The sequence below is a fragment of the Hesperophylax consimilis genome, chromosome 14, assembly GCF_061612785.1.
Source record: "Hesperophylax consimilis isolate HC1 chromosome 14, BYU_Hcon_1.0, whole genome shotgun sequence".
NCBI classification, from domain to species: domain Eukaryota; kingdom Metazoa; phylum Arthropoda; class Insecta; order Trichoptera; family Limnephilidae; genus Hesperophylax; species Hesperophylax consimilis.
Genome location: NC_142849.1, coordinates 6,142,362 through 6,214,450, shown reverse-complemented (window position 1 = coordinate 6,214,450; position 72,089 = coordinate 6,142,362).

Below are 72,089 nucleotides of genomic sequence, written 5' to 3'. Positions count from 1 at the left end.
CCTCAGCTTGTATCGATTTGCGACCATAGACGATCGTCAGACAACTTTATGGTCTAAGCCCATAAAGTTTCCCCATAAACAATAAAAGGGGTAATAAAAATCCTTGCTTAACAAAACTCATGAAAATGCAAGTATTTCGTGACGTCACCGACATAAAATGACGTCACGAGAGCATAATGCACGGCAAAGTGGTCTTCCGTCACCAAAGCACAAAGGTGCGAAATGAGCATGTTCCCAGGAGAGCACGTGGCGATTAAGCACATGCCTAACTTAAAGACGCGGAATAGAATTTACAACACAAGGTTAAGCCGAAATGACACTAAAAGAACGGTATAACGATATCGTAAAATCGTGCTGTCATAAAACCACTGTTGAGCATCTTCTGGTTCAATCTTCATGGCACTTATACTATATTGGTTACTTACCCACTGTGACGACAGGCCAAATGCACTGTGAAGGAGTGGTGAGGGATGGATTTTAGTGATAAAATTTACTAATTGGTGGTAGTTACCTACGCAACATTTTACGACAGGGATTTGTTCGACTTTGTGCATTTCATGTACTATTTACATTATAATATTATCAATGATATTTTCTTCAAACAATGTCTAATGATTGACGAAAAATATTTCATTTCTGTTAAAATATTAATCAATTGTAAAAAATATTTAATTAATGGTAAAACATGTGTGATTGTGCGAGAAACGTGGAGATTCGCAAAGAGTGCAATACTGATTTAAGGCGATGCACTACGTCGTTTAATATTTTAAATGAGCCGCTATCAATAATAACCCTTACATAGATGGCGATAAGGTTTAAATTTCCGCTTAACACCATCCGGCTGTTTCGATTTATGCAAGAAAAAATATTTAATATTTAAATATTTAATTTTTTTTGATCATTTTATAAATAACTTAATTTTCCACATTATACAATAAAATCATAACCGAAAATGGGTTCATAAGTAAGAGATTTTTAATTTTTAACCACTTTTCATAAGCCTTATACATTATTTTTTTCTGGGCTTATAAAAAGATTTATCTAAAAAATACTCGATTATTTCGAAGGCCAAGATGTATTCTACTCGCAGTATTTAATTAAATTACCTAAAACATTTCTAGGCGACCAAATTTTCAAACCAAAAACACATGATTTTGCATTACTACGTATGGCATCGCCTTAAGCGTAATGAGTAAGTTTAACATAGGAACGCTTATGTAGTTTTGGCACGTAGAGTGAATGAACGAGTTAAGAAAGGAGCGTAATGAGAATATATTACGCGAATGTGAATGGCAGAAGAAGTGTGGGATAGCCCAGAAAGACATAAGACGATCAAATGAACCAGATAATTCAGTCGCGCCATATCAAGAGTCGGAATAACAGAAGATAATGCATGAGACGATGTATGAATGTGACTGAGGCAAGGAATGTGTGCCAAGACCGAGTTGTTTGAAGTTCCGTTCTTTTTTTACCCCTGAGGGAAAACGGCGTGATGGTTAGTTATTTAGATTTGTATTCAATTAAAATAAGATTTTTTGGAAGATAATTATCACGTTATTACCGACTTTGCTGAAATGGATTTATCTTGCTTATTATTTATTACAACCAGATCCGTGAAAAATCACGAAACTTAAAACCTTAAAAATGGAGGATGTATTTCAAAAATAAAAGTAAAAATTAAAAATATATACCTACCAACATTAAAAAATGCCAAGAATTACCAAAAATCCGATCAACTGCTTGGAAAGCAACTATTCTGACCATTACACCATCAACTATTGTAAGAACAGCGACAAAAAATGATTACCTGTGTGTAGGTAAGTATGTACTGAAAATAATATGAAATACGTAGTTTTGAATTTTAAAACGGAATGTAGGTACATCACATACGAAATTATAGCGTTCAATAATTAATATAATGTCATGTTCATTTAAGGTAGTATTTGTGAATTTTCGGTTTGCAAATGATTGTATAGGTAAGTGGCAACATCAGTATATCTATTCTAAGAATTAAATTTCTCGTTATTTAAGCTGCTTAGGTAATTTTGTTAACATTAAAAAACATTCGCATCATTAAAGTCAATATTCCGAAATTAAAGCGTTGTCATTTCCAACATACTGTTAATAGGCATGTTTTCTAAAGTAATTTTCTTTTGGTTAGCAGGTGTTCTCAGAAGGTCCTGAAGGCAAGTAGGCAGAAAGAGGCTTTGATATGGTAAATTTCCTTAATTGGCGAATAATTAAGGATGCCATTCATGTTAACCTATGGCAATGTAGATTGCGAGATAAGAAGAGAAAATCATTAATTTTTACGGTAACTTGTCACTTCCTTCAGTTCGTGAAACTTATCAAAATTTAAAACATCAATTTTATTGAAACCCAAGAAATAGATGGCAAAAAATATTCTCGTTATCTACTCATGTAACGACGAAGTAAAAGGTGGGAAGGTTCATGTTAGGTAAGTATGTTTATTTCTACTCAATATCTTTATTTTTTTATTGATACGTTAGAAGCATTTTTTTATAAAATATTATTTGGCAATGTGAGCCTCACCCACATTGAGGCCCTTTGGAATGTTCTTAATATTCACATGATGATGATTATCTTCCTGCCAAATTACTATATGTCCTCGGCCGACTAAACAGCAGTTTAGAGGAAGTGATGGTTTTTCCTAGGAATGGAAAGTTCCAATAGCTTATCCTTATATTCCTATCTTTCTCTTTTTGACGAGTTTTTTAACACTTGATCTTGCTGTCCATGATATATTCAGAAAGCCAATACCGCCAGCACATTCATTAGTAAAACTAGTTCATTGAACATGCTCTAAATAGCAGGCGTACAGAAAAATTGATACAATTTAGTACCGGATCTATCGTCACCTGAAAAACACGTTAGTTAATGATAAATTATTTTCACCTTGTTTTCTGGAATGAAAGGGTCATAATTGAAAGCAACAGCTATAACTCAAGCTTGATGGAAGACGTGGATAGTATATGATTGAACTAGCGACCCCTGTGTAAGAACCCCACACTTTAAACACTAGTCGTAAGTTTGTCAAATACATTTGATTGGGAAATAAATCTATTATCCACACATTTTAAATATGGTAATATACATTTCAGTTGATTAATAGGAGAGAATTTCAACTAAAATCACAAAAAATTGTTTTATCTTGTCTCTTTAAGTAGCATGTGTTTTTCTCCGCAAACGGTTAAGGATAGCAAACATCAATGTCACTTCAACTGCGGTCCTGATTGATAATAAATATGGTCAAATTATGGATTACTCCGGTGTTGTGGACAGTGTGAACTTCTGACGTGATAAACACCAACTTTTATGTGGAACATAAACTTTTAAAGGTGCCATGAAAGTTTTATTGGAGAAAAGCAACACGAGGTGTTAAGTGACGGATGGGGGGCTGGGAATAACTGCTCACTTATTGTATGCTGGTTTCTTATTCAAACACAGACGTTTGGCGTAGGTACTTGTTATTTCTCGAAAAAAAACATTTATTTCTATCATATTTCTCTTCTTCCGGGTGGAGGCCGGTGATTACCAAAATATATTTCTTTTACTTAAATTAAGGAGTTTTTTTACAGGAACATTTGTAAACAGTGAATAATTCATTTTCTACCTACTTATGGTGTGAAATATGTAATTAGTATATTTATGGTACGTATATTAGTATTTCTTACCTAGCTACATTCGAGGCATTATCCAGCTGTTCTCGAAAATCATTCTGTTTTTCATCCTCAATTCAATTGTTAATGTATATATTTTAATGCCTTTACATTCTTTTATATCACAAAGTTACTAATTTACAAACATATATTAGACACCATTTTCCGTTTTAGTAATAAGTTATAATTAATCTCTTACTTAAATGATTTGTTAAATCCTTGTATAATCCACAAGGGTACCAAATTCACAAATTATGATGAAATATGTAATAGGGTACCGACTCATGTATTTCTATGAATGTCACCTATTAATTATGCGTAGGTGTTTCTATTCTATATACTAAGAATCTATATAATAAAATTAAATTTATCGACTGACTAGGAAACATTAAAAACTTTTTAAAATTATATTATTAAAATTTATGAGTGCTCGAATTCAAAATATTTTTTATGGTTTACAACGTCTGTAAATATTTTCAATTCTGTAATTTGATTAATTCAAAGTGTTTATAATATAAATTTGCATCGAAATAAATTAATAAGTTAAAAACATATGTATCTATAACTTGATTGATGGCGCTGTATGCAACATAGGTACTAATTTTAAATATTTGTATTTAAACGAATAGTTCGTTATTAGTCAAGGTTCGTAGAAAATGTGTTTGTTAACAAGGTTGGCCCAAACAGGCACTGTTCATTTACTTTTTTTTTGGATCCCAAAAACCCTTTACCTTAGTTGAAATGAATGGTTTTGTTGACCTTTTGGCTTACCATTGTTTATTTATCTCACGAGAACGGGTCGATTGTACCATTCGAAAGACTTTCGTGTTTCCTTCCTCCTGCAACATGGATCTATTTAAAACCCATTTTGATCCCCAAAGATGTCATAGGCCAGGAGGAATTCATCTTTCCTGGGGCCTCCTGTGTGAAGTTGTTGTTTAAAAAATATCTACTTGTTTGAATTCCGTGCTAAAATTTGCGCTATGTCGGTATAATTATATTGTATTATAAATTAATTGTATTATTCTATTTAGCCGGGATGAAAAGAGTTTGGGCTATTTAGATATTTGGTGGGAAAGAGAAGGGTGGGGTAGTACCTACCTATTCGCATATGTTCTATGGTTCTGGCTATTCAAAATTCGGCTAAAGCTATTTCAAGCAACGCTTCGGTTCCGAATGGTGGTCTTTCACGACTTTCACCAAGGCGATACTGAAAGTATCTACCACCATGTGCAACTAGTTGCATAAATAAAATTATTCACTTGAATGAAACACTTAAGTAAATAAATGACATAAAAAATTCGACTTTCAATTTGAAAATTTGAATGTCTTCAAAGGCAACATGTACAAGGGACTAATAAAAAACCTTAATCTCCATAATAAATGCACAAGTTTAATTGAAAATATTCCTGTGATGTTTCCTTTTTAATCCAAACATTGTTTTTAATATTATAATTCGCATAATATCACTAACTCATAATAAATAAATCATTGCAAATGCATTCTGTGTAACGTGAAGCCACTTGTATTGCAGTTAATTCAAATCTCCCGGTGAAAAATGGGCTTCTATCTACGTTAAGATTTTCTAGCCAATCATCATTCTACCCCTTCGATGACCTTACCTTGTTAAATACGTTTTCTACTTTACGTTAAATACGTCGAAATAAGCTAATTATAAATATTATCTTTTACATTGGCTGGATATTATTAACATATTCTGAAAGATTCTGCTAGCAAAAAAAAACACCAGCGATTCCAACGATCATTACCTACTGTAGGAACAATTGCATTTACGTTAGTCATTCCTAAACACTAACCAACTTTGTATTATGTTATAATGCGGGTGTGACCTAAACGCTAGCCAATTATCAACGATTATCAATGCATGACATAATATCAGGAAGTGAATACTTACTGACAATCATCACTGAATTATTCATCAGCTTCCACACAATCATTTGTGACCTGCGCTAGCTTCCGTTTCAATACTTCTTGTCAATTATCTATCTACTACCAATTATTATTTAGTGAGGCTCTCTATTAAGAAATAATAACCATAACGCTTCCTTTTTTGATAAAGTCTGCATTGTTGTGCATTCGGTAAAGGAAAATTGATGTGTTTTACGACTGCATCAAGCTTACTAATAAGGGCACGTCCATATTTTGCCGTTCCAGTCCACATTGAATATGCAGCCGTAGCAATAACTATCTACGCTTATTAACAAAAACATGAAAGAAAAAGCTGTGTTTTAAAATATTTAATTCCAATGTAAACTGAAATCACCTTTCACTTAAATTACAACCAGTGCCCTAAATTTATAGATTATTTTGAAATTTTTTTACGCAAGACTTACGCAATTTACCCGATTTTTTCATATTTTATGATACATATTTTACAAAACTTCTCTATCTCTTTTCCAAATTTTAAAGTATTCCTCCATATTTCTTTACACTTTGCAATTAGCGTTTTATTAATTACTGTCCATTTGTTCAAGAATTTGTCCGAGATGTTTATTTTGTTAATATTTTAACATTTTTAACCAAAGGTATATTTTTGCAACATTTGATGCATAGGCCAAGTCTGCTAAAACCCGTGTAGTTATGTAAAGTATGTTAAAAAAATAGAAAACGCGAAAGATATTTACATAGCCTTTTAAAAATTATATAAAATATTTTACTACATTTTGCATTTTTAATTACAAGGTATCCACAATGTCAACAATGTGGAAAATATGATAAGTTCATTTTTTTTAATTTTTAGGAATCTTTGAACGTTGAAATTCACAAATTTGTTTACGCGTATCTACTACTCATGCTTAGGTAAAGGTTGTATAAAAATCACAGTAATATTTTTACATTTATCTAATATTTTGGGTGTAAAGAGGCAATTTTTATACATATAACCAGTGAGCGTACGCAATGTTTGTAGATACGTAATAATAATAATAAAATAATAATGATTTGTATTGCGCCGTTTTTGTGTAAAATCACCTCGGGGCGCTTAAAGGGCATGCTACCACATAAACATAAAAAAATATTTTAAGCATATACATTTTCATCTCATGTTACTTTACAAATTCTTACTGTAAAATTTTCCACGAGGAAAAAAGCAACTATTTTGTCAACCAAGTATCATTTTGCACCCAATCGCAGATTCAAAGCGATTGAGTGCGACCATTTACACAATGGTATGCGTATAGGTATTAACTCCGTCCACGGGTCAAGCGTATGTAATCAAAATTAATGTGAACTTTAAAAATAAGTACAACTTTTTATCTGCAAACCGTGTGAGGTTTTTGTGTTTGGTGTTGAGATACCTTAACAATCAATCATATTAGTGAACAAAAAATTGAAAAAAAAACTAAATCTCTTATACACGAAAACCTAATGTAAAAATTGCGTACGGTTACTCCACGTGACTCTAACGCCCAGCCAAATCAAACAAAAAATAACAGAAACTAGCAATGTTAACTGAAGTCAAAACATGGCTGCGAGAACTGCAGGTAATAAGAAGATCGTTTGTGGGTGGGTTACTTTGTTTTTTTAAACAAATCTTTAATTTTATTCCGTGAGATATGAAGGAATTTTGCACACCTGACCTTCAAAATAACGGGAAAGTCTCTTTTTAAAACCACCTCTCATCCTCTTTTCCCATAACTAAAGCAGAATTTTGATACTTTTTGATGAAATTTTGCACAACAGAAGTTAAGAATAAGAGGAAAATTACCATCTAGATATAATTTAAATCATTTTTGCGTAAATCCCGGGTAGTGCCAGGGACTTAAGCTACCACATCATATGAATCAAATATATACCTACCTAGATAAATATTTTTATTTATTTGTACAATTTTATTATATATTTAACACAAACGGAGAGCGTTTTTGCGCTTTTGCCCTTTGAAGCTTCCATCCGAGTTTGCTGGCAGCCGCGTGGTCGCACATTAATATGTATATGTGTAAGCATACATGTGTATAAGGCTCGACGTTGCTATGTAAGCGTCCCGAACTCATGCATGTAGATGTGGCTGTTTATAAGGAAGCAATATAAGTCATCGTGTCAAGTGTATAATCGTAAATGTCCGACTGAAAGGATTCGGGAATATATCGTGGGGTTGCTTGTTGAAAAGGCATTTACGATCTCCGTATTGATTTACGGCGCTTACTTCACCCGGAGGCAGCCAAATGCCATTGGAGGAAGTGCTAAGGTTTACAATCATTGATTTTTGTTTGGTAAACATTCGACTTTTATTGGAGTATGGCAACTTGTTTTGGATGATAGGTTCTTGTCTACGTTGAGTTTTAGGTGGGTAGGAATTTAGCACACGTAGGCTTATCATCTCAAAGGTTTTCTAGGATTTTATTCGCGTACCTACTATCTAGTTAATTTACCATAAATTTGTTTATCCGCAGTGGTATGTAGAGTCACGTGGGGTAACCGTAGTTACGCAATTTTTAATTTGGCATTTTTCTAAAAGATGCAGACGTTTTATTATTTTTAACCAAAAACAAAAAAAGAAACCTCATACTTTCAATAATAAATCAAAAAATTGTACAAAAAATACCAAATGCAAATCAATTGCGTACACTTGACCCATATGCGGGCCGAGCATAATATGATGTATAGGTACCGTAGAGTAAGTGCTTACACACTCCGCCTTCAATTTGCTCTTGGGTACAAAATGAACTATTTGAATGCTTTTTTATATAAAAACTTTGAATAAGTATTTCATAAAAAATATTTAAATTTACGCCCGGACAGCTCTTATATAATATAGTAGATAAGAAAAAAAAAATACAAAACGTTGCAAGAGATAAAAACATCACGAAATAAAAATAGAATAGATAATATATAAATAATACTGAACTTCTTTTTAACAATAGTTAATTTTGTGCGTTCCTACAATAGACAAACTATGTAACAAATGTTTCATTTTACGAAATTTTGAACAACATCAGTTAAATAACTGACCAGTTAAAGTATCCGCAAGGTATCAGAATAACATTCCTATCTTTCTCTTTTTGACGAGTTTTTTAACACTTGATCTTGCTGTCCATGATATATTCAGAAAGCCAATACCGCCAGCACATTCATTAGTAAAACTAGTTCATTGAACATGCTCTAAATAGCAGGCGTACAGAAAAATTGATACAATTTAGTACCGGATCTATCGTCACCTGAAAAACACGTTAGTTAATGATAAATTATTTTCACCTTGTTTTCTGGAATGAAAGGGTCATAATTGAAAGCAACAGCTATAACTCAAGCTTGATGGAAGACGTGGATAGTATATGATTGAACTAGCGACCCCTGTGTAAGAACCCCACACTTTAAACACTAGTCGTAAGTTTGTCAAATACATTTGATTGGGAAATAAATCTATTATCCACACATTTTAAATATGGTAATATACATTTCAGTTGATTAATAGGAGAGAATTTCAACTAAAATCACAAAAAATTGTTTTATCTTGTCTCTTTAAGTAGCATGTGTTTTTCTCCGCAAACGGTTAAGGATAGCAAACATCAATGTCACTTCAACTGCGGTCCTGATTGATAATAAATATGGTCAAATTATGGATTACTCCGGTGTTGTGGACAGTGTGAACTTCTGACGTGATAAACACCAACTTTTATGTGGAACATAAACTTTTAAAGGTGCCATGAAAGTTTTATTGGAGAAAAGCAACACGAGGTGTTAAGTGACGGATGGGGGGCTGGGAATAACTGCTCACTTATTGTATGCTGGTTTCTTATTCAAACACAGACGTTTGGCGTAGGTACTTGTTATTTCTCGAAAAAAAACATTTATTTCTATCATATTTCTCTTCTTCCGGGTGGAGGCCGGTGATTACCAAAATATATTTCTTTTACTTAAATTAAGGAGTTTTTTTACAGGAACATTTGTAAACAGTGAATAATTCATTTTCTACCTACTTATGGTGTGAAATATGTAATTAGTATATTTATGGTACGTATATTAGTATTTCTTACCTAGCTACATTCGAGGCATTATCCAGCTGTTCTCGAAAATCATTCTGTTTTTCATCCTCAATTCAATTGTTAATGTATATATTTTAATGCCTTTACATTCTTTTATATCACAAAGTTACTAATTTACAAACATATATTAGACACCATTTTCCGTTTTAGTAATAAGTTATAATTAATCTCTTACTTAAATGATTTGTTAAATCCTTGTATAATCCACAAGGGTACCAAATTCACAAATTATGATGAAATATGTAATAGGGTACCGACTCATGTATTTCTATGAATGTCACCTATTAATTATGCGTAGGTGTTTCTATTCTATATACTAAGAATCTATATAATAAAATTAAATTTATCGACTGACTAGGAAACATTAAAAACTTTTTAAAATTATATTATTAAAATTTATGAGTGCTCGAATTCAAAATATTTTTTATGGTTTACAACGTCTGTAAATATTTTCAATTCTGTAATTTGATTAATTCAAAGTGTTTATAATATAAATTTGCATCGAAATAAATTAATAAGTTAAAAACATATGTATCTATAACTTGATTGATGGCGCTGTATGCAACATAGGTACTAATTTTAAATATTTGTATTTAAACGAATAGTTCGTTATTAGTCAAGGTTCGTAGAAAATGTGTTTGTTAACAAGGTTGGCCCAAACAGGCACTGTTCATTTACTTTTTTTTTGGATCCCAAAAACCCTTTACCTTAGTTGAAATGAATGGTTTTGTTGACCTTTTGGCTTACCATTGTTTATTTATCTCACGAGAACGGGTCGATTGTACCATTCGAAAGACTTTCGTGTTTCCTTCCTCCTGCAACATGGATCTATTTAAAACCCATTTTGATCCCCAAAGATGTCATAGGCCAGGAGGAATTCATCTTTCCTGGGGCCTCCTGTGTGAAGTTGTTGTTTAAAAAATATCTACTTGTTTGAATTCCGTGCTAAAATTTGCGCTATGTCGGTATAATTATATTGTATTATAAATTAATTGTATTATTCTATTTAGCCGGGATGAAAAGAGTTTGGGCTATTTAGATATTTGGTGGGAAAGAGAAGGGTGGGGTAGTACCTACCTATTCGCATATGTTCTATGGTTCTGGCTATTCAAAATTCGGCTAAAGCTATTTCAAGCAACGCTTCGGTTCCGAATGGTGGTCTTTCACGACTTTCACCAAGGCGATACTGAAAGTATCTACCACCATGTGCAACTAGTTGCATAAATAAAATTATTCACTTGAATGAAACACTTAAGTAAATAAATGACATAAAAAATTCGACTTTCAATTTGAAAATTTGAATGTCTTCAAAGGCAACATGTACAAGGGACTAATAAAAAACCTTAATCTCCATAATAAATGCACAAGTTTAATTGAAAATATTCCTGTGATGTTTCCTTTTTAATCCAAACATTGTTTTTAATATTATAATTCGCATAATATCACTAACTCATAATAAATAAATCATTGCAAATGCATTCTGTGTAACGTGAAGCCACTTGTATTGCAGTTAATTCAAATCTCCCGGTGAAAAATGGGCTTCTATCTACGTTAAGATTTTCTAGCCAATCATCATTCTACCCCTTCGATGACCTTACCTTGTTAAATACGTTTTCTACTTTACGTTAAATACGTCGAAATAAGCTAATTATAAATATTATCTTTTACATTGGCTGGATATTATTAACATATTCTGAAAGATTCTGCTAGCAAAAAAAAACACCAGCGATTCCAACGATCATTACCTACTGTAGGAACAATTGCATTTACGTTAGTCATTCCTAAACACTAACCAACTTTGTATTATGTTATAATGCGGGTGTGACCTAAACGCTAGCCAATTATCAACGATTATCAATGCATGACATAATATCAGGAAGTGAATACTTACTGACAATCATCACTGAATTATTCATCAGCTTCCACACAATCATTTGTGACCTGCGCTAGCTTCCGTTTCAATACTTCTTGTCAATTATCTATCTACTACCAATTATTATTTAGTGAGGCTCTCTATTAAGAAATAATAACCATAACGCTTCCTTTTTTGATAAAGTCTGCATTGTTGTGCATTCGGTAAAGGAAAATTGATGTGTTTTACGACTGCATCAAGCTTACTAATAAGGGCACGTCCATATTTTGCCGTTCCAGTCCACATTGAATATGCAGCCGTAGCAATAACTATCTACGCTTATTAACAAAAACATGAAAGAAAAAGCTGTGTTTTAAAATATTTAATTCCAATGTAAACTGAAATCACCTTTCACTTAAATTACAACCAGTGCCCTAAATTTATAGATTATTTTGAAATTTTTTTACGCAAGACTTACGCAATTTACCCGATTTTTTCATATTTTATGATACATATTTTACAAAACTTCTCTATCTCTTTTCCAAATTTTAAAGTATTCCTCCATATTTCTTTACACTTTGCAATTAGCGTTTTATTAATTACTGTCCATTTGTTCAAGAATTTGTCCGAGATGTTTATTTTGTTAATATTTTAACATTTTTAACCAAAGGTATATTTTTGCAACATTTGATGCATAGGCCAAGTCTGCTAAAACCCGTGTAGTTATGTAAAGTATGTTAAAAAAATAGAAAACGCGAAAGATATTTACATAGCCTTTTAAAAATTATATAAAATATTTTACTACATTTTGCATTTTTAATTACAAGGTATCCACAATGTCAACAATGTGGAAAATATGATAAGTTCATTTTTTTTAATTTTTAGGAATCTTTGAACGTTGAAATTCACAAATTTGTTTACGCGTATCTACTACTCATGCTTAGGTAAAGGTTGTATAAAAATCACAGTAATATTTTTACATTTATCTAATATTTTGGGTGTAAAGAGGCAATTTTTATACATATAACCAGTGAGCGTACGCAATGTTTGTAGATACGTAATAATAATAATAAAATAATAATGATTTGTATTGCGCCGTTTTTGTGTAAAATCACCTCGGGGCGCTTAAAGGGCATGCTACCACATAAACATAAAAAAATATTTTAAGCATATACATTTTCATCTCATGTTACTTTACAAATTCTTACTGTAAAATTTTCCACGAGGAAAAAAGCAACTATTTTGTCAACCAAGTATCATTTTGCACCCAATCGCAGATTCAAAGCGATTGAGTGCGACCATTTACACAATGGTATGCGTATAGGTATTAACTCCGTCCACGGGTCAAGCGTATGTAATCAAAATTAATGTGAACTTTAAAAATAAGTACAACTTTTTATCTGCAAACCGTGTGAGGTTTTTGTGTTTGGTGTTGAGATACCTTAACAATCAATCATATTAGTGAACAAAAAATTGAAAAAAAAACTAAATCTCTTATACACGAAAACCTAATGTAAAAATTGCGTACGGTTACTCCACGTGACTCTAACGCCCAGCCAAATCAAACAAAAAATAACAGAAACTAGCAATGTTAACTGAAGTCAAAACATGGCTGCGAGAACTGCAGGTAATAAGAAGATCGTTTGTGGGTGGGTTACTTTGTTTTTTTAAACAAATCTTTAATTTTATTCCGTGAGATATGAAGGAATTTTGCACACCTGACCTTCAAAATAACGGGAAAGTCTCTTTTTAAAACCACCTCTCATCCTCTTTTCCCATAACTAAAGCAGAATTTTGATACTTTTTGATGAAATTTTGCACAACAGAAGTTAAGAATAAGAGGAAAATTACCATCTAGATATAATTTAAATCATTTTTGCGTAAATCCCGGGTAGTGCCAGGGACTTAAGCTACCACATCATATGAATCAAATATATACCTACCTAGATAAATATTTTTATTTATTTGTACAATTTTATTATATATTTAACACAAACGGAGAGCGTTTTTGCGCTTTTGCCCTTTGAAGCTTCCATCCGAGTTTGCTGGCAGCCGCGTGGTCGCACATTAATATGTATATGTGTAAGCATACATGTGTATAAGGCTCGACGTTGCTATGTAAGCGTCCCGAACTCATGCATGTAGATGTGGCTGTTTATAAGGAAGCAATATAAGTCATCGTGTCAAGTGTATAATCGTAAATGTCCGACTGAAAGGATTCGGGAATATATCGTGGGGTTGCTTGTTGAAAAGGCATTTACGATCTCCGTATTGATTTACGGCGCTTACTTCACCCGGAGGCAGCCAAATGCCATTGGAGGAAGTGCTAAGGTTTACAATCATTGATTTTTGTTTGGTAAACATTCGACTTTTATTGGAGTATGGCAACTTGTTTTGGATGATAGGTTCTTGTCTACGTTGAGTTTTAGGTGGGTAGGAATTTAGCACACGTAGGCTTATCATCTCAAAGGTTTTCTAGGATTTTATTCGCGTACCTACTATCTAGTTAATTTACCATAAATTTGTTTATCCGCAGTGGTATGTAGAGTCACGTGGGGTAACCGTAGTTACGCAATTTTTAATTTGGCATTTTTCTAAAAGATGCAGACGTTTTATTATTTTTAACCAAAAACAAAAAAAGAAACCTCATACTTTCAATAATAAATCAAAAAATTGTACAAAAAATACCAAATGCAAATCAATTGCGTACACTTGACCCATATGCGGGCCGAGCATAATATGATGTATAGGTACCGTAGAGTAAGTGCTTACACACTCCGCCTTCAATTTGCTCTTGGGTACAAAATGAACTATTTGAATGCTTTTTTATATAAAAACTTTGAATAAGTATTTCATAAAAAATATTTAAATTTACGCCCGGACAGCTCTTATATAATATAGTAGATAAGAAAAAAAAAATACAAAACGTTGCAAGAGATAAAAACATCACGAAATAAAAATAGAATAGATAATATATAAATAATACTGAACTTCTTTTTAACAATAGTTAATTTTGTGCGTTCCTACAATAGACAAACTATGTAACAAATGTTTCATTTTACGAAATTTTGAACAACATCAGTTAAATAACTGACCAGTTAAAGTATCCGCAAGGTATCAGAATAACATTCCTATCTTTCTCTTTTTGACGAGTTTTTTAACACTTGATCTTGCTGTCCATGATATATTCAGAAAGCCAATACCGCCAGCACATTCATTAGTAAAACTAGTTCATTGAACATGCTCTAAATAGCAGGCGTACAGAAAAATTGATACAATTTAGTACCGGATCTATCGTCACCTGAAAAACACGTTAGTTAATGATAAATTATTTTCACCTTGTTTTCTGGAATGAAAGGGTCATAATTGAAAGCAACAGCTATAACTCAAGCTTGATGGAAGACGTGGATAGTATATGATTGAACTAGCGACCCCTGTGTAAGAACCCCACACTTTAAACACTAGTCGTAAGTTTGTCAAATACATTTGATTGGGAAATAAATCTATTATCCACACATTTTAAATATGGTAATATACATTTCAGTTGATTAATAGGAGAGAATTTCAACTAAAATCACAAAAAATTGTTTTATCTTGTCTCTTTAAGTAGCATGTGTTTTTCTCCGCAAACGGTTAAGGATAGCAAACATCAATGTCACTTCAACTGCGGTCCTGATTGATAATAAATATGGTCAAATTATGGATTACTCCGGTGTTGTGGACAGTGTGAACTTCTGACGTGATAAACACCAACTTTTATGTGGAACATAAACTTTTAAAGGTGCCATGAAAGTTTTATTGGAGAAAAGCAACACGAGGTGTTAAGTGACGGATGGGGGGCTGGGAATAACTGCTCACTTATTGTATGCTGGTTTCTTATTCAAACACAGACGTTTGGCGTAGGTACTTGTTATTTCTCGAAAAAAAACATTTATTTCTATCATATTTCTCTTCTTCCGGGTGGAGGCCGGTGATTACCAAAATATATTTCTTTTACTTAAATTAAGGAGTTTTTTTACAGGAACATTTGTAAACAGTGAATAATTCATTTTCTACCTACTTATGGTGTGAAATATGTAATTAGTATATTTATGGTACGTATATTAGTATTTCTTACCTAGCTACATTCGAGGCATTATCCAGCTGTTCTCGAAAATCATTCTGTTTTTCATCCTCAATTCAATTGTTAATGTATATATTTTAATGCCTTTACATTCTTTTATATCACAAAGTTACTAATTTACAAACATATATTAGACACCATTTTCCGTTTTAGTAATAAGTTATAATTAATCTCTTACTTAAATGATTTGTTAAATCCTTGTATAATCCACAAGGGTACCAAATTCACAAATTATGATGAAATATGTAATAGGGTACCGACTCATGTATTTCTATGAATGTCACCTATTAATTATGCGTAGGTGTTTCTATTCTATATACTAAGAATCTATATAATAAAATTAAATTTATCGACTGACTAGGAAACATTAAAAACTTTTTAAAATTATATTATTAAAATTTATGAGTGCTCGAATTCAAAATATTTTTTATGGTTTACAACGTCTGTAAATATTTTCAATTCTGTAATTTGATTAATTCAAAGTGTTTATAATATAAATTTGCATCGAAATAAATTAATAAGTTAAAAACATATGTATCTATAACTTGATTGATGGCGCTGTATGCAACATAGGTACTAATTTTAAATATTTGTATTTAAACGAATAGTTCGTTATTAGTCAAGGTTCGTAGAAAATGTGTTTGTTAACAAGGTTGGCCCAAACAGGCACTGTTCATTTACTTTTTTTTTGGATCCCAAAAACCCTTTACCTTAGTTGAAATGAATGGTTTTGTTGACCTTTTGGCTTACCATTGTTTATTTATCTCACGAGAACGGGTCGATTGTACCATTCGAAAGACTTTCGTGTTTCCTTCCTCCTGCAACATGGATCTATTTAAAACCCATTTTGATCCCCAAAGATGTCATAGGCCAGGAGGAATTCATCTTTCCTGGGGCCTCCTGTGTGAAGTTGTTGTTTAAAAAATATCTACTTGTTTGAATTCCGTGCTAAAATTTGCGCTATGTCGGTATAATTATATTGTATTATAAATTAATTGTATTATTCTATTTAGCCGGGATGAAAAGAGTTTGGGCTATTTAGATATTTGGTGGGAAAGAGAAGGGTGGGGTAGTACCTACCTATTCGCATATGTTCTATGGTTCTGGCTATTCAAAATTCGGCTAAAGCTATTTCAAGCAACGCTTCGGTTCCGAATGGTGGTCTTTCACGACTTTCACCAAGGCGATACTGAAAGTATCTACCACCATGTGCAACTAGTTGCATAAATAAAATTATTCACTTGAATGAAACACTTAAGTAAATAAATGACATAAAAAATTCGACTTTCAATTTGAAAATTTGAATGTCTTCAAAGGCAACATGTACAAGGGACTAATAAAAAACCTTAATCTCCATAATAAATGCACAAGTTTAATTGAAAATATTCCTGTGATGTTTCCTTTTTAATCCAAACATTGTTTTTAATATTATAATTCGCATAATATCACTAACTCATAATAAATAAATCATTGCAAATGCATTCTGTGTAACGTGAAGCCACTTGTATTGCAGTTAATTCAAATCTCCCGGTGAAAAATGGGCTTCTATCTACGTTAAGATTTTCTAGCCAATCATCATTCTACCCCTTCGATGACCTTACCTTGTTAAATACGTTTTCTACTTTACGTTAAATACGTCGAAATAAGCTAATTATAAATATTATCTTTTACATTGGCTGGATATTATTAACATATTCTGAAAGATTCTGCTAGCAAAAAAAAACACCAGCGATTCCAACGATCATTACCTACTGTAGGAACAATTGCATTTACGTTAGTCATTCCTAAACACTAACCAACTTTGTATTATGTTATAATGCGGGTGTGACCTAAACGCTAGCCAATTATCAACGATTATCAATGCATGACATAATATCAGGAAGTGAATACTTACTGACAATCATCACTGAATTATTCATCAGCTTCCACACAATCATTTGTGACCTGCGCTAGCTTCCGTTTCAATACTTCTTGTCAATTATCTATCTACTACCAATTATTATTTAGTGAGGCTCTCTATTAAGAAATAATAACCATAACGCTTCCTTTTTTGATAAAGTCTGCATTGTTGTGCATTCGGTAAAGGAAAATTGATGTGTTTTACGACTGCATCAAGCTTACTAATAAGGGCACGTCCATATTTTGCCGTTCCAGTCCACATTGAATATGCAGCCGTAGCAATAACTATCTACGCTTATTAACAAAAACATGAAAGAAAAAGCTGTGTTTTAAAATATTTAATTCCAATGTAAACTGAAATCACCTTTCACTTAAATTACAACCAGTGCCCTAAATTTATAGATTATTTTGAAATTTTTTTACGCAAGACTTACGCAATTTACCCGATTTTTTCATATTTTATGATACATATTTTACAAAACTTCTCTATCTCTTTTCCAAATTTTAAAGTATTCCTCCATATTTCTTTACACTTTGCAATTAGCGTTTTATTAATTACTGTCCATTTGTTCAAGAATTTGTCCGAGATGTTTATTTTGTTAATATTTTAACATTTTTAACCAAAGGTATATTTTTGCAACATTTGATGCATAGGCCAAGTCTGCTAAAACCCGTGTAGTTATGTAAAGTATGTTAAAAAAATAGAAAACGCGAAAGATATTTACATAGCCTTTTAAAAATTATATAAAATATTTTACTACATTTTGCATTTTTAATTACAAGGTATCCACAATGTCAACAATGTGGAAAATATGATAAGTTCATTTTTTTTAATTTTTAGGAATCTTTGAACGTTGAAATTCACAAATTTGTTTACGCGTATCTACTACTCATGCTTAGGTAAAGGTTGTATAAAAATCACAGTAATATTTTTACATTTATCTAATATTTTGGGTGTAAAGAGGCAATTTTTATACATATAACCAGTGAGCGTACGCAATGTTTGTAGATACGTAATAATAATAATAAAATAATAATGATTTGTATTGCGCCGTTTTTGTGTAAAATCACCTCGGGGCGCTTAAAGGGCATGCTACCACATAAACATAAAAAAATATTTTAAGCATATACATTTTCATCTCATGTTACTTTACAAATTCTTACTGTAAAATTTTCCACGAGGAAAAAAGCAACTATTTTGTCAACCAAGTATCATTTTGCACCCAATCGCAGATTCAAAGCGATTGAGTGCGACCATTTACACAATGGTATGCGTATAGGTATTAACTCCGTCCACGGGTCAAGCGTATGTAATCAAAATTAATGTGAACTTTAAAAATAAGTACAACTTTTTATCTGCAAACCGTGTGAGGTTTTTGTGTTTGGTGTTGAGATACCTTAACAATCAATCATATTAGTGAACAAAAAATTGAAAAAAAAACTAAATCTCTTATACACGAAAACCTAATGTAAAAATTGCGTACGGTTACTCCACGTGACTCTAACGCCCAGCCAAATCAAACAAAAAATAACAGAAACTAGCAATGTTAACTGAAGTCAAAACATGGCTGCGAGAACTGCAGGTAATAAGAAGATCGTTTGTGGGTGGGTTACTTTGTTTTTTTAAACAAATCTTTAATTTTATTCCGTGAGATATGAAGGAATTTTGCACACCTGACCTTCAAAATAACGGGAAAGTCTCTTTTTAAAACCACCTCTCATCCTCTTTTCCCATAACTAAAGCAGAATTTTGATACTTTTTGATGAAATTTTGCACAACAGAAGTTAAGAATAAGAGGAAAATTACCATCTAGATATAATTTAAATCATTTTTGCGTAAATCCCGGGTAGTGCCAGGGACTTAAGCTACCACATCATATGAATCAAATATATACCTACCTAGATAAATATTTTTATTTATTTGTACAATTTTATTATATATTTAACACAAACGGAGAGCGTTTTTGCGCTTTTGCCCTTTGAAGCTTCCATCCGAGTTTGCTGGCAGCCGCGTGGTCGCACATTAATATGTATATGTGTAAGCATACATGTGTATAAGGCTCGACGTTGCTATGTAAGCGTCCCGAACTCATGCATGTAGATGTGGCTGTTTATAAGGAAGCAATATAAGTCATCGTGTCAAGTGTATAATCGTAAATGTCCGACTGAAAGGATTCGGGAATATATCGTGGGGTTGCTTGTTGAAAAGGCATTTACGATCTCCGTATTGATTTACGGCGCTTACTTCACCCGGAGGCAGCCAAATGCCATTGGAGGAAGTGCTAAGGTTTACAATCATTGATTTTTGTTTGGTAAACATTCGACTTTTATTGGAGTATGGCAACTTGTTTTGGATGATAGGTTCTTGTCTACGTTGAGTTTTAGGTGGGTAGGAATTTAGCACACGTAGGCTTATCATCTCAAAGGTTTTCTAGGATTTTATTCGCGTACCTACTATCTAGTTAATTTACCATAAATTTGTTTATCCGCAGTGGTATGTAGAGTCACGTGGGGTAACCGTAGTTACGCAATTTTTAATTTGGCATTTTTCTAAAAGATGCAGACGTTTTATTATTTTTAACCAAAAACAAAAAAAGAAACCTCATACTTTCAATAATAAATCAAAAAATTGTACAAAAAATACCAAATGCAAATCAATTGCGTACACTTGACCCATATGCGGGCCGAGCATAATATGATGTATAGGTACCGTAGAGTAAGTGCTTACACACTCCGCCTTCAATTTGCTCTTGGGTACAAAATGAACTATTTGAATGCTTTTTTATATAAAAACTTTGAATAAGTATTTCATAAAAAATATTTAAATTTACGCCCGGACAGCTCTTATATAATATAGTAGATAAGAAAAAAAAAATACAAAACGTTGCAAGAGATAAAAACATCACGAAATAAAAATAGAATAGATAATATATAAATAATACTGAACTTCTTTTTAACAATAGTTAATTTTGTGCGTTCCTACAATAGACAAACTATGTAACAAATGTTTCATTTTACGAAATTTTGAACAACATCAGTTAAATAACTGACCAGTTAAAGTATCCGCAAGGTATCAGAATAACATTAAATCGCCAAAATTGAACACTTAACATGTGTAAAATACATAAATTTATCCACGAATAATTAAATGTAACAATAAAAATAGAGAACATGAAATATTATGAAGATATAGGTACAAAGTTCAAATTCATATTTATTTTGAGGGGTAAGTGTACACACCCACATATTCACGTACGCTTACCTCAGCACACGAAGAGAACTTACTTATATGAAATACAGTTCATTTATAAGAAAATCTGTTCAAAATAGAAAATTGTTCGTTGTTGTGTTAAAAATGGGATTACAGGCCAATAACGAATGAATCGAAAGAGTTCCTACCAGTCAAAAGTAATTTTTTTATGAGGAACGCGGAACAGGTATTTATTTAAATACAGATACACGTATTTTTGATATATTCTAAATGACTAATATTTTATCAGAAAGTTGGCAGTTTTTCTCCGTGCACATTTAAAAATAAATGTGGTACAAATGTGGGCACTCAAGCAATATTTATATTAAATATATACAAAACTTACAAATTGCTATAATAAAAAAAATTGTACCACCGAATATCTACAGACAAAGAAGTAATCTAAAACTACTGTATGGTTCTGAGGGCCTACTTCCAATAAAGGGTCTTCTTTGGTACATTATTATAATGGATAATGAGGGAGATAGCAAATATAAAAAGCAACCGGTGCATAATCACACTACAAGATTCACTGAAAATAAGGGCCTCATTATTCCAAGAGTAACAAATAAGTATGGAAGCCGAACGCTTAAATATTTAATACCAGAGATTTTAAATAAATTTAATAATTATTTTAAACCTCAGAATAATGAGAGACCCTGCCCCAAAAACACTAAGCGTTGGCTAATAAGCGACGAATCAATGTATCTCTGAACATTATTATTGATGTATTCCTGAACATCTCAACGTACCTGCCTAAATAATTTGTATATAGGTAGGTACTTTGATATATATTATTTTGTGATATTGTTTATTGTATAATTTTGTGTCATACATGTATTAAAAATTAAAAATGTTTTATATATATTATTTGTAGAACCTACAGACAAGCCGTCATGTGTGACAGCTTTGTGGGACTGCATATACCTGTATCTTTAAAAATTTATAATTAAAAAAAAAAAAAAAAAAAAAAAAAAAAAAAATGAAAAAACTTTAAAAAGAGATGAATGTTAATCTGAACTATAAATGTCTCTTTATATCGATGAAACCCAGCTTATTTAACTGGAATTTATCATAGACTACAATGTTATGACACAATTAATTTCACAACAGCCCATCAGTAACAGAGGCGAAACAAATAATAAAACCTTGAAAAAATTATTTACCAATCAATGTGATTTAGCTCACTTTATACGACCTGCTTCAAAGCTACCCAAAACTCGACAGAATTGAAGGATAAATGCAGAAAAAGTCTGCGCAAATTTAACGCTAACATCGCATCGCCGCGTAAACTTACCCACCACATACGGTTACCCCACTTACACTCTTTTCTCCGGTGATCTTACACACTGATCAACACTGACGTAATATGACTTTTTAATTATTAAAACACCAATATAATTTTCCGTTTTTTTATTAATGACATGACCGGTTTTACCTATTTCAAATCATTTTGGTCACTAATGAAAAAGAGGGAATAACTTACAAAAGTTGTTTAAATCCATAAAAAGGGTAATATATGAACCTAATAAAATGGAATTTCTCCTAGAATTAAAGATCTCAAATTAACAATTAATTATAACTGTATATTTTATTCCATTCTTTTTTTTATTAGTATGATTGATTATTCAATTATTTCAAACAAACAGACAAACCTCATATTGTTTTTTAAAAAACTTCACGTGGGGTAAAGAAAAATAACTATAGTTTACGAAAATTTTCATAAACCACACCGTTCTAAGAATAGTTACTCAACGGTAACAGATTCGAAACAAAAAAGAAAAACTTGAAAATTACTACCTACCTAGGTAATTAAGGTATCTACATGGGTACCGGTCGATTTTGTATTTTTCTACATAGGGCACACCGTATTTACGACTAGTTTCAGGGGGAGCCAATTCGCTATAGATTTTAAGAAATAGCGTAAGAGAAGCATGCACAAATTTGTCACCAAGATCGCCGCGTACACTTACTCACCACATACAGTTAAGAGTAACCCCACGTTACTCTTTTACATACCCCTTCTCTTTTGTATCCCGAAGCTGTTTCTTGTATTATCATTGGTTGTATGGTGGCTGCGTTCGCCTATTATGTGCAAACACCCCTTCCATATCATGAATTCTCAATGGTTATGATTCGGCTAGTATAGGTACTATGACTCTGACACTCAAAGAAAGACGAGGCGAGGTGAGGCGAGGCGAGCGCGTCTACCATACATTCGCGTTCGGGCCCCCTCGAGCAGTCTCACAGGAAAGACAGAATAGACGTAACATTTTGTTTCAAGTGAAATAAATCCCATTATCTGAATAATTTAATGTTGCAACATACATATTTAAATAATAAAACCGTTGCCGTAATCTGTTATTCTGACATGTTTTTTTCCTAAGCTTATTCAAATTGCGCGGGTGTCAAAGAATAAAGTTTACTACTCATAAAGCTTCCTGCCAAAAAGCTTTTAAAAATCAAGTATGTCCACTATTTTGTGTCACTTTTAAACATTCTTTATGTTGTTTTGTAAATGGTAATTTTCTAAACAAACTATGTATTTATTATCAATCGCTTGCGTTAAAAAAACATTTCAATCTATATATTTATTAGATTATCGAAGGATTTAAGAAAGTAATGGATTGCCTTAAACTATAAAAAAATAAAATTGACCCCATAATTATATAAACCTGAATAAAAATTAAAACAAAATGTAGATACCTACCTACATTGAATATCAGATAATATATAGAAAGGTACTGCAAAATAATATGCAAAGAAATGCTTAAATACAAAACCATTTAGATTAATCAGTTTTTTTCCCGGGTGACGAATAACCTAACAATATTTTAAAATCTCCTACTACCACCACAATAAGTGAAAAATATTGCTTGTATCGTGATGGAGGTCTTGTCCGGCCAAGGAATTGAACTCGCGACGCCTGGACGCGAAGTAGGTAATTACTTTAGCTAGCGGAAATCAACTTTTTTGATGAATGATTTAAGTTATAAATAACGGTAATTATTGGGAGGCACCTATTTCTAAGGTAATAATAATAATATTTGGATGATTAGTATAGCGCCGTTTATGTGCAAAATCACCTCAAGGGTAAATAATTAAGAACTTAGGTCACGAATCATAAGTAGATAGTAGGAGACATTCGTCCTTACTTACCCGTGGACGGTGCTTTTCGTCCACTCTTCCAGAAAATTTATATTGTCTATCTTTGAAGCAAGCAATTGAAATGTAAGATTTCTTGTTTGGATTGTACTTAGTCAGCGGTACATTTTTCTAGCGGTCTTTAAATATGAATCAAGCATATTTTCTTGTTTCAACGAAAACTCTTTTATTTCCTATATGTAGGTAGTATTAGGTCTGTAATAAAATTTATTATCGCTAGATATAATACCATTTTTTACCTTTTTTACATGCCTGGAAAGCGCAAATTTTGAAGAATGGGACACATGTCAGTGAAAGGGACGTCCCTTTCATAATCTCAGAAAGTGTCCCCTTCAAAGAAAATTTAATTGTTAGTCGTGTGATTTTTTTAGGTAGGGAGACTTGTGATCTTATCTTTTAGCGTCCTCCATGGCGTCTAACTCCCCATGTTGAATTAAAGCTTATTTGGTTTGTTACCTACTTATAAAAATTTAAATAATCTTTAAGGTAGGTGCTTACCTACGCATTGGACCTGAAATATGGAAATTTACTTCATTGAAATCTTTTTTTATTGAAATATACTCTGTAAAAAATATATGTAGATATATCGGTACATTGAGTGTTTGGCAGATAATTTAAGATTATTGGCGTTACTATAGCTATAAGATGCATTTATAATACCAATGCATGATTAACATTAATTTGATTGGTATTAGGAACCTATTTATATCAAGAATGATTTTGTTTAGAAAATATTTTTTATTCAATTGAAATGAAAACATGTAGCATTGACATTATAGAAATCAAATACATTGACTACCTACCTACCTTTAATTGGAATAAAACAATTAATTTTATTCGTATATGTATTTATTAAGGCGCCTAAAACTTTGATTGTTTACATAAGAATCTGGTACATTAATTTGTTATTCCACAGTTTTTTCTTTCCTAGGAACCTTATAAAGAAGAGAAGGAACAAACCTGTCTGTCCGGCTTGCCGAATTGAACAATCTCTCACCACGCCCCTTTCGTGATGGCCGTTCATATTAGTCCCGCCCCCCTCCTCACCATTGGCTGATCGAGATGCATTACTTATGCTAATTTCGTAAAATCAACATGGCCACCAGTCTCTTGACCAATCCAGTGCGCCGTTTCAAAATCACACTCGATCAAGAATATGAAATATGAACAGATGTTCTACATTGCCTCTCTGTCTTACGCACAGAGTTTACTGAAACAAATAGCAAACGTTGTGAAAAATTATATTCTATTTTTCTTATTCTCTCTGTTGCATTGAATGCAACGTGTGAGAGCAAGAAAGATAGATCAATTTTTTTTCAGTTTTGAAATTTAGTTTCGCGATATTCCGCTAGGGTCCATTTTCAAATAATATTATTTTCTAGATATATTTTGAAATGTTTCAGAAAAAAATCATATAATTATTTAAATAAATTCAAAATATTTTTTTATTAATTTGTAAGATTATTATTCAGAGACTGCTTAATTCAATGACATGAGTTTATCTTAACGCGATGACGAATTTTGGAGATAACAAATTTTATTACATTCGAATGAGTTCGTAAAATATTTTATTTGAATTAAATGGTTTGTTTTGTGATGAATATGGAATAAAACCGTGAAGATAATTTTCGAAATCATTCACTAGAACTATAATAAAAGATAAAATTATTCATGTAAAATGCGTGAAGACATAAATATTTAAGCGGTGCCTAACTCACATTCCTTCCTTTCAGATGTAGGTAGGTAATTTAGCCTTGATTGAGAATATTTAGAATATCGAAACGATTTGGAAAAAAATTTAAGTAGACTTACCTAATTTAATAATTCAGACTAAGCATGGGTTGTTTCACGGAATTTGAACAATTCATCAAATTTCAAAATTGATTTACAAGTTCTGTGGAGGTTCTATTCAAGTTCTGTTATTATTTAAGTTTTGGGTAGCAACTGGCCAATAATGATACCACAATTCAACTAGAATAGAACCTCCACAGAACTTGTAAATCAACTTTGACATTTGATGAATTTCTTCGAAACTATGTAAACAAATTGGTATTTTTATGAAATGAAATGAAATCTTACAACGATGCGATATTTTCTTTGAAGTATAAATTATAGATATTTGATCCGAGTTGATGCCATGGAATTTTATCTTTCAAATAGGAATCTCATAATACGTAAGAACAAATTCCTTTTAGAATTATTCTCTCTCCATCCCTTATACCTTTCTAGATGTCCAACAAGCTAAACATCTCTTTCTTAAACTTATTCATTTCGCTTACGTTGGACTCCTATTATTTTCTAAGTTCAATTAAGTTAAGCAAAAATCTATGTAAAAAATTTAATTTCAAAATTTATCGTAGGTAACTAGTAGGTACTTATTTCTCAAATTGAATTAAGAACAAATAAGAAATATCAACACAAATAATATTCGAGAATAACAACATATTTCAATCTAGATGTATGTAGACAAGTACCTACCTACTTTATCTTACCTACCCATTGCTAATTTGAAACAAAACAAAAACTTAAGGCAGGTAGATACCTGCTTTCTTACATTGGTAGGTACCAAATTCTTTCCCCATCTCTTCTAATGTAACCATCCCTTACGTAATGTGTTCGAATCTTAAATCTTAATATCAAATGTGAATCAGCTGCACAGCTGTAGAGAGGGACATAAAGTAAAGTAGGCATAGCTATCCCCTTCCCCCGTGTGTTTCAGTCGCAATGCTAGAAAATCGATAGTATTTCAAGGGCTGCGCTTTTTCGACTGAGACCCATACTGAGGCAACCCTCACCAATATTGGTAAAGATAGCAGTAGCGTTGCGATAAATTTCCGTGCCCCTAGGCAAGTTTCTAAAAGTGTAAACAAAAAATATCATTGATGTCTTATTTTGAAATGTGTACCATTTCTTCCTGTATCTATTAACTTCGTGCAAAATGTAATATATTGTAATCGGACATATTCCGATAATCAATTAATGAATGTGACGTAAAGTGACACAAACAGTTTCACTTACTTATGGATAGGTAAGTGCCCCCGACGTCTTCCATATTACCCCCTGCTTCCGGAAAGTGCTCACAATGGAACCTGCTTCGACGAGATAATAGATGATATTATTTAGGTACTTTCACAATACCTCCTTTAATTTTATAGCTCTGTGAAGAACAAATAGGTACATACTATGAAGAAAATACATGAAAGAACGAAAATAAAGATATATACCTACGTGATTTAATTTAATCTTCACTATTGGTCGGAAATCTTCGTAAACTTTCTTTCACCTAATAATAATAAAAATATTGTTTGGATAATTTCCACAATGAATACATTTAACCTACACCTAGCCTATTACTTTGACTTATAACTTCGATTTATTAGTAGTGGCTTATATCTATAATTTATAAGTAGTGACTTAAAACTATACCTACATATTCTTATAATATAGTGTGTATTTACACAATACTGCTGCAATGTCGTCTTAGTGCTCATTTGTTCAATCGACCGATTAGAAAATTTTATAGGAGAGAATTTTTTTTCTTTGAATTAGGTATTTATTATATTAGGTGTTTGAGATGAAGCTTTTTTCGTAAAGCAAAAGACTAATTATCATTTTTGGTAATTTATTTTTAGTTTTAGATGAAGATTAAACATTTTTCTGATTGGTCATTTTCACAATTAAGCACTAGGGCGACGATATGACTATAAAATATCTTAATACTAGAAGTTTATGACTATCATGCACATTAATCATGATCCATAATCAGTTCTGTGTGCCTTAAGGTAATGTGTGGCACAATAGGTAAGTATGAAGAATGTTTTTATCAATGATTAAGGACAATAAAATAAACTGTTTAGTCTCTATTCAATGATTTATTGTACATATTGTATGGAAACATTGTTTTATGTTTTTGTTGTTTTCCTGCAAGTATAGCCTCCAAACTAAGTTTTCACTTCAATTTTCTCTTTGAAAATCTATAGCCTCCTCCCTCTCCTTTAATGTTTTTTTATTGCGACCTTCAACCAGCTTCATGACCCCAAAAAATGCTCATATTATTTAACACCATTTTTAACCTACCCGCGATAAATCTTAGGTTTAATTCTTATTCTTAGTTACTGTTCACATTTTTAACTTATTTTAGATTATTTTAAATTGTTTTAATCGTATAAGTATTTACAGTACAAACAACTTGAATACTAAACTTCATAAAAATTAATAAACTTACCAGAACACCGAAATGTTTAAATTATTTTTCAAGGAAATAGTTTCTCGCCCTTTTACTTGAAAATATATATAGATAGATAAGTACCTACCGAGATTTAGGTAACATAGGTTTATTAATCTTAGTACCTTACTACATATACCTATGAACAGTTGTGCAATGTGTCACCCTACTTTCACAACAATAATGGTATGTTCCGAGTCTGGTTCAGATTGCCCAAACGGTTGCTGCGCCACTGTAAGTCAAGGGTAGAACTTGTGTGAATGTGTGTATTCAGAACGAGCCCTTGGAAAATTAAGGACATTTGAAAGACGTTTTGAATGTCACGTTTTACACAGGCTGTGATTCAATAGTCCTGGGTGAAATGGCGCTGGGACGTTTACAAATAATGAGGATAGGTTAGAAAATTAAAGAAGTGCAGGTATTGTAATTAGTTTTATTCGTTAAGCATAAATATGATTTATTTAAGAGAACTTAGTATGTAATTTTATACTAGGTTCTGAAAGATTAGAATATAAACATGTTAATTAAATTTACAAGTAGCCGAACTTACTTAGATGTCTATCTAAGTTTAAATAAATTAAACGACCCAATTTGAGTTATATTAACAAGAAATCGATTTTGAAAGTTAATATCTGATCCTAAAAAGTGCTTTAGTTACCTTAATACTGTTAAGATTATATACTTAGATGGGTAGATAGGTACCTGACTGTGTTATTTTGATAATTCCAACATATTCTAAGGATGCTTGAAAAAACTCTCAATGTAGGTTACTGTCGATGTATTCATATTGGTAGTATCTACAATATTTGTCAGCTGGTAGGTAATAACTACGTAGGTACCTATTGCATATGTAATGTTGCCGTTAAGGTGATTTTTCGCCAAAACTGGGCAAATTATAAAAATTTATTGAGATGGAGCTCTAGGCCTTACCAATTTTAGCAATTTGATAATTAATTTACAAACGGTTGTAAATCTAACAATAGTTTTAATATTCGGCCTCCGTCTTCGAGGGGTGAGGATCTCGATTACGAATCACGCGTGCAAGGAATTGATATATGTGTTGTTTCATAATTAATTAGTTAGACCTTATAATATATTTTCGCTACGTTCCAGAGTAAATGATACTCTCAGTATAGCCCTGATGAAAGACCACCATTTAGAATTGAAAAGTTGCTTGAAATGTCTTCAGCCATGTTTGATAGCCAGGTTCTTCCCGCTTTTTTATTCCTCTTATCCTTACCTTTTCTACTATTTTCAGCCTCACAACATACTCCATGTGAGAATGCCTTAATCTCACTGGCTCCAGACGTTTGGGAGCGTTGGGACTATTGCGCGATATTCATCTAAAATATTTTATTCAGGTAGGAATAGATTTGTCGACTTATTCAGAATAAAATTGCTTTTTCTTAATTTTGCAGGTACCTATCTGCTTATTAGGTACTAGATCTGGCTTACCAGGTCGGTACCTATCTACTTATTTTCCATTATTAATTTTCCCCCTTCTGCTGCTTGTCCCCCATTTCCTTTTGCCACACGCCCTTTCATGGATTGCCAGGGAAATAAGGTGTACCTTCGTTAGCATGACAATCAAATAAATTATAAAACCTACCTACATCTGTCGATGAATAACATATAATAAAATAATACTTTATTTAAAAAAAGATGTCTGTCATTGTTTTCTAACAATTGGTTTAATTAAATATCAATATAGTTATTCGTACAGGTTTGTAGGGGAAAAATATGTAAATAGCAGTCAATTACAAAAGCAATTATTGTATCCAATCAGTATCTACAGGCATAGGTATATTGATTGAGCTTTGTAATTGGCCGGTGAAGCGAAACTATTATTACTAACAAGCGAAGCCTTGTTATTATAAATAAACTCTTCCATTGTTTTAAGAATCCATTCTATTCTTATTGATGCATAGTTACGTGCATTTAGGTATTTATCATCCATATTTCATTCGGCAATAATAATCAAATAAAAATGTCTGATCACTTTGCGGGGGCCACCATAACTTTTTAAAACGCTGATTCCACAAAAGTCTTTATGGTGTTTGTAGCCAGTGGTATTTTTAATTACAAAAACTAATTAAAAAAATCTTTTGTTGTAGAATGTTGTAGATCTTATAGGGTTAAAGGGGACTTCGGGCGAGTGTTTTAAACATGCCTGGAAAGTTTTCTTTTAAATTTAAATACTATCAGTGTACTAAAATATTTCAAACTTGTCATTTTAAAAATGATTTGATTTCACCCACCTTTCTATCTATTAATAGAATTAAGAAGAAAACTAGAAGTGCCTTCCGTTCAAATTTAAATGTAAAAAAAGGTTTCACTTGGCACAATAGCCCAGCGCTCCGTCTAACTTACATTTGCTTGATATCGTATCTGAATTTCGTTAACACAATTTTGTGTTGGAAATTTAAGCCTCGATTTCAGCGAATATTTGGATCACGTAACACACCCACATGGCATTTCTCGTGTTCTTCTTTTTTTGTTCTCTATTCAGATTTAGCCACAAAATAATTCAATAAATCTTTAAAAATTAGTATATTTATAATTAACTCTACGAAAAACATATTAATTGGTTTTTTCTATTGCATAGATTATTCCTTTTCAAATTTCAGTAATCACGAAAATATAGGTAAGTATACTCGTAACTACCTGACTTGGTATATATACCTACCTATAAATTTTATGTTGAATTGAGCTGAATTCAAAATACTTAATATATGTTCAAAGATATTAATCAGTTGTTTATAATTTGCAAAGAATAACTAATTTCTTCCTTCTAACGAACTTACTGCAGTGGGTAGGTACTTACTCAACCTTCAACTTTCTACTCCACTGCAGTTGAAGTCCTGTATATTTTTTTACATAATATGAAACAGGAAGGGTGTGTTGCCTCACCATCTGCGGACCATGACAATCAATATGCCTCTGTACTCCATGATAGGATGAGTAAACAGCCAGTTCCCCCCATGACTTCGTATGCATTTTTTAAACAGGACCCCAAGGTGATTCCAGCCTGATCAAATCATTTATTCCTTTATTTCCTGCCTTCAAAGGGTTCGGTTGCATGGCCAGATTTGATTAGAGATCATTTTTTTCATGTTGGGATTATAATTTGGGTAAGCCTGTTTAGAATAATAAAAATCCAGGCACATTTCAAACAAAAATACAATTTCGTAGTTGGTATCTTTGTAATTTAGCGATTCTTTAGGAAGGTAGATACTTACTACATTTAATACATATCTTTTGTTCATTTAACCAAGTAGGTACTTATTCATATCAGGAGAACAAACTGTGCGGAGTTGATTTCAAAATTGTGTCCGATGGTTATTGCGAACGTACAAACCTGTAGGTACATTGAATTAATATTATTTGATAAACTAAAGTAATATTTGTTACAAAATGCCCTTGTGGAGATTTTTCGCACAAATTACGCTGTGCAAATAGTATTTTTCAGCACAATTATCATATTTAGGTACCTACCACAAATTTCTAGGTAGGTTGGTACCTGCCACATATTTTATTTGCATACGTAGTCCATTATAATTTGAGTTGCTTTATTTTGTTCTAATATTTTGGAAATGATATTTATTTATCATGTTTCATGCCGAAACCTTTTTTCAATATAAGTAGGCACTTACTTACCTAATAAACGATCATCACTCGGGAACAGACGATATATATAGGTACTAATTATCAAGAAAGGAGTAGATACCTACAATCCTACATAATAACCTAAATACCTACATAAAATATTAAGTCTAGATAGAATTTTTTTTAAATAACCCTCACAAGGAAAACGGATTTCGAGTTTATTTAGCTTCGTAAAGGGCGCTTTGAGGTGATATGTCTCTGCATATAGCCCGGCAAGAATTAACAAAAATATTTAAGTATTTTCCTCAAACTGAAAGATAATAATACATAATTGTCTAAATAAATATTACTAAACGAAACCAATAACCCAGACTAATAGAAGCGAGTGAAATGAGACGATTTATGAATGTGAATGAGGCAAGGAGTGTGTTCGGCGGTCCGTCCTCTCTGCTTTAAATGCGGAAAATCGGCGTGATGGTTAGTTAGTTAGTTGTAAAGAACAAAAGTAGAATTATGTAAGACGTATCTGGCATAACGAACGTAATTTAGTTAATTCTGAGTGGCTTACTAAAATACACCAACGGCAAGTATTATCGTTTCGTAACATCTACGATAATTTCACCTTATTTTATAGAATGTGATACAGCTTGGGAGGAGCATTAAAATTATTCATTCATCTTGGCAAGATCTCAAATAGCACGTTATAATACCTAATTATAAATAATTCTGTTAGACGAGTTTGCATGCGTAAGAACATAAATCAACAAACAAATAATACGACGGTTGCTGATGTCCAGAGAGATCCTTCTGGTGAAAAGCTTCGATACTTTATTTTAATTATTTCATTTTATGCGACATCTCACATTAATAAGGCTGAAATTCTTCTTAGAACTCTGCGATAATTATACAATATACAGCGTCCGGCAGGTGATATCTTTTACGAAAACGGCGTTATAAAAATATCAAATAATAATTATTATTACGTCACCGAATTACCGAGATAATTATTACGGGTCTTGATTAGACCCAAATTAAATAAAAGTAGAAAGAATAATACTTACTTTATTAACTAACTAACTAACTAACCATCACGCCATTTCTCCGCAGGGGTAGGCAGAAAGGACAGACCGCCAAACAGCTCGGTCTTAGCACACACGAATTATTGCGCACAGCATAATACATTTTGGAAATATTATGATTAAAATATGATGTAATATTTCAGGTTTACAGTTAGAATAAAAATACCTTTAGTATTTGGTGCATTGCATCAATAACTACCTGAAAGTAAGAACATTTGTGTCTACTTAAAATACGCCGGTAGGTACCTACAGGCAAATTATTTTAAGAGAACTCGTTTGAATGGATTTATGCACACTAATAATACCCATAAAAAGTTTTTAGCAGAAGCTTGGAATACCCTCAAGCAGTTCCCTCTTTCCCAGCAAATGCCCAAACATACTGAATGCATAGCGACGTTTACCAATTCCGTTTAAATTTAGACTCGCGATTCAACTCGAGAACGTTAATTTATAATTTTTGTTTCATTCTCTAGCTTCCTAATAATAATAAATTCACTATTAAATTGAACTAATTTTGATCCATGCATTACAGTACTACACTACGCATGGGTATCTTTAAAATGATTTACTTGTACTTGTCTACCTACCGCATAACTGAAAATTAAATATTGTTTCAAAAGTTAGAGAGTTTTTGTTAACTATGTTTTATTAATATGTAAGTCACATGGAACGTTATTTTTCATTTTGAAAAACTGAAGATTAAAAAAATAGAACCAATGTAATGATTAGGTACCTACCTACTGTTAGTCATTTACATACAAATTTTCGAACGTACCTACGCAGTTGAAAGTAGGAAAACATAAATAGAAAGATTGTGATAATTGGTTTCATATCGCACAAAATGCCAACAAACGTTAACTTCTAAGTGCGCGTAGGAAAATTTCACTACCCAATTATTTAATGAACCGTAATTTTGGTATCACGTTTGAAATATCATGTAAAAACGAACATTGTATTTCGATGATTTCACGATCGGACCAAACAGTTTGTTGCTCTCATCCAAGCTAATTTAAAATATTTACATAGGGACGAAGCAGCACCGTTAAAATTTATCTTCAAATATTATTTCAAGCTCAATCCAAATATTTACATTCATTTTTACTTGAAAACACACCAAATACCATTTTTAGAACTACCTATCTGCCTCTTTTAGGGTTGTTTCTTTTTTACAATTCTCAAAATGAAACCAATTGTTTTTATAACTCTTCGTAAAACGCTTCCTTGTTAATATCGCAGTTCAATAGCTGGCCATATAACTTATGACTCCACACAACATTGCATAACAATAGTAGGTAAGGGATGGTATGGGGTAAAACCTACCTTCAAACTTTCTCTTTTTCACCCCTTTAGGATTCCCGAACCCGGAAATATAACACAGATAATAAACACCACTTGTAAGCACCATGACAACTTTCTCTTCTTACCACCTTCTGTGTCGCCACATTAGGGTCGTTCCTTATCTCATATTACGTAAACTACCTACCTATCTACTTGCGCACTCGCATCTGGGTTTTATCTAATACTGCTGGTAGACGTTGGGCCAACACATTGGGTCAATACGCTGGCCCAACGTGTACAGGACAACTCAGCGTATATTGGACGTTGCACGCGTTGCCCGCCCAAGCTGGCCGGCCAACCCGATTATTGTCGGTTCACATCGAAGGATCTTGGTGCCAACAGCATACACACGTTGGCGGGTTGGGGCCAACTTTGGCTCAATGTGTACTAGGGGCATAAAGGAACAAAACTCTAAGCTCCAATCAATTTTTATTTTAAGGCTTAGGTATTGTGATTTTCGATTTTACAGGTGTAGGTACTCTTTTGATGGGGTCTTTTGTGGAATGAAAATTTTATCTTGTTTTAATGCCCGTATGAAATATAACACTAGGTACCAACTAAATTGCGTACCTAGGTAGATACTTTCAAATACCATATTTGTGCAATTTCACAATGGTTTTTCTTTTACTTTTTGAAGCGCCATTACTTAAAAAATACGTACCTACGAAATAATTGGAAACTCATTAAAAATAATAAAATTTGGCGAACTTATATAATATTACCTCAAGGGCGCTGTACAAATATGTTTATTAAATAAAACATTAATCTCTGAAGGAACATTTTTTAATCAACTTAAGGCGCTTTACGATTACCTACCTAATTCATTATACGAACACAGGTAGGTACTCAAAAACTTACACATTAAGTTAAAACTTTATCTTACATTTATAAATAATTAAATAAAAATTGTATCTTTTTCCAATGTTTGACAGCATTTTTTAGAACAGTTATCACCAAACGTACTAATTTCGTTTGCTGCGTGAAATCTTAAACTCAAATTTACTTGAATATTTCCGATACCTACCTACAGATTTAATATTTTAATTGGGATTGTAAACACCAATGGATGCAGGAAATGTAAAGAGGATGAAGAGACTCCAATTCACCTATGGTGCCAATGTCCTGCCCTGGTGGGAACTTGGCTCAGATTCCTGGGGAGACATACAGTAGAACCAGAAGACATAGCCGCATACCTAATGACAACCCTGGTGAACTTTATTAAAGGGACTGGGTTGTTGTTAAATGATTGAGGTAAAGTGAGAGGTAGCACAATGGGCCTATGGCCTAAGTGCTCACGGGAACTACGTGTAACTGTCTCTACACTTAAAAAAATATATATATATATATAAAGATATATATTTTTTAAAAATGTCATAATTGGAACTGATCTGTCAAGGATTTAGACAATTTTATGAATTTTGCGGGTGTGTGCTTGTTATAATTTATACAAAATGGAATGCTTTTATTTAATTATTATTATAATTAAATGAAAACTTGACTGCACACGATTCTGAAAAACATAATATTTTAGTAAAGTTATTGAGTGAGTAGGTAGGTACTACACTAGAAAATGCATGACAGTTAAAAACATTCGTTAAAGTAAGCCCGATCATTTTTGTTAATGTTGGTAATAAGCTTATTATGGAACTATCATGCAAAACACCTAAGTGGCAAACCTACTCCTTAGGCAATAAGAACAATGTATTGAGTATAAAATGGAATTGTTTCATGTAAAACTTGACCGTTTGTGTAATTACGCCGCTTGATAAAATGTTTATTACATCGAATCCAGTAAAACATAAGTAGTATCCGTATAAAAGTTAATGGAAGCGGGGCGTTTTTTACACAAGGCTAGATCTATTTACCTCTCGTTCCTAAGATAGATCGTTACGTGGGAATTCATTAGAATTCTCTCCGCTTGCTCAGGCAATTACGCAATCATTGTTGCACGACTAATCTTGATTATTTTTGCGCGCGTGTACCTGGGAGCATTACAATTCAGGTAACCGCCGAATTTAAACACTTTGTTTAGTCATGAACTGTGTTGATGTCGATTAAGATCGTGCCGGAGAGACGCAACAACTATCGTCGTGTTATTACGCAGGCTTTATTTTACATCACGCATGGAAACTAAATAGATAAAAATGGGTATTACTAATTTATTAAAAATCTCTTCAGATTATTCGTTATTCGGTTAAAAACGGGATTGCAGGCCGTTTCCTGATAAATTTTTAGTAAGTTCCTAATACAGGGAAACACGTGTTCATGAATCTGCATTCACATTGATAAAACATATTATGGCGATGAGAACATTAAGATTCTTATGAACACGTGTTCCGACATCGTGATAATTTTTTTTTTTATTTTTATTTTGGTACATTATTGTACATTTCTTAGTAGAATTTAGTAATGTTGGCCTCACTGGATGGCTTACCCGGGCTAAGGCCTCCATAGTATATTAATATTTTACTGAATGTTTATTAATTCTTAAGGTCCTGTAATCCCGTTTTTAATCGGATTACCAATAATTTGAAGATATTTTTAATAAATTAGCAACACTCGTCATTCATTTTTCTCGGTGTACGTTGGATGATAGCTGATAAAAATAATACCAATAATAGGTAGGTACCATTTTTCTATGAACCAAAATCAATTAATTAATTAAAAAACATCCCTTTAAATTTTCATGTACCTAGGTTAAATTATCTGCTATTAATCCATTTATCTGTGAGAAATAGTCGAGTTACCTAATAATAGAATGTGGTCGAATTTTCCTGTGGATGTTTTATAATGTCTTGTTTATTACTGTAGGTCAGGTTGTTATCTAATGTCCCTTGTTTTTTCCTAATATAAAGATTATAATAATATGAAATCACTATTTTTGTGAAATAACACATCATGGGTGATCAATGCAAGAAAATGATTAGTTTTATGAGGATCATTTTAGGATTCATTATTTTCGATTGGGTTAGTGATTAAAGCATCATTCTCGCATTATTAATGAACTTTCTAGATACTAGCACCGTAACCACAAGCCACAAACATTACCGCAGATCCCAGCATCATATTGTAATAGCTAGCCTCATGTGTGGCATTAGGTCCTTGCATTTCTGATGAGCCTTCCCTCCTCTCCCTTTCAAGCACCATCTGCAGGACCAACTTGAATGTATTACGTTATCAACAGAACAGAGGTTATTTTTGGATTTCCCATCCCTCTACCCCTCTGCAACCCTCCGGGTCAGGTCGCTTTTAACCCCCGCTGAGGGGAACTAGCAGATAAACGATTTTTCTTTCCGAGGGTTGAAACGTCTAAACTTCAGGGAGTCCAATCAAACGGCTAATCATTGTTTATATGTTAAAGGAGAGATAAATAACCACCTGATACCACCGGGTAACTACTAACTACTCACCTGTTCATGTACTTAACGATTTACTTTCTAAATCTGGCTATAGCCACGATTATGGTTAGTATACGTAGGTACCTATAGCAAATAAGTTTATTTTATAATTTCGTAGCTAGCCCATTCAACAAAATTTATTTATTTATTTATATTTGTACGCCTAAAAATTATTTACATAGAAGTGATACATGATGCTGTGTAAATAGGAGAATATCTGCAGTAAACAGGAGATACTGACAGTAAATAGATGTAAAGTAGGTACAAAATAAACAATTGTAAAATTGTGATTACAAGTATAATGAGAAAATATTAAGAAATTATTTTAAAAAAGAAAACTAATTATGAAGCAATCTTAGTAAAACGTAAGAGTAACATAAAGTAAAAAAGGAATTACAATAACACTACATATAAGACAAAACATTATAACTAATTTACCAACGCTACTCTAATTTGTAGGATTCGACAAAGTGTTGGTACCTGTAGATTATGCTTAGTTCTATAAATGGAGTCAATAAATAAACCAATAGCACCCCCATACTTGTTGCCCAGGTCATGCATCCCATTGTTCAGTGAGTGTATCTGATAGTTGATCGTGTATGTATTGCAGAAGAATGATTCTTGAAAATTACGTACATACGTCGTGCCGTATTTATTATTTTTTAATGCTTTATCCAAATTTCTGAAACCTTTTCCAGCTTGCAATATATTTTCAAGCTTTGTCGTAATAATTCAATTTCTAATGATTTTGATATATTATCTAGCTTTTTGCACTTGCTGTAATTTTTGACATGTTTTGTTAGTATTGCAAATTGTGAAAATTATGAAAGATTTCAACATAAGTCTATGAAAGAGGGAGGTTTTTTTGTAATTATTTTAATGATAAATAGGAATTTACGTATGTTACTTGACTATAATCTTATTATGTGAAAATGTAGATACGTTTGCAATTACTGAGCTTTTACAAATAGTCATAAATAATGCTGTGTATTATTCAAGAATCAAGACGTGCATATCCCTCGTTATAATATTATTCCAACTCCACAACACAATAATCAATTTACTTAAACACAATACACAATGGTTTATTCCTTCCTTTGAATGAATCTACTGATTTTAGCATTTCAATGAAAATTCTGAAGAAATTTCCGCTGTGTCTGAGTAAATTCCTTTAAAAGATTGTTCATTCATAATAAATATAGGTATATACTATGAAGAAACAATCAACCGATAGAAATGTGGTGTGTTTTATGGATTTTAAATCCTATCCACGGAATAAATACATGGGGTTTTTTCCATACAAAAGTTGTCAAGTTATTTTTTGCCCCTTAACAGATTTGAAATTGAATTATTTAAAACACTATGGCAATTTAAATTATTCAATATGAAATAACTGTTTTAGCTGAGGCATGAATCAAACATTAGGATATTTGTATATATTTTCCTAAACTTTTATAATATTAATTTACAACTATAACATTTTGTAAATATCATTTGCGTTACCCCCAGCTAATCTGATCATTTCAAATTCTCTGATTCTCGATTCGTACTTTTATGATCAAATTAACTGTTTTAAAATTGCAGTAAAAAGGTCATTGCCTTTTGAATTAACTTTATATATTCCTCATTTATATTATTTATATAATCTTTAGTACGTACGTTCTTCGTTCACATTTAATTCATGCAAGCATACACATAATTATAACATTACACAGACAGTCGGAATTTTTGAAATAGCCATTACATCGAAATATCTACGAGGCGAACGATAAATAATAAATATTACAGTAGATTGTAATGTATTTAGAGCGTTGTAATCACACAAACCCATAGAAAATAATGCGTCTGACTGGTATTCAGGGTTGGTACATTGATAAGAAACCCCTTGAATTTGCTTCTCCACTGACATTCCCTCGTCTATTGGGAACGGAAGGGAGGGGATCTGTAATATCACCGGCCCTGGAGCGACAATTCCAGTAATGGCCCCGCACGTGTAGATTCTGGAAAAGCGAAATGTTTTGTATTACATGTTTGTAAATACGAGAATAAAGCTTTGATACGAACATGTGTACTTGTGTAGGCGGTAGTGCTGCCATTTTATCTTTAGTCGTACTTAGGACTGAAATATTTGCATTTTCAAATTGTTAAGAGTAGGTTCACGTAACTGGATAGTCAGATGTGGCTTAACTAGGTTTCCAACCACTAAGATTATATTTCAGACAAAGTATATGTTTGGTAAGTATCTATTTAAAAAATAACAAATTTTATTACCATGTAGGCACGTTACTTCATCTATAAACTGCTGCTTTTTATTAAATTAGGTATCACAATGGAATTCTGTCAATGACTTGACAGTTTAAAAAGCCTGTTATAATATTCGTTACCTATTGATTTCATAATAATAACCAACGGCCTTTGACGTCCTTTGTGGTCCAGGAATAAGACTCTCGAATAGCAAGCTGGAGTTTGCGGGTTCAAATTCCGGCGTGCGCAATGAAATTTTATTGGATTAATTTGAGTTATTTCACAATTTACTTAAGTAAAATAATTTATAAGTATTTGCGGCATATTTAAGAGTGGAAGATACTCTTAGTTTTGGCCTTGGTGTAAAACCATGTTTGGTGATCAGGTCTCAATAGCCAAATACTTCCGCACCTTTTTCTTCTTCATCTTCTTCCATTTTCACTACCTTCAGCCTCACAACATATCCCAATTGGGGATGCCAGAGTCTCACTAGCTCCTGGCGATTGGGAGCAGTTGGGACTGTTGTGCGATTTCACATAAAAAACTGTAGATACTTGAAAAATGATTGATCAAGTTTAAAAATAATTTTCTAAAATTCAACTGAGAGAACAACAAAATGTGGTTCTACTTCGCAGTACCACAAATCACATCTATGGTTATATTGATAAGTGGTCTGTAGGTAGAGTCACGTAGGGTAACCGTACGCGGAGTGTAAGTGTTCGCAGTGATGTTTCCGACAAGATTGTACCTGTTAAGCGCCCGCGCGTTCCTTAATTCAGTAGCCTTCTGGATCGCGCCGAAGCAGGACATGTGTACAGTGGATGCTGATTTGTCAATAAAAACTGGTAGGTAAATTACTTTTTTTCGTTCTTTTCTTAAATTTTTCATCTGTGTTACCGATGTGTGCTATTGTGTAACCAGCTGTGTCAGAGCGACGTGGTCTATGATAATTTTTAGTGAAATATTGTTAGTTAGACGGGTGCAAAGTGATAATTCTAATAAAGATAACCACTAATCTGATTTTTAAAGTTTATTGAATTTTGGTGTGATGGGGTAAGTGTGCTGGGGTAAGCTTTCGCAGTTGGACGAGTGCGAACACTTACCCCGATAGATAAAATTGATTTTATAGCATAATATTTCAATTCTCGTTATTTTTTTACAGTGAAATATGCCACGTGTGTACGTGAGAAAGCACCCGGAGAAGTCAGTTTGCACTCAAGAGCAAAAAGAAACTGCAAAAAGGCTAATGAAAGAGGGGAAGAGTCAGCGGGCTGCTGCAGATATTGTTGGGATCAGTGAAGCCACTCTGCGTAAATGCCTAAAACTAAAATTAATAGCAACGTCAATGGGCAAATATCGTCCGACATTTACACCAGATAAAGAGGTAGATTTTTAGATAAATAGATATTCAATTTATCGTGCAGATATCATTTTTTTGTGAAACTATTGATCTAATAATTATTCATTTATTTTCAGGCCGAAATCGTTGATTATTGTAAAAAAACTGACAAAATGTTCTACGGCCTGACTATGCAGACAATGAGAAAAATTGTTTACGAGTATGCTGAAATCAACAAGATCGAGAACAGATTTGACAACATTACAAAAACGGTTGGGAAGGATTGGGTGTATGGATTTCTAAAACGTAACCCTTTTTTAGCTGACAGACTACTCCCACAAGTATTGCGAGAGCTATTGGGTTTAACGTTGTTCAAGTTCGGCGGTTTTACGCAAACTGAAAAATGCTTGCAAGTCTGAAATAATTATCTCAAGTCCCTATAAAAAGAAACTTCAGCAGAAGCAGACAGATGCAGATGCAAAAATCGTCCGAAACCCAATATTTAAAACCATGGAAATCGGACGACCACCTCTTTTCAAGAAAGTCATACCACAAAGCGTAAGGCGGGAGATTCCAGCGTGCATAACTGTTTAAAGAGCGCACAAAAACAGGCTTCTAAGGACTATTTTTGCCCACAATGCAAGGAAAAATATCGAGATCCACCAACAGAAGATTGGATAGAATCATAGAATGTATTGTGTGTAAAGCATGGTGGCATGAGAACTGCACAAACTACGATAAGGGGCAATTTAAGTGTGATAATTGCAATGGGGGGTAACTCTTTGCGGTGCGAACACTTTCCCTACGGTATGCGTATACTTACCCCGCACACGGGGTAAGTGTACGCAATCGACATACATGTAAACTTTTTTATATAACTGTTTGATTTATGAACCATATGAGGTTTTTATGGTTGTTTGAGATGTCCTAATAATCGATCATATTAATAAACAAAAAAATTGGGTAAAATACCTAAAGCTTTTTAATACAAAAATCCCAATGTAAAAATTGCGCACGGTTACCCCACGTGACTCTACTTGCCACCAGTCACACAAACCCCCATCGTCTAATCACTTGTAACACATAGAGATGGGGATCTCTTAACAATCTGTTTGAGTGCTTTCTAAAATGTAGTTACCTACCCAGCCAGTAAATAATTAATAAAATTGGAGCTACAATGGCTGGAACCCAAGCAGTGGTACAAAATAATCCGTTAAGGTACAACAGGTACCTACAATTGTATTTTAACTCTCTGAGGAAAAGCATCTGCCTTGTATTTGTGACCGGTTTGCTGTACCTGCGTACATTAGACAATTTGATATTATAGTGCTATTTAGTGATACAATCACATTCAGGGCGTTTTAAATTGATTTTTGTATATAGATACAATCATCTTATATAGAATATCTTTATTTTTTATTTCATTTTATTTGATTTTGCGCCCGGGGCTTGGCTTGTCTGGGCTTTAACATAATGTAGCCTTTTCTAAATACCTATGTGTTTTAATTGACTTTTAAAGTTTTCAAGACAACTTCACGATCTAAGCGTAAATAAACTGAATATATTGATCGTGTCAAAACGTTGCATGAAATGGCTTTTAAAATGTTTTGTGAACATATTTTCATAGCCAGGTACTTTCAAAACTCTTCTTCCCCAATTTCAATCTTATAACACAAATCTTCAAACTGATTCGAATTAGATACAGCAATAACTTACTTCTGTTATCTGTTTGTTAAATACTGAGTTTTGTTTATTTTATTGGTATCAACTTATCAGACTTACTACTAGCAATACAGACTAAAATCCAAAACACTTATTTTTAATTGCAAGTATGTTAGTTATAAGTCTTTAACTTTAAGCCACTGATTTAAATATGAATGTTATTAAGTAACTAGTTTTGAGACAGCAGTTAAAAAACCTTAGTCATTAGTCAATATATATAAGTCTTATATGTAAGTTACTAGTTTTAAGTCAGTAGTTAAAAGCCTTAGTTGTAAGTCACTAGTTATTATTATATATCTTACTTGTAAGCCAGTAGTATTTATTACGCAATTTACCTATATATTTGTACAGCGCCCTTGAGGTGATTGTATTATTACAAAGCCAATTAAAGAGATCATAGTTCCACATACATTGCATGGTAATCACTATTAAAAAATGGTAGGTTATTCCAAGAATGTGAATCAAAGCGTGTTGGATGCTCTTTCACCTCTGTCATTTCAATATTAATTCAAAATCCTAATTTAATTAGCAGATATGATTAAAGAATTTCGTATAGTAATGCAGATTATAAAATGAAATATTTCATCATAAAATCACGGCGATTACATCTCAAAGATACGAAATGAATGTATTTCAACCGGCATTGAGAGAATCCCCTATAAAAAAACATTCCTCACATGATTGGACTGCTGAGCAAGAGTTTAAATTAGATTGTTTACCTCCAGAAAGCAATTCCGTCAATTGTCTACTTGCAACCAGTGCACTTGGTCTACAAAGAACACTGCATACTCGTACAGTTGGCAACTAGATATCGGTTCAATCTTCTGATCTCAGCGGGACTTAGTCTTAGATGTTATTGCCCCGTGTTTTAAGGGTTGTTTTGCTGTAATGATCGACCATCTTGTTCTGCCACCCCTTCTACCCCCGCCATCTTCTGCGCTACTGTGCGTCAGCTGGAATTAATCTGAAATAAGACGAGAACATTTTTAATAATAGAAAAAGTCACATTGCGAAAAAAGGAATTAAGTTTTAATAAAGCTTTTTGGAGCTGCTTGAAATAATTATGATAAATGTTAAGCTATGGTGCACAACTTATAAAATTCTGAATGATTAAGTTTAAAAAAAATTTACTGCACTTTTAAAAAGTTTTACTGTAAATTGCATGTTTCGTAAAAATTAAAAATTGGAAAAACTGTTTGGTTGTTAAATAAATCATAATATATAGGTATCTACTTAATCATTTTGTACACCTATATGAATATAAATGTTACAAGTGTATTTTTATACACTTAAGGTGATTTTTCTTTAACGGCGCTATATAAATTAGCCGAATATTATTATTATTATTTTGGTCTCTATAAGTAGGTATCTTATCATACTTTGGTAGTTGTAAGTTATTTTAAACGGCACTCGGTAAAATACATACCTACATATTATCAATATTTCAATCAAAGTACAATGTAAGCACACCTGGGTATTACTAAAAGTATGTGTGATAGTTATTTGGCCTTCTTAAAAAATATATAAAAGCCTTGGAAAGATATAGTGGCATCACGCGTAAAAATAAATCTGTCTTGAGGATATAGCAAAGTATTTTAATTAAATGATATCTACTTACCGTCAAAATAATATTGATGGTAGGTATTTTACTTGCATAATGTGGTGTTTTTGCAAGATTAAATAAAATTTAAAGTTGTAATAAAAATTAATAGCACCTTTAGATATTTTTTTAACAAATTTTTTTTAGCCATAATGTTATTATTAACTGGTATTCTAAATTTTCTTGGGCTTGGGCGATGATTACGCTCTAAAATGTAGTATTTCTATTATTATTAGCTTTTAGCGATCGAAGAAATAGAAAACAAAATGCCGTTTAGTTCTTTAAAACATGCCCACAATCAATAGTAATTTTATTTAAACGAGGTAATTTATTTAACACTAACACATTCCAAAACGCGAATTCAAAGTAAACTACATCACATTATCATCTCCATTCAAGTGTCGATAAAATTATCATCAATTCCTTCTAAAATACCTTCTCATGGATATTATTAAAAACTTGCAAATTTGATGTTGTTGATGTTAAACAAAAACATGAATTTAAAAAAAAACAAACATCCTTGTGTCAAAAACAGAGAGGAAAAAATAAATTTAACCTCTAGGCTGAAATTCTACGTTGCTTGTTTTAAAATTAATTTCGCATAACTGCCGGCAAGGCTGAACAACGTGGGCCTTTGGAGTCGAGTAAATACATAACACGTGTTTGCCTGTTCAATACTTTACATTTTACATATTTTATACACAAACACCTTCTCGGCATCTTATTTATTTCTTATCTTCTCCTTCCTCTTCTTATCCCGAAAAGTTCCGCTCGGCAAGATCTTTCTCTAAAGAGATGTACTAGCAGCCATTCTTATCTACCATCATTGTGTTTTAAAAATAAATTATTTGCTTCAATAACAAGTCTGCCTCTTAAAATGTATAAAAATAAAATTTTAATTGTGATCGATGAATTGAGTCTTAGAGCTTTATGACGTAAATTGGAATATTATTATTATTATATTTGGACAAATTTTTTAGCGGTTTTTCCACGTCACGCCATCTTTGTGAACTATAAAAACACCTGAAGCAATTTTCGACCACAGAATTTCAGTATTTTATAAAAAAAACTGGCGTTGTAAGCATTCCTCGGATATTCCGAGTAAGGAGGGTGGGTAGTAGAAGTTGCGGCCAAAAGTGTAGTTGGGGAACGTAGCCCTTATGCCCGCGTGCTTACAGGTCTATATCGCTTCCCTGAAAACGGAAGTACAAGGCTTTCTTTGCCATTTCGGGGTAGCTAGGTTCAACCCTCATCCCCATATATTCGTCAGGAAAGGGGAGATTTCATTTGAGGCTGAAGAGAAATCTCGTGCTACGGGAGAACACACAGATGAAAGGATTTTATTATTTTAACATTCACAAGTAAATAAATTTATTTTACAGAATCGTGTTTGAAGTGAAAATAATGTTTTCTCTTACATAAAATACGTAAAAGTTATCTGTTTGGAGGAAAATAGCCGATTTATTATTAAGTTACAAAAGTACGTAGCTATAAATTTCTTAACAATATTTACATATTCACGCCAAAATGTTTGTCGTTTCGTAATTTAGAGCCTTCATAAAACGATGAAGAAATAATAAATGACGGGCGAACAATAATAATACAATATTTCTCACGTGGCACGAAATAGTAAAGGTGGTAGAGCTCCACCGCCTACCTAACGTTTTGGTACTTACTCCTATAAAATGGGAAGTTTATGTTTTGAATTCAGAAAACCCAGGACGATACCTACACTGACTCCCACCTCGGCCTGGAAAGTTTTTTCGTATGTACAAACTTTTCGCGTACCGATAAATTCTAACACAAACTGCTAAGAACATTTTTCGAAATTTCCACTATTTAATTATTTGAATTTTATAGTTACCTACCATTCCTTAAAGATTCGAGCCGTTCAGAATTCTTTATGTGAGACTCCATAATGCAACGCACACTAATCAGCATCGTAACAGCATCGCCTCGCCTCGGACAAGCTAGTGAAAATGAGGCGAGGTGATGCCGATCAGGTGCCGAGCTGATATGTGTACAATAAATTCTAGGATGTGAAATTTTATGTGTCATCAACGATCGTTTTCTTCCTTCTCACACATCTTGTATGAAAACGAAAAAGACCGAAGATACTAGAATGATGACTTCACGCGGTATCTTTCGCTGGGACTAATATACCTAGACGTAAGGGTTGATCACAACTCGGGGTACATAACAATTATTTTGTTTATTAAAGGAATGTTGCGTAAGTTTATATTAAAGGTGTAACTAATTAATACAACTAGGCAACTCCAAAATCAGCTTTTTTCAGGTACACGCAAAAGCGTAACCCATGTGGGTAAGTGTGCCACAAACATAAAATATATATTTTGACATAGGTACTTACTTGTATGCCGATGTATTTTACAAACACATAAGTACCCAGTACGTACGTGTTGTGTCGTAGGTACTTGGGTGAGGAAATAAAGGTGTGGTTTTGTGGGTACCTAACCTAACCTAACTAACTCAAAAAATTGTTTTCAGAGTAAGCTATTTAATTATAGTAATTACCCCACGATATATATTTCAAGATGTTTGTATTTATATTTGAAACCATTGAGGTGGCATGAAAAATACGACATTACATTAATGCATTTACATATAAAATGTATCCAAATACCAAACTCTAATGGTCTTTCATTTCAATAATTACCATTTGTTCTGTTCTCGCCGATAGACAAATGTACCTAGGTCAGCATGATGAAAATCAAAAAGATAATTTGAAAAGGTAATTGAAAAAAAATATTTTATAATAAACGACATAAAATAACGAAATGGAGTGCCAAAAAACAAACTAAATTGAATTCAATCACGACCTCACGTATTTTGACAACAAGATTTAGAAAGATTGCATATAAATATTAAGATCTTTTAAAATCAAAAAGTAGCGCTTGCCTAATACCTACCTGAATATTTTTTACCATGAATAATAACATCAGTATTAAAACTGCAATTCAGTTATATCGGAATCTGAATAAAATTATAGAATATTACCTTATTTATTGAAAATGGACGATTCGGATGGGGTAAAGTACGTTTACCGCAGTGTGTTTGAAATCAACATACAAATTGTGGAATATTTAAATAAAATCAATGCTTAAAGCCTGTATTTTAGTTTTTTCAGCTCTTAATAAAATGTCATCGGTAATATTGGCGTTTAATGTACATAATTAAAATGATATTTTATGGAAATCACAGAGATTGTATGGCTTATAAAATTAACATTAAGTCGATAATTATTTAGGTAGCGAGGTAGGTACTTATAAGACGCAGTTTTCCTACGAATATAAGGCCTCTTATGTGAATTTTCATTATTTAAAAATGATGACCTTTCGACTCGATTTGCGCAAACACGAAATGATGTTTGATGAAATTAATAACCATGACGTAGGAATTTAGACAACAATAATAAACCTTGACAGTTTGTTAGAGGATTCGCGAAAAACATGGTTTTTACTCCTTCAATTCGGACCTAACTGGCCACCCTTCCTAGTAGAGTAGGTACTTCTTACTAAAGAAACCAATCTGATAGCGAGGGGGTGTAACTTCACCTAGGTATTAGAACCTAGGTAGGGTCTGTTCACCCCTAATTTCCTGGGATACGTTCTCCTACACCTTTCTACGCATGGTGATGGGGTTGAATACAATAGGGTAGAGTTGTTTATGCATAGAAATAAATTGTCCAATGCCAGACAGACGTTCCCGACATGCAATCATTTTCACATATAAAATCTTGCATTCATATTTTGTACACATTCAACTGCAGATTGCATGCAAACAACGTGTTACAGAAATATAAAAAAAAAATCTATTACTATCTTGTCCAAAATATTATCCCTCCTACAAATAGAAGCAACTGATTGGTTGATTTTTATTTGGAACTACTTTTAATAAATAAATTAAAAACGTTTTATTTTTATTGCGAAGACATACAAAATACCAACAGAGTTTTTTATAAGCTCATAGCATTACAACAACTATGGTTATTAAATAATAATAATGCTCAATCGATTCATTTAAAATCTTCAAAAGGCTCATTGTATTATGTATGTTGTTCGAAAGCTCACATTGAAGCTTTTTGAACGTAGATTCCACTTGAAGATTGTGATTTAGAAGCATGAGTGAATCCATTTGGGGAATACTTGTGAAGCGAGCTTTAGACCCGTGTTGATGAGGGTGTGAGGGGTATTTGAAAAAAATCACGAATGTAAAATGCTTCCAACTCTTAATTGGAAGGGATTTAAAAAAAGCGGTCTTCGAAACCATATCAATCATAAGTTTTATTTTCGGTTTAATTGAAAGATAATAAACATTAAGTTATTATTATTGTAAGCCAATTTGTACCTTCCAAACTTTGTAGTTTTCCGTCAATCTGATGCATTTTTCAATAAAAATAAAAAGTTATTTTAAACCAATTGGTACCTTTTAAACCTTGCATTTTTCCGACAATCCGATGCATTTTACAATAATAATATTTCCACAATTTTCATAGAGGCGTTTTTGTGAAAAAGCGCGCTGTAATAATAATAATAACATGGCATTTATATAGCGAAGTTTAGTGTCATTGCACTTCATGTGGGCTTAACTATAAACAAACTTAAAAACGGTAATTTGGTATGTTCTTAAAATTATTCCTACAGTCTTTCTTACCCAGATCTAATATTAAAACACTAAATATACTGTTTGTACAATGTGAAGACAAAACTTAGAATAACAATAACAGCGGGACAGGACAAAACAAGAGTATTAAAACTAAAACATAATATAAAACAGGAGGCAGTTTGTGCTCAGAAATGAGACAATTTTGACTTACTAATCTAATTTTATTCAAACAGATATAGTAAACCTACTTACCTGGCAGGTAACTTTAGATTAATACATTATATAATGTAATATAATTATATATTATGTAATATTAAGGGTTTTTATATTTATTTTAAGATATTTTGAAAAACTTGCTTCAATTGAAAGATATTCAATAGAGAGACAGATTATATTAGCTAAGATTTGATTAGATATTATATTCTAGAGGTTTATAGCTGTTCAAAAATATTCTAAATATGTGCCTTCCAACGTTGCTTTCAATAACTCTACGAGTAATAATGTCAGGTAACTATTGCAAACGGTCGACCTTCCAATAATGCTAGTTAAATATTATAAAAGAACATGTAACATGCAAATATTAAAAAGAATTTAAAACATCTTTTGTGAATTTTATGTGAAAAAAATGGTGGGAGAACTCACCAGACAAAAAAGTCGTGAAATGCTTAGAACAAACCTCACATTTGTCAAAAGGAATATTTATGGTTAGGGTCAATGTTTGAATCATATGAAGCGAGGAACGATACATTGATCCTGGAATGAGAGCACCATTATATTTATTTTCACTGAGCTTAAAACATTAAATTAATGTTTGAGACTGTATGCGTAACGACGTGATAACTATTAGAATATTTATAGAAAATTAGAAAGTAGGTAGGTACCTCACCAAATAATTTATGGATTTTCACTGAATTAGAACAAAAATCGTTTCACTTTTTTTTTTGATTAATTTCACCCCAGGGTTAAGAAGAGAAGTTTTAACGCCTCAAATAATGACACCAAATAATTAAATTAATAAAAATCTTAAAATCATTCCCATTATAATAAAGGAGCTAGAGCTTGTAAATCAAACTAATTACTCTAGGTATTTGCCATTATATCAAAGTCAAGGAAATCATTCACAATTATACTTCTGTTATTCCGACTTTACATACCTGATTTGACTTGAGTATATGATTTTCTTGATTGTGTCGTGTCATTGTGGATTGTCCCGTATTTTTCAATACAACAAATTATAATAAATAAAGGAAATACAAAAACGTCACATGACGTGCACGAACGCACGCACTAAGAAATATGATATTATTTGGATGAAAGAATTTTAGGGGATGATAAAGTGAAAGGGAATAAATTTTCCATATAATTTAAGTTGGTACCTATTGTAAGTTCGTTTCTGATTTTAAAGGTTGATTAGGATAAGTAGTATTCATTAACTTATCTTATTCATATTTCAGGATTTCAGATTCATACAATTTATTTTCGGAACGACTTCTGCTAACACACTAAGAAGCCAATTTTATTAAGAAGTTTGGATCTGAATTTCTGAGCAAACAGCCTTACTTACCGTATAAAATGCTAATTTTGGCTGAATTCTACGGTGAAAGCAAGAAAGCAATTTTCCTTAGAAATTTTTCTTACGTTTTATCTCGAGATACCGAAATACAGAGTCGTATATTTAAGAAACATCCTTATGAATCAATTCCATTAAAATTATTTAGATATAACTAAATACGTAGGTTACCTACCTATATCGAGGTTAGAATTAATTTCAGTAAAATATACTTTTAAAGACCTTAATTTTTATTTCAAATATATAATTTACTGTTTTTTTTTTCATTCAGTCATCATTCAAATTAGTTATTTATTTTCTTAAACGTAGGTATTTATTTTGCTTAAAAAATATAGGATACGTAAGTATATGATTTATGCTGACAAACTACATAAGTAGTTTAGCGGGTTTAAATGTGAATAAATAAAAAAAAAAAAAAAAAAAAAAAAAAAATCACATAACGTGAAGGGACTTTTTTGTTTTAAAATTATTTTTGTTACCTAATTTTGATTGACGATTTTATCATCGAACAACCAAAAAAATGTAGTATATGAAAACTGTTTTTATTTTTTAACAGAACGTTACATTATATAGATAATTTTAGTCACGTCGCACAACCCTATATGCAGGTTTACACAAAAATAATCACTTATATTTTGCTGATGTAACAGAATATCTACTGTAGCTATCGATGTCCTTGCCATGGAAGTGTGTACACTGTACATCTTTAATAACAACTTATCAAGTAAATCCTGAATCCGGCCCAGTTCTTAATATTTCCCCACTCCTGCCCGCGGCTTATCTAATCTTGCGGAAAATATTCCGAAAATCCTCCACTTTTTACCTGCCTACATTTACCAAAATGTACGCAATTTCCCCCACCCGCCCCACCGCCCTCCACTCCACCTGCCCTTTATCTAGCCCCTTTCACCGATCCCATTTGTTCCGCTAAATTGAATTTAAATTTTTTGCGTTCGCGCTTTCCGGGCTGGCTCGGAATTGCTTTTGTTTTTCCTTCAATATTTTTATTTTGTAGGCCAAAGTATTTTTAAATTGCCAGGCGGTAGGTACCTAGGTACCCACATTGTGAGCGCGTTTATATGAAACTAAGAATATACCGACCTCCTTGAGAATACTCGTTGTACGTAGGTACTTTCCACAGGACGGAGCAAGATTCGCTTTTGATAACGTACACTTTTTGTGTTCTGTGTTGTTTGGAATTCCAAAGTATTTTCAGAATATTTAAAACGATTTTTTTATATATTTTTCACCACGGTAAAATTTTTAAATTTTTTATTTGAGTGTATTCTATAGGGTAATTTATTTGAATACCTACTTCTTATCATTGGTTTTACTCCACATTATAGATATCTAAGTTAAATATTTGTGGAGTTGCGCATCATGGTTAGATAAATAGAAATGTTATTATTAAATGTTAAAACTTCTCAAGAAAATAATGGTTTGTTTGCGATTTCAAGAAGAAAAGTTTTCGGGTTGAGTTTTTTGATGCGAAACGATGATTTTTTTCATTTATTTAATGGAAAACTATAGACTACAGAACGTTTTTTCATAAAAAAGTGTTATTTGAAAATTAACCATAAATTATCTAATAATAACAAAAACTGATTACATCGCACATTCGCAGCAGGTTACTTCGAAAAGAAAAATAATATCCCACTAGGTACCTAAGTATCATCTTTGGGTTATTTATTATACCTACTGTTCAACGTAAAAAATAAATTTAAAAAAACTAGTTTTGAAATTTGATATACTGATAATTATTATTGGTATTTCGATAATGTTTTTAATCTTTTAATCCACTAGCCAAAACCAGTTGTTTCAATGTCGAAAAATAAGGTTTCTACCATTTTCCATGTATTTACATCATTGTATGTTAATTAACAGGTTGTTATCGTAGGAGCTTGGTTTGATATCAGGTTTTTCTTAGTGTTAATTACACATTTCACTTCTTATGATAATGTCAAATTTTTCATGTATTCAATTAAGAAAATAATTAGACGCTAGAAGGTACGTAAATGGCTAAATTAGCAGCAATACTATACATGTATTGTTAGATGAATATTTTTATAATCATTCCTTCTTTTGAAGATAAAATAGATTTAATTTAATTAGAAGTTTAGATACATAAATGTCCATTTAGATTTACTGAAAATTGGTTTTCATTCGAACGTACAAGTATATAATCGATAAATATGTATACGAAGGAAACTTCACCAAACTGGAATTTACGGTTGCTATGGTGGGTGCTTTCGTAAGCAAAATTTCATCATCGGTTTTGCCAAGCTCATAAATATGTCAAAAACACCTTGCGAAGCTTATTCGTGAAGTATGCCATAGGTAGGTTAGCGTAAAAGGTTAGTCGTGTTATATTATTATGTATCTACGTTCCGCGTGAATATAAAAATTGACCTTTGCCTGTTAATAGTAGGGAGAATTTATTATATATGGAATATTAAATTCTGAAATTCGATTTTTGCGAAGAAGAATAATTATTTCTGAATGCTTTTGCCGTAATGAAAAATTCCACCACACAAGGATAAATATTTAAATCCGTATGAACTTTCAGTGTGTTAAGTTACATCTTTATCTCCTAGTGAAAGGCAATTCATTTTCTTTTAAGCAACCGCCACGTGCTATTTATCCGGGTCAAGGAACTCATACTGAAAGATATGCAAATTTTTCTATTAAGTAGGCACTAAATTGTTGACAAGTTCCGTCAGTACGTCTAAGGCAAATAAAACAAAATAGCGTAGGTTGGAAAATGGACATTAACTACACCGCAAACATCGTGTCGATTTTACAATGTAAACCGAACAGGAATAAAATAAGTAAACTATAAAATACGTTGAGTTATAGCCAAACACTTCAAGCTGCTGTGTCCTGCATATAATGTGGAAAATTTATAACACGAAGAGGCCGATGGAATAAATGCCAATTTAAGCAATTATTTGTAATTTTTACGCGTATTTTAGGATCTGTTGGTTGGTCCATGGGACAAACGGCGAGTGGACGCGATTTTTATTATTTCGGTCGTTTTGTTTATCACCCCGGATTGAGCAGAGTCGTGCCAATAATCCTTGGAATTACACCGGAATGTCTGCTAAAAATGTCCGCACGCGAATCAAGATCTTTTCGGGGTTACAATGTTTTAATCGCGAATTCAAATTTCTGTCATTGTGGAATTTTGAAAAACCGCAACAATACCTGCCCATAAATAGTTAATCATAAACACGACGGGGGCCTAAATGAGCTTCATGCAGTTATTAATAATAATTTTAATATTTTATAAAAAAAATTAATAGGCATCCAAAGATGAAAGAAAAGTATTTTTAACTATCCGGGTAAATAAATAAATATACAAAATCATTCTATAGATTTACATAATTATATATCCAGAAAAACTTTTCAAGGTTTTTTTATCAGAAGGTTTACCTTCATATCCTAGAACAGATGGTCATTTGGTATCCCGTTGATCGTTGAAGAATTTTAGAATAAATGCATACAAATTTTCATCATTCTTGTGGGAAAACCAAAAGATGTTCATCTTAATATGAATAATTGGCAGTTTGTGCTCCAACATGTTTAAATAAAAAAAAAACTAATTAATATTCTTCCATTCGGGATTAGCAGTCAGCTGCTTAGGCATGGATCTTTTTTTTATTTTTATATTTACTCCACACAGGAGGCCCTGAAGAAAATAATTTCCCTCAGGGCCTATGTCATCTTTGGGGATGCTGTGTGGAGGGTCTTTTTGTGGAGAGGAAGGAGTGAACATGGGTCTTGAAGAGTCCCATGTTGTAGGAGGGAGGAAACACAGAGGCCGGCAGTTCGTTCCACAGCCGAGCTGTTGAACTTAAGAACGAATCGTAGAAGCGACCCGTTCTCATGTGACAAGTGTCAACTGTGTACAAATGTTGGGCGCGCGTTTGGCGTGTATCCCGACTACGCACCGGTGCCGAAGGGATCAATGATGCTAGTTCCTCAGAGCATCTTCCATTGTAATACCGATAGAACAAGGACAGCATACCTACCTGACGCCTGTGCTCTAAAGATTGCAGTCCGTTTGTTAAGATTGGGGAATCTATCAAACGGACCGCCCGTTTCTGCACAGAGTCAAGGGTTTTTTTCAGGTATTTTGGGGCTCCAGACCAGAGATGGCTGCCAAATTCGACAGTAGGGCGCACTTGCGATTTGTACAGGGTGAGCAGTTGTGTACTATTAAAGTATCTGCGAGTCCTGTACAGTACGCCCAGCTTCTGAGAGGCCAACTTTACTCTGGCTTCGATGGAGCCCCCGTACCTGAGCTGGTCACATATAGTTACACCAAGCATATCAATGGAAGGCCTGTTCGGAAGATTGCTTCCGTTGAAGGAGACTAGATTATCATTTGGATCCCTTTTAGACGTAATCAGACAGGATTGGGTCTTTGAAACATTAAATTCGACGAGATTATTTTTACCCCAGGAGGAAATACTCTCGAGATAACCGTCCATTCTCTGCTTCAAAGCCCTCCGAGCCGTTGGAGTTTGTGTGCCCTTTGGGGGCTTATCAAACAAAAAGCTATCATGAACTGTACTGTCATCCGCGTAACAATGAATCGGTGCACATGTCAAAAGGTCATTGATGTGCAACAAAAACAAAGTCGGAGACAGAACCGATCCCTGTGGGACGCCAGCATTTATGGAGTGCGAGGAAGAGGTGAAACCGTCAGCAACCGCCTGAATCGACCTATCCCTTAAAAAGTCAGCAATCCACGTACACAGGGATGCGGGAAGTCCGTAAGAATGCAATTTGTTGACAAGTCCTCGGTGCCAGACCCGGTCAAAGGCCTTGGATATGTCTAGTGCGACCGTTTGGGTCTCACCGTGACGTTCCAGGCACCGCCCCCAAACATGCGTCACATACGCGAGAAGATCACCGCACGAGCGGTTCCGCCCTATACCTACTATCAATTTTCTGTCGAAAAATATCAACTTTGTTGAATATTCGATCAGAAGAGTCTCTATGTCTACTACCAACTTAACCATCAACTACAATACATTTTTTTATAAATTAAGTATCTACTTATTTGTACTTTTGTTAATATATACAATTATAGAATTTTTTTGTACAGCAAAACTCTCTATGTTAACTTGTATTGTACCTCCTTATATGGTTCATACTTATTTAATTATGGTATACAATTATTATTGTGGGTATTCCTGAACAACTTACCTGTATTGAATAAATAAACATTTTATTTGACAAACAAATATTTGAATATCCTACAAACATTGAGCACCTTCCTGAACAAACTTGAACTTTAAGAAAAATAGTGACTTTCATTTAAATGCCCAATTTGTAGAGCTTCTACGTTTCACCAATGACTCGCTGTTTCAGCAACTATTGATTGTAAGTACCATAAAACCTACATGTGTATAACGTAACAATACTCCTAGATGAATTTTATGGGACTTGAACTCGTGAGCATAGAAATGGTATTCTCTCTGTGAAATATCTAAACAATGCAACCTTGTTATTAAGGCCGATTGCCCGGGACATTAATTACCATTCGAAGTTATGTGGAAACATTTTACGATCATGTACCATAATAGCTTTAAGTACAACGTTTCAGGATACTATGCAAAGTTAACTTTCGAATAATTTTGATGGTTAATGGTCACCCAGGTATATACCTAAGAGGAGAGGATAAAATAATAGTAACATAAATTGAGGTAATTCTTTGGTATGTATAAATAATACTGAATAGATAATAAAGACTCAATTTGAGATATTGTTCAAATATTTGAATATTTCATTACACTGTGTGGTATCAACAAACTATTCCTTATTGTCTAAATAAATGGAAACCTACCTAGCACATGAAAATTACATGAAACGCGATTACACTATTCGAGATTAGAGGCTATGTCACCTTGTAACTAGGTTTCTACTGTGTTAGGTAGGTAAGTACTATTTAGTGGAAAAAAAGCACAAGTAGATAGGCGTTCACTTTCAATAAAGTAATTACAAGATAGTTTCACGAGGATGCGGTGTAAAATTGTTACTTATTGTGGCGTAAATATAATTTAACTACTCGTAAAGTACATCATTTTAAAACTTTCCAAACGCGTGTAAGCAGTAAGCGCGGGCCAGTAAAACAAGTTCCGTGTAATCGACATAGTGGCTTTAGTTCATACAGTGAAAAAACCGATCACTTTGTGACAAGGAACAAACTGTTTTTACTGTTCTCTAAAGAATAACTACGTTTAAAAAGCTATTTTCCCTAAAGCTCGTTGCTAACATTTATAATATTCTCCTCTTCTTCATTAAGACTTTGAATCCTTGTCGGTTAAGATAAACTGCCACGCAAAGGAGAATGAGCAATAATACTGTTAGAGCTAAACATCATCTTCGAAAAATGTACCTTTTTTAGCAATCCTTTAATCTTACACGTGTTTAGGTTAAGTTAAAGTCTTCAAAATGTTGTGTTTTAATAAGGCTCCACCAAATCAAAAGGGAGACAGAGAAAATGTGCTTGTTTCAAATGCACCCTCTCAAGAAATTTCTCTTTTCATCAGCATCTTTAGATAGCACGAATTTATTTAGCTTCTTGAATCTAACTTCAAAATATAGGGGCAGTTCTACGTGAAATTCAGCGAAGATTTGAACCAACTGGGTGTGGCAAAATTGGCTAGACTGGCGATCGACCGCCGTGAGAGGGGAAGCTAAAAGCTTTGAAATGCCAAACACGAACGGAGGAGAAAGTTTAAAACGTTGATTTACTGTCACAAAGTTTTATTATAATACGGGCAGAAGAGCGGGGAGAGGAGACAAAAACATGTTTCATTCTACGACTCTAATTCCGGCTTCGAATACAATTTTATTAAATATTATTTTGAATTCTATACAGGTTTCAGAGGGTGGATATAGTCGTAACTACTTACAAGTAAGAACATCGGTAAGACTTTACTTATTTCCTTATTCATCAAAGGATATTGGACCTATATTATAAATTTCCTATAAAAATGTTAGTGCGTTGCCTTAACTTATTTATGACAAATATTTCCAAATGAATAAATTAATAGAATCTATTTTAAAGTGAGGTCAAAAAATAAGAAGAATGTTTTTTTAATTAACTTCACATAGGAGACCACAAGGAAAATAATTTCACGATGGACCTATTGTAGGTAGAGGATGTTGCGAGAGGGTCTTTTTGAGGAGAGAAAGGAGTGAACATTGATCTTTAAGAGACTAATGTTGCAGTAGGAAGGAAACACAGAGACTGGCAAATCTTTCAACAGCCGAGCAGTCGAACTCAAGGACTAGTCGACCTAGAAGCGACCCGTTCTCACGTGAAAATGTCAACCGTGTACATATGTTAGACGCGCGTTTCGCGTGTTTCCCGACTATGCACCGGTGCCGAAGGGAACAATGTCGCTAGTTCCTCGGAAAATCTTCCATTATAATACAGGTAGAACAAGGACAGCATACTTATCTGACGCTTATGATCTAAAGTTTTCAATCGGTGATTCTCGTGATGATAAATCAAATTTTAACCATTTTTGTACGTAGTAGGTACCAAATACCTACTCAATGCATTAGAAATATTTAAAATGAAAACTTTGTTTGGAGTCCTTGAAAGAATGTCATATTATGGAGATGCTTCATTACCTAGATGGTAATTACTGATAGTTTATTCTTGAAAGCCTTTATTCAAAGTGCAAAGGCTTAATATTATAGGTAAAACTAATAAAGTGTATTTAATATAAATCCACAGAGCCTAGTGAAGACCTAGCAAAAAAAACTTTTACTAACAATTCTAAGGGACGAACTTTATTTGTACACAAAATTCCTAATATAAAGTCAGCATATTATACTGACCAAACAAATTGTTCCGCCATGTTGCTCTGGTGTTTTTGGTTAACTTGTTATATTTTGTGAGAATGTTTGTCACGATAAGCTTTCATGTATTTGTATTTGTTTTAAAAACTGCGCAAATTGAATATGATTGATATTATATTTTTATTAAAATTAAATTTCATTTTGGAAAACACTGCAAAATGTCATTTTCTTTCTCTGATCGCTAATTAGTTTCGCTGTTGGTTCCAAAATTGCACGAAAACGAGAAATTAATGCATTTTGAATTCGACTTCGTTTTTTTGCTTCTCGGCATTACGTAAATGACTTTACATCCCCTTAAAATGAGGCTTCGATCAGAATGTCAAGAATCTAACAGACTCTGCAGATAATACGCACGGTTTCGTCTAGTAAGGAGAATATTGGCGACCCGGGAGGTTTACTAATGGCAGTGAAAAACACAAGGTGTTCTAAAAAACTTGCAGCTATATATGTAGGGTTAATTAAAATATATATTTAATGAGCGCCTGGAGGCAGGAACTGGTGTATGAATGTTATTTGAATCGGGGGCTTGCTCTTCGAGACTGGCTTAATTAGAATCAGGTTTGACTTCCTATCTGTGTATCCGTACAGGTACTCCCATGTGGTAGAGTTAATGGAGTATAGGTATTTTATTTGATACCTGCTGATTTACATCGTCTGATTGAAGAACTTTTGTTAATTAGGAAGCTGTGAGTTTCTCATACGGCGGTTATTAAACTCCAAAGACATAAGAAATAAACCGCCTCCATACTAACTGAATAAAGTAAATATTCTAATTTGTAAGAGAAAAAAATGCAGGCATCGTAAGAATATTTATAAATGACGTAGGTAGAGAGAAGTTGGATACTGAAATGGTACTAAAATACGAATACAATAAAAAACTTTGATATAGATCATACCTACACATTAAAATGCCATGGCAGATTTCAATTACCGTCTTAGAATTGCAATATAGAATTGAGATCCAGTTGTTTTATAAAAATTGAACAATTTTACAAATTTCAAATAATATTTCAAGTTCTGTTATTATTTCAGTTCCGTGAAACAACTTTCACATAACAATAATACCGAACTTGATTAGAACTCTTACAGAACTTGAATATTAACTTTGAAATTTTATAAATTATTTGAATTTTGTGGAACAACTGGCTCTAAGACCTAAAACTATAAACTCATGTATAAGCCAATAATCCATCAAAATCACAAAGCTTACATTACTTAAATAGGTAATAGAAAAATATCTATAAGCTTAAATAGGAATTTAAAATCAGTAATATTGGCTCATGGCTAGAGAATTTATTCAAACAGAGTTCATGAATCCCTATTCCATCGCACATGCCCGAAGCCTGTAATACCATTAGAGCAGTTTTGTATTGGGTATTGAGTACAGAACTCGTATACATTACGGAGCGGAGCTTTCGGAGCTTTCGGAGCTTTGGAAACTCAACGTCTTGTGTGGCGCCGAGGCATGCTTAGCATGTTGAATAGATCCTTTTGAAGACTTTTCTTCGATTATGTCAAACTTTTCATACCATATGCTTGATACAAGTTTATGTATTCACCGCGCGTCTCCGACCAGACGGGAACGTAGCTAGTTTTTCCATGTGTGCTCAGATAGGGTGATGTGTAAAAACCATACATATTCTCGCTTCAAACGACGATTTATACATACAAAATGATTGTTATTTTTTTCATATTGTCGGTTAAACAAGATTTATTGCCACTAATGTATATAAATATTAATATATGATATTAGGTATTCAAGAACGTGCATTGTTTAGTGGTGTATTGTTTGGTGATATTTTTTCATTCACATATATTAAGTTATTTAAATTTTCGAGCAGTTACGCCTATGCACACTATTATTTCCTTCATTATTTTACTATGATATCAGTCTGTAACGATGTTTTCGTTCAGCTACTTCTCTAATAACTAGAGATAATGGGCGCGGTAAATGGTTTGCCTTTTGAACATATTTCTTAGCTAACTATATCGGCTATAAATAGTTGTTATTGTATGTCAGAAGTCTCATAAATTCGACCACACCCACAAATGCGTTCTATCTCGGGTAGGACACAATTCATTTTGTTCATTATTACCCGAAGGCAATTTTCTGATAACTACATCGCTTTGCTGAAAATTGCCTTCGGTAATGGCTCATAGCCCTACGCTGCGGGAAAAGTCGGTTGCAATCTTCTTTTTTTGTTTTACTGCTAGCTTTTGCAAGGTAATAAAATGTCAAAAAACGTAAACAAATAAATGGGAAACTAAGTTCCTCGCTGACATCTAGTTGTTGACTTAAACACTAAACTTCCGTGTGAGACGGGAGCACTCGGGTGGTAATTTAAGTACCTATAAAACAAGGCACTTAAGGCTCATCACTCTTTTTTAATAGCCATAAAGAAAATTCTTTATCGAGGCGAGACTGTGAGATCACTCAGAGGATTGTGGTATCCAAAACCGAGAACGACCCCGCTGTTTAAATTGTTGATATTTAAATACATTGTCAACGATAGCAACAACTTAATTTATGTGTTTGTTGACTCTTTTCGTTTGGAATGCTCCAGGATTTTTTTTATCGTAATAAGAATTGATAGCGGAGAACTCTTTTTAACCTTTTATTTTAAAAGAACAAGTGATATAACAGACTCCGGTATATAATTATATAAAATTTTAATTGGATGCTGCAGTTAATCTACCGTGTAGGTACCATCCTTCCACCATTAAAAGATAAAGTTTTTTAATAGGTCGTCAATGTCAGACGTAAATAAACAAACACTATCTCTGCAGTGACTTTAATAAACGTCCATTAGATACTACGTAAAAATTAAAGAGTTATAATGTCGTTGGAATGCTAGAAGAAGCTTGTATTAGGTGACTACCTTCCCGTTTATAAATATAAATAAATAAAACACGTATTAGAAATCAAGTGATCGCAGATCATAAAACCGGTAGAAGTAAGTCAAAAGATACAAATGCGGTATGAGGTAAAGGTCCACCCCGACCGATGTTAAAACAAGTGCGTTCTACCGAATCGATCGCCGTCACGACGCGTGAGATGTGAGATGTGCTATGTGTGGTGTTCGGCGTGCGATATGTGCGAAGAACCCGACGAGGGATGTCGTAAATCACGCGTCCTTGTGAATATCACATGTGACAATCACAGGATCGCGTCACTTGTGATGTAACAGGGTAATCACAATTTAACGATCACGCGGCCGTGGCTACTTAGACAATAAAATGACGCGGAGGACTCGGTTTTCGAGAGTAGGCCAGGTCAGTTTTACAGCTCGGAATACCTTTTTTTACACTCAAATGAAGTAGCTTTATGGCACAATTTGGCCGTTAATTCGGTGATACTCTTCTTGTCGAATTACATTATAAAGCGATGATAAAACAGTTTACTGCTCCGGCGTGGGAGGGTCGTTTTTAACGACTCTACTACTAGACACATCTCTACATCATTGTGCGTGATTCATTTTTTTATTATTACTTTATTGACACTTAAAATCAGAATTACGATTTTATTATTACACATTAGCGATCCATTTGGAATATATTGGTCGTAACAAAGCGACTGCAGTACACTAAGAGACCTGTTGAACGACTACGGAATTGGTTTGTCAGATCATGTTTATGACGCATCATCGTTTGAGTGGCGGGTTAACTGAATGATGGAGGTTTAGACTATACACACACGCCCATTATACACACATAAGTCCCTGGAGAGATAAATATATTTCTGCTGCCTTATTTAATTGTTGTTTTATATACCTTTAAATTACTGGTATTATTTTACATGCCTCAAAATTAACCGTAACTAATACACTGAGAAAAATGGTACTGTTAAAAAAGTGAAAGCATGCCAATTTCCTCTTAAAATATTAGTCATTCAGAATATATGGAAAACACGTGTTCTTTTCCTAATAAATGTCATGATGGAATGCAACAATATCAGTACGTCAATATCAATATATGTACGAACACGTGTTCTGCCGTCCTCATAAAATATTCGTTTTTAACTGATACTTTTTTAGGAGCTCTGTCCATTCATTCGTCAAAGGCCTGCTGTCCCGTTTTAAACAAGAAAACATATATTTAATAAATCAATAGTATTCATATCGGTATGTTTTCTCTGTGTACTTACATACGTTGGGTGTATGTGTGAATAATGTGGTAGCATTTGATGCCCTTAGAAAAATTACGATATGGCAAAAGTAGGATCTTTTCAGAAGGGTATTTACCTAAAGCAATAAAACATCAAGGATGCTATTTTTAATATTAAATACTTTCTCTCAAGTAAAATTGGTTAAAAACTGATTCAACCTATAGGTAACTATCTCAGTATCTACCATCCGAAATACAAACGTTAACCGCAAGTACTTTTATGAGAAATATTTTATTATTAAACTCGCTTAAAGGGTTACCCTATACATAATATCAGTTGGAAGAATTCCGATGTTTTAATTTTGTAAGTAACGTCACTTATTCTTTTTTTTTTCAGAAGTCGAGTTTTATCACTGGATTCCTATACATACACCTGGTGAAATGGCGTCTGGTCTTTGGTAAGTGTTATTTGTTTTAAATTATTGGTGTAGGTATGCTAATAAGGATAAGTTTAATTCAATGTCAGCTTATCTTGTTATTTATAGATAGAAAAAAAACTAGAGGTCACGACGAATGCATTCATCGATAAAAGCATTGGTATTTAATTTCTATTTAGCTTCGTAAGGCGGATTTGGCGTGAGAGCTAGAATTATTATTATGAAGATTTCAATAAATAACAAATGATTAATCTTTTAAATAGTGTAATCCGTATATTTGAAAGCAAACTACGTGTTTTTAATGACAAGACGATATAGTACATTGCAGATCGATTAAAAAAAATATTAAAAATGAAAATTAATTTTGAACGAATGGTTTGTAATGTTATATTTTTTCGGCTAAATGGTATGGAGACTTGGACGCAGAGTAAGAATTAATATGGAAGAGATATGATTTTGAAATAAGAATCTGTATTCTAGGTGCATCTCAAAAATCTTAGACCGAGGTAAAAATGAGAGACTCTTCATTGAATCGCCAAAAATTATTAAATTGCTGAAAATGCTAAAAGAAGAACACAAAATTCTGTGGCTCGCTTCCAGTATTTCCAAAGGGTATTTTTTTAAAGGAATTCATAAAAAACCTTTTTATTTCAAGAAAGAATTTTTCGATTTTCGGGACCAATATTGAGATAGAAATTTGCCATTCTTAAAATTAAAACTTTGTTAACAAGAACAATTTCAAAAATAAAAATAAAATTGACATTGGCCCCTTTTGAGGGGTGACAAATGTAACATTACCCAAATGAAAATCTACGGGAAGAACACGTGATAGAGAAAGATATTGTATATGAAGACTTTATAACTTACGCGACAAGTTTTAATTATTTTTAATCAATGCACTATTGTCTGTAGTTTTCAAAATAAAGTTGTTATAAAGGGTCTAGTAATGAACCCATTCGCTAGTCAAATCAACGTGTAACTTAACTTCCGCTTATAAATAAATATACGTCAGTATCACTTCCTTTAGAAAAGGCCCTTAGCACGGGTAAAGGGACAGCTAATAATAAATCAAAAACAACACATACATACCTGATCTTCTTCATTATTTACTTCAGTCACGTATCTACTTAATTCGAACTCGATGACTTAAAAATATTTTTTCTGGTAACAAAATACGAAGCCACGGGTTTAAATGTTTAAATTGTTTGAATTTTGTTTTTTAAATTCGTAAACATAATAATATTTTCACAATCTTTGAATATCGTTACATATATTTGGAAGATTTACAGTTTTTTTCTAATTCTGATCTTTAATTAATTCATTGATTGAACTAAAAGTATAATTTTAATATTTCCATTCATAGCTAGGTACCTATAGATTTAAAAAACCATCTGAAACCGCACATTCCGAATTGGATCCTACTGGCTACAACGTCATTATGACATATAAAACGCCGATGTCGTTGTGACGTCAAAGCCGCAGGATTCGCGAATAAAAATAAACATGTCGTTTTGGCGTCATATCGAAAATGGAAATTTTTTAAATCGTTTTAGAAAGTTTATCCATAAACATTAAAATTCCTTCACTATCGTAATTTTTTTCAGAAATACACAGCAAAATATCCCATTACTTATTTAATTGTTTGTAAAATATGCAACATAATTATTACACGATTTACAAATATTTTTTTCCATTGAAATTATGTAGAACTGTATTGTACAGGTAATTACACAGAAGGTACCCAGTGACATAAGTTATATATATTTTTAATTTGATGTGTTCATTTTAAGTAGTATAGAAGCATAAATAAGGCCAATAATGTTCTATGGAATATTTTGAGGTAGGTAGGTACCGATCCACTTCCATACGCTTGCTCGTGTATAGGGGAGACCGGGAACGCTTTTCTCCCTACAAATTATTTCCTCGTTTATTATTTTTTTTTAATGTTTCATAAACATAATAAAATATATATATAAAATATAATATAGGTATCAAAAAATATTGAAATTTTTGTGGTCGAGGTGTAAGGCTCTCGACTAGCAATCCGGAGGTCGCGGGTTCAAATCACATCGTGCGCAATCAAATAATATTTGATTAAGTTGTCTTATTTCACACTTTATTTATTAAAATAGATACTACCAGAATCGCCCTGCTTTAAGAATACCATCCAGAATAATTCTGAAGGGTATTTGGTAATGATGTACCAGATCTGAATAGCCAGCCACCTTCCACCTCCCCATCTCTTGTCCCTCCCCACTATCTTCAGTATCACAATATACCCCATTTGGGGATGCCATAGTCTTACAGGCTCCAGACGGTTGGGAGCGTTTGGGTCTCTTGATCGGATTCACATTAAAAAAAAAGACGTATCCAAAAAAATAAACAAATACGACGCCAATTAATAAACCCAAAACCAATACAATTTAAAATTGGTCTAATATCTCTATCTTTCTATAAATATAATTCATGCGTAGATATTATATTTATAGAAAGTAGAGAAAAGTCGATGTTTTGTAATCAAGTCCTTATAAAAAATATTTTCGGGCACAATATTCATAACCTCAATACCTTACTCCAAACCATTAATAACCCCGAACAACGCCGGGTACACGTTAGCTAGTTAAATTTAAATAAATAATTTAAAAATTAGTATCTACCTACTGTGTGTACTTTTAGACAACTACAGCCCTTTTCTTAGTTATCCGGTGTATTTTTTGCACACTTAAAAAATACTTAACAATTTTTTGTGCCTCAATTCTTACGAATTTAATTTAAAAAAAATTGAAATCTCAAAATGATAATTTCATTACTTTGTAATTGGTAGGTAGGTACTTAACTAATCGTCGTCTGAACTAAATGGCAACCAGCCCCGATCTCCCCGAACTGTTAGAACAATGTTTGGTAATTCGTAGGTAATCGTGAGTAGGTGTTGGGATTCAAATGAGGCACTGAAAGGGCTATGGCCGGCGTTGTGTAATCAATACAGGTAGGAAAACAACCTTATAGCTTCAAATATCTCTGCTTGAAAATACTAGGCAGAGTAGGTGTTTGTATATTCGATACGCACCGTGGAATAGAAACGCCATCTTGCGCAACTCGGATTTAGAGACTCCGAAGATTTGATTAAATTTTATATTTAAAATATATTAAATCTAAGAAAAGGTACACAAAATGCACTAAAATTATTTTCAAAAGTTGATTTTTAAAGCACATACCTATCTTATAATTAGTCTCTAGTTTAGTTTGGTTACGATAAACAGTAAATGACTTAAACACTTTCATTTCACATTAATTTATTTTACTTATTGGAAAATAAATGTCATAAAAGCAAAATAATACACAGATTTATACTATTTTACCGCAAGGCTGAGCCAATAGGATGGTCCTTGACTTCATCTTCATCCTATTTCACTATCCAACTCCTCTACATATAAAAAACTAAATTTTCTACAGGGCATCTGTTCTTCCTTTTATATTCTCTTCCAACAGCCCCTTCTTTAACCCGCCTCAGAACGCTATCTAACAGGGAGGCGGTATTGTTCCCCTGTCTTTGAACAGACAGGAGCGTTCCTGTGAGGTGTAAGATAATTATAAAATGTCATCGTCGATTTCCAAATCTTGTTCATTTCCCAAACAATGGCATATTTTTTTATCTTTTCAAGAAAAAAATATATGCATTTTTATTTCTACCACCACCATACTCAGGAGATGGCATCATTTGTTAAAAATAAAAATAGAACCATTTCATCTACTATTCATTCCGTCATCCATTTCACCATCACACTTGGCATTCAATTGAAAACTGAAGAAAAAATCAAAAATATATACAAATTCATCACTGCATATCATAGATTTCAAAGCACTTGTTCAGATTAAGATTGTTCAATTATTTTTATAAATGTATGTGATATTTTATATCTAAATTATTTTATGCATGACCGGGTTACCGGCAAAATATAAAAAAAAATTCCCTAAGAAATTAGTACCTATCTATGCAATAGATAGTCCAATTCTCTAGATTGTCAGTAGTAACTTTAAAATACAATTCTACATTTTGCTCCGATAAAAAGTATATGATTTTAGGGATTCAAGCTAGTCGCCCAATCACGGTAGCCGAATTGATACGACGTACCCTGAAAACAACTCGATATAATGTATAAATCCTTGAAATGAGAGACTTACTAAATTATTACAAAGACGTGCGGAAACCTACGTGATTTTATTAATTCCAGAGATGTTTGGTCCCAGTGGATATAAATAATTATACCTACATTTTAATCTGCGCCAATTCTAAAATTTAAAACTGCAAAATTATAACATAGGAATTAAAGATGTATTAAACGCAACTTTTAATAGTTATGTAAGTAGGTAGGTAGGTACCTTCTTTTAAGTGCAAAATTATGAATGCAACTCATCCTTATAATTGGTCATACCTATCAAGAAACAATCAGAAATACCTTGTTGTGAGTATGCAGGAACCTATTGAGATGTGAAGCATCTATAGGTACCTACCTATAATAAATCCCATAAATCAAATTCACCTGTGCAGGTTTTCATCTATTGTAGAACTCTTTTATGTTTGTTTAATATCAGTAAAATAATTATTTATTTCAGTAATTGTTTAGCTATACAAAGTGCTCTTAAGCTGATATTTCCCAAAAGTAGCTCTTCAAAAAATGGACTAATCGTTTTTTTTGTAAATTATTAATAAAGTAATAACGGACTTAGATTGGATTTTATGTCAATTAGATCAGATAACTTCACTTTCGCCTTTAAAAATAACACATTTATTTCAATGTACCTTATTACTATTCAGAGTTAGATATTCCTTACAACATAAGCCGAACGATAATTTCATTTTAAAAGTTTATATTCCCTTTGATAAAGTCGACTGGGATCAGGCTGGCTTCCGGGCGTGGCCGCCAGAGGATGCTGCGGTGTTCCAACATGGCCGCCCCCCTTCACCTTCCCCCTCTCAACCTACAACCGCTTCCCCCCACCAGCCGCCGCTTCAAATCGACCACTCGAAAATATTCACCCCAAAATATATATCTATGTACCGCGTCGCCATGGTAACGCCAAAATGAGATGTACGTGCTCAAAAGTTTTCGATAGAACTACGTCGTGCTCTCTCGCTCTCGTCCGCGACAATGTAGAGTTGGAGAGATGGGTGTATATGAATATTTCTAACTGTCTCTTTTTGTCCACCGATGGTGGAATCCTGACTGAGCAGTATTCTAACGATTTTGTCTATTCAGCGCTTGCTGGAGAACCGGAAGAACAGGTTCCTGTTGGGTTTTGAATTGGAAAATGTATTGGATGGCTAGAAACTATCTCTTGCAAAGATACTTTTTTATTATTTATATTTTAAACCAATCATAAACATAAACATAAACCATTACCTTGCTTTTATTGGAGGAGAACCGATATAAAATCTCATATTTGACTTAACAATGATTGATTTTATTGTTATTGGATTTATCAATATGTTCGATAAAATAATTTATAAACACAAGGAAAACATTTTTTTATTTGAAACTGATTATCTTGTTACCGGACACTAGATATTTGAATTCTTGTAAGATTTATAATAGATTTGCGTGCTTCTAGTAAGATTAACTATTTTAGTTCGTAAAAAATCCGCTGTTCGCTTTCCATATAGTCTGATGTTTCCACTTGTATACCAATAATAGTGGTAACATAAGATGAAGAATTTGATTATAATTAATAAAAAGACTTACCAATTAACCGAAAGACTAGGCTTAAATTTTTTTGAGAAAATCAATTTGAATAATAAATCTTTTATTAGCTGAATGATGTTGATGTTTCCACTTGTATACCAATAATAGTGGTAACATAAGATGAAGAATTTGATTATAATTAATAAAAAGACTTACCAATTAACCGAAAGACTAGGCTTAAATTTTTTTTGAGAAAATCAATTTGAATAATAAATCTTTTATTAACTGAATAAATTTAACATTAATTTCTCTTCGTTGAAACCAAGAGATCACCAAAATCACAGTGTATATTTTTCACTAAATTTACTCGTCACTCTCACAACAGAATCACATTTCATTGGAAAAGATGATTTACTTTCTTTGAATTATTCGTTTAATTTTAGAATTAACTTCACGTTAGTTGATTAGTTATAACTAACCACTGCAGAACAGAGCTCTGAAAGTAACTAAAAGAAGTTCAGAACTGAAATGGGCTCAGCATAATGAACCAGGAAATGTTTTGGATAAAGATTTAGAAAGTGACCCGATGCTGAAATAGCATTGGTCAACAGAAAAAGTTTGAAAATATTGACTTCATTCGTTTTCAACAAACCACTTTCTATTTTATTGCTACCTACAAATAAAGCTAAAGGGTTGTATAGTGTATTCAGAGAGTTTTAGCATTTCAACTGAACAGTTTTATTTACAAAGAAAACATTTTTATTTTAAATATTGTAAAAAAAGTATAGATTACTCAACACTAGAAGGCAATAATTTCAAATGTTTTTGGCGGAATTAGTTTAAATATCATGCAAAGATATTAATTGTTATTCTTAATTATTTTTAAATTACTCTTACCTAACCTTTTCTTACCATATGATGTTGTAACAGTTTCAGTGTAGGTAAAACTTAATCACTTGTTAAATTGTTGATCTAATAGGGCTTTAGATTTCATGTATTTTTTGTTCAAACTAACATTTAAACATAGGTACTTGTCTATTTCACAGGAATGTTTTTTTTCATCATAAAGATTAAAACATTGTTTATATTTGATACATAGCAGAATCATTATTAGATACCTACCTATTATACTCACCCAACATAATTAAATTCTTCGTAATATTTCGAACTTTCCATGTTCGTTTCATCCGGCTTACTTATTGAAGCTGTGAATTCCTGAAAATGCAAATTCACAACCCGTCATCAGCCATGGGAAGGTTAAAGGAATCAAATCTTAATACTGAGTAATTAGTTTGGTGAGCGTGCGTTTGAAGTTTCAGGCCCTAAAGCTTGGAATAAACTTCCTAATGATTTAAGAATGTTTGCAAGATCGAGAGTATTTGGAGCTGAAAACTGATAACTCATCTTTTCAGATAATCAGATCCATAAATTTAGATAACCATTACTTTCACGCTCAATAAATAATAAAATATGCAAATAACCATCGAAAATTTGATATTTTAACCCAAGTAAATATATTGTAACCTTTGTAGTTAGATAGAGCCCAGGAAGTCATATTTGTACATCTCCTTTAAGGTGATTTTTTACAAAAAACCAAAATGCAAATTATACTTTCATTATTATTGACAGTTTAATTGAGTCTTATTTCTTAGTCAAGTTTAAGCTCGGACCTACCAATAATTACCGACACGCAAAAAAAAATCTGTTTAAAATAATATGCCATAATATTGTGTTATGACTTTTAGAACACACTGTACTTGAATACCCGCTCCGAGACCACGGCGCAATAAGGAAGTAAATTGAAAAACTTTCACGTCTCTAACGATGAAATTAACCCTTTCATTTATAACAATAGCTCCCGGGGTAGTTTTAAGGAACTTTCACAATTTAGACACAACTTTTATCCTCTAGGTACCCCAGTACCAAGACTGAATCAAACTTTTGTCCCGAAACTTTCAAAAAGGTCAGTTTCTAATTAAAGTTACAGCTTTTATTAAGCTATTTATTTATTTTCCATGTGATCCTTATAATATCCTGTTGTGAGAAGGATTCGAACCAACTTGTCTCACATTCTTACTTTATTTATAAATTGTCAAATTTTAAATCAATGTCTTAGCCTTTATTAAAATTATGAATAAATGAAAGGCGTTTCTTTTAAGTGGTTTATTTAATCATAAAATAAAAAATTTTAGGCTTATAACAATAAAATTAATAATATATATATAATTTTTAATAAAATTAATCCAACTAAAAGATATGCATCGTGAGAATAAAATTTTAATAATGTTTTAAAAAATAAATATAAATTGTTTATCTCTTAACATCGCATAAAATCCGTGATTTATGTTTTTGTGTGTAAATAAAACATTATTTCTAATAAGTTCAGAATTGTGTTGATTATTTTGTTGTGTTTATCATAACCATGGGTGTTACCATGTATAATTGTATGTTTAGTGAGTGTTGTTAATATAAGTGTTCAGCCCATCTAAAATATCTAATTACATTGTTTTAAGTGTCATGAAATACAGTAAATAAAAAGTTCGAAAATGAAGACGTGAAGTGCTGATCTGCTGGAATGCTGGTCTGATGGCGGGGAAGTCCTTCGATGAATAGTCCCATCTTCTGTTACGTATACTGAAGGTATACCGGAAAGAATAGCACTCAGGATACATTCAGTATACGTACAGAAAGTGGTACAAAATCTTCAGCTGATGATGGTGATACTTCCCCTAAAATATGACATCAAAAAAGAAAAAAAAAATCTTCAAGTCTACTTCTGTGGTAATTTTTCTTCACGTGGAGATGATAAGTGCAGTCTGATTTGTTGTCAGGATCTGAAATGATAAAAAATCAAATTAAGTTTATTTAATATTAATAATATGTTTGGGTTGCTAATATGTTTGGGTCGCTAAGTTAAAATAGTTCAAGAAATCAGCTGGGCGAATCTTCCCCGAGTATCGGGAGTCGAGAAGGGAGTAGGAGGTAAGCGCTCCCAAAGGCGCAATCGGTTCCGCGTTATAAAATAAAACATTCGATTTACGGCGCGTTAGGGAGCCGTACCGGCGAATACAACCGTCTCTCGGCCGTACTTGGGACTGTGTACAATGTAAAAGCTTTGCTAGTAAAGAAAACGTAAGACGACTGCGCAGCGCAGCTTACCTGCGTAGAGCTGAACGTAGGCGGGCGGCTTCATAGAAAACGCCGAGCCATCCGAATACAAAGGGGAACTAGTTCGATTTATAGAAGGCAAGCTTAGAACTTGTAG